Genomic DNA, 61253 nt, shown 5'->3' on the forward strand with positions numbered 1-61253 from the left:
GAAATGACCATACTATCGCTGGATGCTGAAAAAGCTTTTGACAGAGTAAATTGGGAGTTCCTTATTGCTGCCCTCCATAAGTTTGGTTTTGGAGAATCATTCATCAATTGGATTAAAATATTATATCACAACCCCAATGCATCAGTTAGAACTAATAAACAGACTTCCAACAGGTATTTTCTCGGAAGAGGAACCGGACAGGGTTGCCCCCCTCTCCTTCTCTTTTTGCTATATTTATTGAGCCTCTAGCTTCAGCAATAAGACAGAATTAGAGCATTAAAGGAATTAAAACCAAACACAGCCATCATAAAATAGTCTCTATGCAGATGATATATTACTGTTTTTAAGTAATTTACATTCTGTAAATGAAACAATTCAATTCAATTTTATTTATATAGCCCAAAATCACAACAACAGTCGTCTCGATGGGCTTCGAAGTAAAACATGAAATCAAAAGGATCACGAATACAAAGAGTTCAATAGGGAAATACTAAAATGAACTAACAAACTGACTAAGCTATACTGGCATCCCTGCCCTCAGACCCCCCTTCGCGGTAAGGAAAAACGAAGAAACCTCAGGGTGCCCACATGAAGGAGGGATCCTCCCCCAGGACGGACAGACGATTTACCAGAACTCTTAGAGAAGAATGAACTTATCTAAATCTACAACTACATATATAAAGTCCAGCAGACAAGCTTCATCCAGTCGTGGTTGTGGGGACAGTCAAAGGCGCGAGTCGAGCCGGAGACAGGAGCCACAGCCAGGTGAAGAAGCAGGAGCAGAGACGAGGTACTCGGTCAGGTACAGAGCAGAGACGAGCCAGAGATGAGCCAGAGGCAGGATCCCCAGCCAGGTGTAGGAGCGGGAGCAAAAGCGAGGTAGACGGTCAGGAACTGGAGCACGGATGAAACAACTGGAGTCTGGAAGCACTCCCACTCCCCAGGGGGGGAGAGGAAAAGAGGGACAATACATGAATCGCACTGCACCAAACAGAGGCATGGAGAACTAAATGATAAATTATGATCAAGAATAGAGGAGAGGAAGGGTAGAAGTAGAAGAGAAAAGAGGACAGAACCCCAGTGCACCATAGTTTCCCCAGCTTCAACTTCTAGCAGCCTTTTAAAAGAAATATTATTATTAAGTTTAATTTAAACAAATTAACATTAAGTTAAATAATCTCTGAATACTAACTAGTCTGACAATAAGCCTGTCCAAAGAGGAATGTTTTCAGTCTAACTTTGAATGTAGAAACTGAGTCGGCCTCTCTTACATGAGCTGGGAGCTTATTCCATAAGACAGGGGCTTGGTGGCTAAACGCTCTACCTTCAACCGTACTTTTACTAATTCTAGGAACCACAAGCAGTCCTGCATTTTGCGAGCGAAGTGTTCTCATTGGATGGTAAGGGACTATGAGGTCCTTAATATAGGACGGGGCCATTCCATGTAAGGCCTTATAGGTTAACAGGAGGATCTTGAAATTGATTCTGGAATCAACTGGGAGCCAATGGAGTGAAACTAACACAGGAGTGATGTGATCTCTTCTGCTAGTTCCAGCTAACAATCTTGCTGCTGCGTTCTGAACAAGCTGGAGACTTCTTAAGGAACTCTTAGGACACGCTGCTAACAAGGAGTTGCAGTAATCCAGCCTCGACGTAACAAATGCATGGATGAGTTTTTCAGCATCACTCTTAGAAAGTATATTTCTGATCTTAGCAATATTCCGCAGGTGAAAAAAGGCAGTTCTACACGCCTGAGATATGTGAGCCTTAAATGATAAATCCTGGTCAAGTAAAACCCCAAAGTTTCTAACTGTGGAATTGGGGGCTATACTTATGCCATCCAGGGAGACTATCTGAGCAGACAGAGCATCTCTGAGGTTTTTAGGACCAAGTATAATGACCTCGGTTTTTTCTGGGTTCAAGAGGAGGTAATTAATTGTCATCCAGGTCTTGATGTCACTGATGCAGGCGTTCAGTTTCTCTATCTGGTCATTCTGGTCAGGCTTCATGGATAAATACAACTGCGTATCGTCGGCATAACAATGAAAATTAATGCTGTGTTTCCTGATTATGTTTCCTAGGGGTAGCATATAAAGCGTAAACAGGATCGGTCCCAAGACTGAGCCCTGTGGGACTCCATAGTTGACTCGAGTGCACTGAGAGGAATGTCCATTTACATTAATGAACTGATACCTATCGGACAGATAGGATTTAAACCACTGGAGAGCAGATCCTCTGATCCCTATGTCCTGCTCTAATCTATGGAGTAAAATACCGTGGTCGATAGTGTCAAAGGCTGCACTGAGGTCCAACAGGACCAGAATAGAAAGTAGTCCCTTTTCTGAGGCCAATAACAAGTCATTAGAGACTCTAACTAGTGCAGTTTCCGTACTGTGGTGAGGTCTAAACCCCGTTGTCCTGTAGGTGGCAGTAAAGCTGCTTAACTACAACTCTTTCTAGGATTTTAGAAATAAAGGGCAGGTTTTGATATCGGTCTATAGTTGGCCAAGATGCTAGGATCCAAACTGGGCTTTTTCAGAAGAGGTTTAACAACTGCATATTTAAAAGACTGTGGTACGTATCCCGTTTCCAGAGAGGCATTTATCATTGTTAATATGGGATCATTAATTAGGGGAAAAGTTTCTTTAAAAAGTCTAGTGGGAATTGGGTCTAACAGACACGTTGAGGATTTGGAGGACGTAATAATTGATGTTATTTCCGCTTGATCCACAGCAGTGAAGCAGTCTAATGTTACAGAGGTTTCTATGGATGCCTCCATTTCTACCACTTCAGCCTGTTCTGGGCTGATAGTAGGAATAACTTGATTTAACTTATGTCTAATATTTGAGATTTTACTATCGAAAAATGTAAGAAAATCATCGGAGCTGAGAGAAACAGGAACATGTGGTTCTACTGAGCTCTGACTGCGAGTTAATTTAGCAATAGTGCTAAAAAGAAATCTTGGATTATTTCCATTCTCTGATATTAAGGTTGAATAGTACTGGCTTCTAGCTCTACGCAGAGCTTTTTTATAATTTAATAGGCTATGTTTCCAGATATCCAGAGACTGCTCTGAACCGGAGCGGCGCCATTCTCTTTCCAACTTACGGGTTTCTTGTTTAAGAGAACGAGTTTCAGCGTTAAACCACGGTGCTACTCGGTTTTGTCTGACGAACTTAGGTTTCAAGGGGGCAACAACATCGAGTGTACTCCTGAGGGCTTGTAAGGCATCATTAACAAAGTGGTCATTTATACTAGGACTGATGCTATGGGAGCTGGTCTCAGAGTATTTTCTCAGAATATTACTAAGTACTGGCTGAACTGTGTGTTTAAACTCAGACACAGAACGGTCAGTTAAGGTTCTTCTAAGCTGTTTCTTATTCACTGGGGCAGAAGGATGTTCCAGTGTAAACTGGAAGATAATCAGAAAGTGATCAGAAATGATGGGGTTAAGAGGAAGGACACTCAGCTGGCTGATCTCTATCCCATGGGTTAGAATAAGATCCAGGGTGTGCTTATGACAGTGAGTGGGTTCATTCACACTTTGCGTGAAACCAACATCATCCAATAAAGCTGCAAAAGCCTTTCCTAGGCAATCACTGGGGTCATCAACATGAATATTAAAATCCCCTAATATTATAATTTGATCAGAATCTAAGACAATAGTCGATAGGAAGTCGGAAAACTCAGTTAAAAATTCTGAATATGGGCAGGGGGGGCGATAAATAATTATGAGTAAAACAGGTTTTCGAGTTTTCCTGTTTGGGTGACTTATAGACAATATGATGCTTTCAAAGGAGTTATAAGCATTTTTAACTTTAGGGCTGAGAAGTAAGCTAGACTGTGATATTACTGCCAAACCACCTCCTTTCCCTGAAATCCTGGATTTCTGATAGTTAGCATAAGTGGGGGGGGGTTGCTTCATTCAATCTAACATAGTCATCCTGTTGGAGCCAAGTTTCTGTTAAGGCTAAAAGATTAAGGTTGTTATCAATGATTAACTCATTGACTAAGAGGGACTTGGAGGAAATGGATCGAATGTTTAATAAACCGCATTTAATGACATCATAATTCTGCTTGTGAGAACTGCTGTCTGTCACTTTAAGGTTTCTATGACGCGCTCCTTTCATTTGTCTTTCAGCACATAAGCTAAAGCTTGAACCTGCTTGACTTTCCCTGCATGGGTTTTGCACCGACACTAACCCTAAGGGAGGCTCAGAGGAGCGTTTTACACTGCTGCTCTGCGCCCGGGTCTCATCTCTGGATTGTCAGGTTAACAGACTAAGGCTAGCAGAAATGTTTCTAGAAAGAAGAGCGGCACCGTCCCGGGTGGGATGGACGCCGTCTCTCCGCATGAGACCGGGCTTCCCCCAAAACGCGCTCCAGTTGTCCACAAAACCAACGCCGTTTTCTGGGCACCATCTAGAAAGCCAGCGGTTAAATGATGAAAAGCGGCTGTACATTTCATCACTGACTAAGTTCGGCAGGGGACCAGAGAAAATTACAGTGTCGGACATCGTCTTAGCCAGTTTACACACCGAAGTTACGTTTAACTTAACCACCTCTGACTGTCTCCGTCGGGCATCATTACCGCCTGCGTGAATCACGACTCGACGGAACCTGGACTTACTCTGAGCTAACATCCTAAGGTTCCCCTCGATGTCACCAACTCTGGCCCCCGGATAACACCTGACTGTAGCCGCTGGTAGCTCCACTTTTCTAACTTCAGAAGAGCCTATAACCAGAGTTGAGTGTTCAGCGGGTGTGTCGCTGAGGGGGGAGAACCTATTACTAACGTGGAGTCTCGGGTGCTCTAAGTCTTTGCGTTTAGCACTATGTTTCCTCCCAACCGGTACAAACCCCTGACTGTCTCCCGGCTGTTGGGAGGGCGCTGGGGTGCTAATTAAGTTAGCCCTGGTAGCGCGACCCGCGAGTAACGACCTGGCTAGCCGGCTTAGCTTCCTCCAGTCTGGCCTCCAAGTCTAACACAAGACTACACTTAACACACCTACCGCTATTTTCACTAAAGGAGGCAGGGTCATCACTAAACATATGGCACATGGGGCAGGAGAAAGGAGGAGAGACAGAAAGAGAGGTGGCCATGCTAGGTTCTAAGCTAAGGCTAGCGGTGTTTAGGTAAAGAGAAGTGGTCTATTTAGCAAAATGAGAAAGTGAACAGCAAGCGGTTTAACAGTGGTGTATTCGCTAATAAAAGGTACTAGATGTGAATATTAACCCAGATAACCCTTAGAGTAAGCAATAGTAGTCAGGCTAATGCCAAACAAGAGGACAGCAGTCACACAAGACTAGCACTGGGAATAGCTCACCCAGAAATGACGTCACAGGAAGTCTGTAAACAACACAGCAACAATCATTTCAATTCAATTCTCCTCCATATCAGACTACTCCATTAATTAGAATAAGTCTGTTTTATTACCACTGAACATTAATGCGGAGCAAAGACTCACGATACCAGTCAAATCAGCAAATATCAAATATCTAGGTATCTATTTTCCCCCCAAACTATCAGAACTGGTGCAGCTTAACCACACCCCATTACTGAAAAACATACAGGACGATTTAACACGCTGGACCAACTTGCCTCTGTCCCTTATGGGCAAGGTAGCCACGGTTAAAATGAAAATCTTACCTAAAGTTAATTATCTATTCTCAATCATTCCCACACAACCGCCACTAAAATGGTTCAAAACATTAGACTCATCCATATCAAGCTTTTTATGGAACAATAAATCTGCAAGAATTAGTCTAAAAACTTTAAAATCTGCAAAAATCTGTAGAGGCTTAGAATTACCTAACTTCCACAAATACTTTCTTGCAAATAGATTACAATACATCTTAAAATGGTTAAAAAATAATTCAGAAACCAACTCATGGTTAGACTTGGAACAGGCGCTATGTGAAAAGATCAACCTGTCAGATCTACCATTTATTAGCCAAACAGTTAAAAAACAGGCTTGTTTTCAAAGTATTAATATAAACGCTACTTTAACAGCCTGGTGGGAATTTCTCAAAATATCAAAATCCTCAATTCAACCGTGCAAAATGACACCCATCTGGAAAAACCCGGACATCCTTATAAACAAAAAAATGATACACTTCCCAGCTTGGCAAGCAGGGGGCGTAAAACAACTAGAGCACGTAATTATTGATAGAAGATTCATAACTCCCCAAGAACTACAAGACAAACATGGAATACATAACTTCTTGGAATATCAGCAACTTAAATCAATTATTACTAAAATGTTTACATACAAAGACATTGATTTAAAGCTACCAGAAGCAGTTACCTCTCTCATTAATTTTTCAATGAATAAAACTCTCTCCAAAATATACAAACTTTTATGTAATTTAGATAATAATATTTCACTTCCGACAACAAAATGGGATGCAGATTTGAGCATCAGCACAGATGAAAGCTTCTGGTCAGAACTTTGTCTAAACACCTTTAAACTGACAAAAAGTCCAAATCTGCCGCTAATCCATTTCAAAACTCTACACAGAATTTACTACACTGGACAGAGGATGTTCAAGATGGGTCTCAGTAACTCAGACATTTGTTAGCACTGTGATAGTAATCTACCCAACAGTTACATGCATGCACTGTGGTTCTGCACGCCTGTCCAGGCTCTCTGGCAGCAGGTATGTGCCGATCTATCAGTCTGGCTTAAGGTTTCCATCACAGCTTCACCGTCACTTTGTGTGCTTGGTGACATGAGTGCCATCGATGTAGAAGGAGGATTAGTATCTATCATTTTCATAACTATTTGTATTGCTAAAAAATATTTTAATAAATTGGAAAAACAAGAAAAATATAAATATAAGTCAACACAGAAATCTGCTGCTTGATCATATCAGCTTGGAAAAAATGTCAGCCCAAAGTTCAAGAAACTTTGAAAGAATTCAGTCTCTCTGGGCTCCCATAGCTAACTCCATGACTTAGGGGGTGGGGGGCCTGGTCGTCGCTGCTCCTTGCCTTACTGCCATGGTTTGGGGTGGGGGTTGGGGCCTCCGGTGCCCGGTGGGGGGCGATGAGGGCTCCGTTGGTCGGGGGGTCGGGTCCAGTACCTGGGTGGGGCGGGCTGGGGCGCTGCGCGGTCTTCTGGGCTTGGGTGTGTGGTGGTGGTGGTGGGGGGGGGGGTGGAGTGGTGGTCTGGCTCGGCCTGGGGGGGGGGTCCCTTTGCCTGTGCTGGGGGGGGGGGGGTGGCGGGGGGCCCTGCTCTGGGGGGCTGGGGGACCGCTGTTTGACCACCAGGGGACAGTCTACCAGCTGTCCCCAACTTACCCCCTTCCTCATATAATCTCATTATAGGGGGAGGGGGGTTTAGCCTGCGATGCACCTTGGGGGGGGGGGGGCTACTTGGTAGTGGTCCCCCTCCCATGGTTGCCGTATGGAGTGGGCCCCCCCTCTCTCGGTTTTATTTGCACCTTAGACATGTAGGGTAGGTAAGGGGGGTGCTTGGACATCACTGCCAGTAAGCAGCAGATGTCCTCTTAGCACCCTACCCGCCAATTCTAACCTCACCTTAGATATTTACGGCCCCTTGGTGGGGAGGGTGAGGGGACATCACTGTGAGTAATCAGGAGATGTCCCCTCAGTGCCCTACCCGCCAATTTTAACTGAACCCCCCTAGTACACACACACTTTACTCCTCAAAATATACATTCAAACATAAACACACACACATGCACACACACACCCTCACAAACACACGCACACACATTTTGCAAGGAAGGTGGGACCTAGGACCATCTGTCCCCTACCCCATCCCTGGTGGGGGGTACTGGGCCCTTGGCAACGGCGGCCGTGTCCCCTGGGTGCCGGTTTCCTGGGCCCGGCAGTGCCTTCTCCGTGCGGGGAGAGGGTTCACATTACACCTGAGCCGGGGGTGTCCGTATCCCTGTGGGGTGGGTTCTGGTCCTTGCCCCTGAGCGCTGGGCCCGGCCAAATTTCCAACTGTGGCCGAGCCTGGTCAGGCCATGTTTAAAACACCCCCCGGGGTGCTCCCCTCCTGGGTGGGGGCGGCTGGCCCCTGCCTTGCTCCTTCTTGGACCAACCGTGGGCCGGGTGGGTGGCTGCCTGGAGTGCGGAACAGGTCTCCCTTGGGGGGTCCTGGCTCGTACCTGGGGTTGGGGCAGGGGGATGCCTAGAGCTCCTAGGTGGTGATGGGTGCTCGTCTGGAGCTGTGGGTGCCCTTCTCGGGTGGGGCCCTGCGTTGGGCCCTCACGGCGCGGCGGGGGGGCTGCTCTCCTGGTTGGGCTGGGGCGGCGCTCTCTTTCCCTCCGTGCCTCCCTGCTCTCTTGCTCTGAGGGCCTCGCGGCGGTCCTGCTGGCCCTGGCCTGGGTGGCGGATGTGGTCGCCCGGGGGGCGGTTGTTCTCTGCCTGCTGCCGTGTGGCGTTGGGGGGTTCTGGCTGCCGCTGCTGCTTCGGCAGGGGTCTTGGTGTGGGGATGGCTGGGCACTCTCCTTCCTTCTTTTCACATTCCACCATCCATTTTAGAGGAACATAAACACTCACCTGAGCACAGGTGTTAGCTCACCTTTGCACTAATAGTTTGCATGATTGAATGAATGAAATATTTCACACTAGTTTGAGGGCATAAGTATGTGTGTGTGAACACTGTGTTTTGTGTACATGTTGACATGTGGACATTTTTGCAGCTAGCAGGTGTGTTGATAACATTTGAGTGTGTGTGTGGACAGGCCCCGCCCTGTGAGATTTGTACTACATTTGAACCTTATCGTAATGATAAACATCCAGTAAACTTGTTGCTTTATGCTGCTTCATGGTCTTACCCCCCCCCCCCCCCCTCCTATTATCACCCTCCTATCCCCTCCTCTCTCTAACATCCCTCTCTCTTTTTCCCTCCTTTCCTTTTCCATCCGGTCCAACACCAAAGATTTTCAAACATGATTGAAATTAATAAAGTTTGGCCTCAATTACAAAAAGGGTTTATTCAGACATACCTCTGGTTTGTCTGAAGATTAATAACCCCTCTTGTTAAAGTAAAATATGTCCAACACAAGAGGCCGTCAGCTTTCATCTGTCTGCCCAGCTGTTGGACAAGACAAGTTAAAAAATTTAATAAAAAATAGGTTACATGCTTTTGCACAAAATGTTAATAAAGTAGATATCAGCAACCATTAGCCTTTAATCCTTACCTTTTTACTGACATTTTATCTTGTAAAACAAACAAAAACAAAAAAACTTGTTACAGGATTTCTAGAGTTGACATAAACAGATAGTGGTTTTCCGATTCCTCCCAGTCATCAGATGTTTGTGTCTGTGAACACATTCTTCACTTTGATCGGACATTTACCTCATCTGATTACAAACACACAAAAGGATGTGCAGAAGGTAGAATGGAGACAAATTATTCTTGAAATCAGTTTTTCTTACCTGTGCGCCATTGCTTTTGAATATTTATTCTGACGTGCAGCACGTGGTGTTGCCAGGCATGAAAAGTGCTTTATAAATAAAGATTAAATTAACTGGATGATTGAATTTTTTTATTGTTTTTTTGACAGACGAGTTCCTTTTTTAAACTTCAGTTATAATTTTTTATTACATCTATTTCTCAGATGTTTATTTAGCTTGAATTTTTTAATAAATATTTTGTGATTGTCTCAGACATTAGATTTTAAAATCATTTTTGTATTTGGTTCATTTGTGTCGTAAATGTTACATTAAAGTCAGTGCTTGGAGGTCTAAGAACCTTTACTTTCTAACACCTCTAAGAGGACAAATCTATTTAAAAAATGTAATTGATCTTTTTTTACTATCAGAATCTAATGTGTGAGGTGTAAACAATCCCAGCAATATAGCAGAATTGGGTTTAAAACGTTTTTGTAGCAAACATTAAAAAACATTGAAAAAAAGATGTAAACTGTCTATTTTTCGTCCTTTTTGCAGGAAATCATGGCCTCCCTGAACACTCTTTCCAAAGCCAACACCAAGTTCTCTCTGGACTTGTTCAAACAGCTGAGTAACGAAGACAAAATGGCAAACGTGTTCTACTCTCCGTTCAGCATCTCTTCCGCTCTAGCCATGGTGATGCTGGGAGCCAGAGGAACCACAGCCTCACAGATGACTAAGGTATCACGCACTGCCCCCCCCCCCCCCCCCCCCACACATTTTGGTTTCCAAACCCCTTGGTGATGCATTTACTTATATTACATGCCTCTGCAGCTTAGCTGGGCGTCAAAGCATCATAATGCCACGTCAACTGTGAGTGGAGTGCGAGCATTCACTCGCTCAGCATTTCTTATGATGCATTCTCTGTGTTGGTTATTACAGGAACATGATCCAGATTGCAAAACAGGGCGAGCCATAAAAAGCTGCTTACACTGACATATTCTGTGTATGTTATCAGTTATGTGTACCAGACCTGGCTGCAGCCCGACTTCCCCATAAGCCGTTTCAAAGTTGACTCATCGAATGCCTCCAGATTGGCCGTCCTTTTTATTTAAACTATTAACCCTGATTTTAAGGAAAAGAACAGAACCCATTTGGCAGAGTTGTCTCCTTTGTGCTTTGTTAAAGCAGTACTTATGGAGGATTTATGGGTGATTTTTCAATCTAAAGGTCCTCAACAAATGACTTTTGTTTCCGTTGGTCGTTAAGCTAATGGCAGCCATAAAACAGGAGTTTCTAAGAACGGCTGTTGAGATCAAAGTTGACCTGAGAGCATTCAGGATTTGATCCAATGTTTTCAACAGCTTCGACTGTTTGGAAGAGATTTGTGCCACACCCACAATCCTCTCTGATTCTGTAAGAAACGCCCTTACATTTAAAATAAATTAATAAAAAAGAAAGAAATATTGAAATAAATTGTAATGGGGATTTGCAAACTGATTGATAATATTCATCATTCATCTTCTTAACCGTTTATTCCCTTTCGGGGTCACGGGGTTGACGGAGCCTATCCCGGCCACTTGGGCGTAGGCAAGGGATGCCCTGGACTGGTCGCCAGTCTGTTGCAGGGTAGAATATCCTCAATTACACATTCATTTACTCTCACACTCACACCTATGGACAATTTAGAGTTGCCAATGAACCCATGTTTTTGGACAGTGGGAGGAAGCCGGGGATCCCGGAGAAAACCCACGCATGCACGGGGAGAACATGCAAACTCCACACAGAAAGGTCCCCCATTGATGTTCTGTTTTTCATGTCCCCCAGCCGAGACTTGAACCGGGGGCCTTCTTGCTGTGAGGCAAGAGCGCTAACCACTGCGCCACCGCAATAATTGTCAATAAATGCTGAATTGATAAACTGCTACTCAGCAGAAGCCTTGGCAGGGAGGGGTTTTCTGAGAGAACTTTAAAAATCTGGATCTGCATCCATGAACAGCAGAGGTGCTACAACGTTTGCACTTGTTTTTCCAAATATTTGCTCTAAAAATCTTAGGATCCAGTTTCTATTTTTGTGGTTTTGTGTCCAAATAAAAAGGTTCCACTCTCATTTTAGGCTCCACCTTTTTGCCTTCTGTGCAATCAACTAATGTTTAATCTAGTATAGCATTTTAGAATAGAATAGAATAGAATGCCTTTATTGTCACTGTGCACATGTACAATTTGCATCATAGGCGTAAACAATGAAATGAAAAAAGCCACTCACTATTCAGTGCTGACATGCATTGTTAATAATTTCACAGAAATAATAAAATAATTTCACAAAACTGAAGAATACAATATACCAAGTACCAAAAATTTTACAAAGGTGCAAAATGTGCAATAGAAAATAGAAATTATAAATTAGTTTAATTAAATGTTTGCATTAAAATATTGGGTATCTTTCTTCTTTTGGGGTCTTGTAGAAATATAGTTTTATAGTTTTATAGATTTTTGTTGTTGACATTTTTGTGTAAATGTCTGACTGTGTGCGTCTGATCAAAGTTTCCCACAGTCTCTCTGCTTCAACCAGGTAAACTACTTCAGTAAAGCAGGTTTTTTGTTTTGCTTTTTCCTGTATGTCAGGTTATAAATAGAAACTTTGTCTGTAAACTGACCTCACTACCGGCTGCATCAATGACGGCTCACCCATTCCTCCTCATCATCACTGCTTTGTTATCCTGCAGGGTGCCGGTATAATGGAAAAAGCCTTTCTCAGGCTGAATGGCTAAAAAATACAGAAATAATGAAGGGAAAGTTCCAAAGTTGGTTTTAGTTTGGTACTTTTAACCCCTCGATGCCTGAATTTATTTCACCTTTTTTTTCTTTCAAATTGATTCTACATTAAGGTTATATAAGTAAAAAAATTGGTTTGATGCATATTTGCATCATAGACATTAAATAGATTTTAAAATAAAATACACACAACCCGATTCTTGGAGCAAAGAAAGGAAGAAATGTTTAATTCAGGTGGCTGTAAACTGCACCCCCCAGGTTCTCTGCTTCTCAAAGGCAGGGAAGCAGCAGCAGCAACAGCAGCAGCGGCAGCAGCAGCAGCAGCAGGCTAAAGGAGCGCAGCAGATGATGCAGATGCAGCAGAAGGGCCAGGCCAGTCTGCCAGCTCAAGTGAAGGTGGCAGAAACTGAACGCTAACGGGGGCGCAAAAATGAAACAAAACATCTGCAGTCTGCCATTTTTTAGTCTGCACATGAGATTTGACCTCCTTGATCCCTGTCGCGTCAAGTTGAAATAATTTTCAGCAAACTGTTTAGTTTTCTGAAAATGGCTTCATAGGGTTAGGGTTAGGGTTAGGGTTAGCTTTTGAATATTTATTCTGACGTGCAGCACGTGGTGTTGCAAGGCATGAAAAGTGCTTCATAAATAAAGATTATTTGGATTTGACTGGATGATTGACTATTCTTTATTGTTTTTTGACAAACTATTTCCTTTTTTTAAACTTCAGTTATTATTATTTTTTTACATCTATTTCTCAGATGTTTGTTTAGCTTGAATTTTTTAATAAATATTTTGTGATTGTCTCAGACATTAGATTTTAAAATCATTTTTGTATTTGGTTCATTTGTGTCGTAAATGTTACATTAAAGTCAGTGCTTTGATGTCTAAGAACCTTTAGTTTCTAACGCCTCTAAGAGGACAAATCTATTTAAAATACATAAAATAATATAATTGATCTTTTTTTACTATTAGAATCTAACGGGTGAGGTGTAAATAATCCCAGCAATATAGCAGAATTGGGTTTAAAACCTTTGTAGCAAACTTATAGCGAACTATAAACAAAAACGGTTTCAAAGGATTAAAAAAAGAGGTAAACTTTTTTTTTTTCGTCTCTTTTGCAGGAAATCATGGCCTCCCTGAACACTGTTTCCAGCGCCAACACCAACTTCTCTCTGGACTTGTTCAAACAGCTGAGTAACAAAGACAAAACGGCAAACGTGTTCTACTCTCCGTTCAGCATCTCTTCCGCTCTAGCCATGGTGATGCTGGGAGCCAGAGGAACCACAGCCTCACAGATGACTGAGGTATCACGCACTGCCCCCCCCCCCCCCCCCCTTATTTTTTGCTTCCATTAGCTCACATTTTGGTTTCCAAACCCCTTGGTGATGCATTTACTTATGTTACATGCCTCTGCAGCTTAGCTGGGCGTCAAAGCATCATAATGCCACGTCAACTGTGAGTGGAGTGCGAGCGTTCACTCGCTCAGCATTTTTTATGATGCGTTCTCTGTGTTGGTTATTACAGGAACATGATCCAGATTGCAAAACAGGGTGAGCCATAAAAAGCTGCTTACACTGACATATTCTGTGTATGTTATCAGTTATGTGTAGCAGACCTGGCTGCAGCCCGACTTCCCCATAAGCCGTTTCAAAGTTGACTCATCGAATGCCTCCAGATCGGCAGTCCTATTTATTTAAACTATTAACCCTGATTTTAGGGAAAAGAACAGAACCCATTTGGCAGAGTTGTCTCCTTTGGGCTTTGTTAAAGCAGTACTTATGGAGGATTTATGGGTGATTTTTCAATCTAAAGGTCCTCAACAAATGACATTTGTTTCCGTTGGTCGTTAAGCTAATGGCAGCCATAAAACAGGAGTTTCTAAGAACGGCTGTTGAGATCAAAGTTGACCTGAGAGCATTCAGGATTTGATCCAATGTTTGCCAAAGTGAGGCCACGCCTGGCTTAGTCAAACTGTCGGGTTCGACTGTTTGGAAGAGATTTGTGCCACACCCACAATCCTCTCTGATTCTGTAAGAAACGCCCTTACATTTAAAATAAATTAATAAAAAGATAGAAATAATGAAAGAAATTGTAATGGGGATTTGCAAACTATAAAAAAACGTTACCTTTTGATTTTTCATACCAGTTTTCTTATTTTTTCTGTAAAATGATTGATAATAATTGTCGATAAATGCTGAATTGATAAAGTGCTGCTCAGCAGAAGCCTTGGCAGGGAGGGGTTTTCTGAGAGAACTTTAAAAATCTGGATCTGCATCCATGAACAGCAGAGGTGCTACAACGTTTGCACTTGTTTTTCCAAATATTTGCTCTAATAATCTTAGGATCCAGTTTCTGTTTTTGTGGTTTTGTGTCCAAATGAAAAGGTTCCACTCTCACTTGAGGCTCCACCTACCTACCTGCCTACTGTTTAATAAACTAATGTTTGATCTAGAATAGCATTTTATAAATTTGTTTTATTCAATTTTTGCATTAAAATATAGGGTATGTTTTCTTTTGGGGTCTTGTAGAAATATAGTTTTATAGTTTTATAGATTTTTGTTGTTGACATTTTTGTGTAAATGTCTGACTGTGTGCGTCTGATCAAAGTTTCCCACAGTCTCTCTGCTTCAACCAGGTAAACTACTTCAGTAAAGCAGGTTTTTTGTTTTGCTTTTTCCTGTATGTCAGGTTATAAATAGAAACTTTGTCTATAAACTGACCTCACTACCGGCTGCATCAATGACGGCTCACCCATTCCTCCTCATCATCACTGCTTTGTTATCCTGCAGGGTGCCGGTATAATGGAAAAAGCTTTTCTCAGGCTGAATGGCTAAAAAAACAGAAATAATGAAGGGAAAGTTCCAAAGTTGGTTTTAGTTTGGTACTTTTAACCCCTCGATGCCTGAATTTATTTCACCTTTTTTTTCTTCCATATTGATTCTACATTAAGGTTATATTAGTAGAAAAATTGGTTTTATGCATATTTGCAACATAGACATCAAATAGATTTTAAAATAAAATACACACAACCTGATTCTTGGAGCAAAGAAAGGAAGAAATGTTTAATTCAGGTGGCTGTAAACTGCACCCCCCAGGTTCTCTGCTTCTCAAAGGCAGGGAAGCAGCAGCAGCAACGGCAGCAGCAGCAGCAGCAGCCGCAGCAGCAGCAGCAGGCTAAAGGAGCGCAGCAGATGATGCAGATGCAGCAGAAGGGCCAGGCCAGTCTGCCAGCTCAAGTGAAGGTGGCAGAAAGTAAACGCTAACGGGGGCGCGTGGAACTAACTCGTGGTGTGGCTGGTGGCGGTGCCGGGTTCTGTGGAGATAATGAACTTGACGTTTTTCTGTTTTGCTTCTATTTCGTATTATATTACAAAAATGGATGCAGCTTTTGTTTTCAGATTTACAGCTCGATGAAGTTCATGCAGCGTGGGTCTTTAAGCAAGACCCTTAGTGCTACTGCCTGACTATGAAGCGACAAGGGAAGCCCAAGTCTAGGCCTCCCTGTGCTGGTCCCCAGCCTGGATAAAATGCAGGGTTGTGTCAGGAAGGGCATCCTGCTTACAAATCTGTGTGAATCAGTGAAAGCTGTGGCAACCCATGAGGGAAAATGGCGATAGGAAAACATCATTTAAGGATTTTTTAAGAACGCCTCAAATCTAATGGAAGACCGTACTTATGGGTCACATCAGGATCTGCTTATCTTAATTTCATTAAATGATTTTTTTTTTTGCCCCCAGATGATTGGACAAAGAAAATGAAACAAAACATCTGCAGTCTGCCATGTTTTAGTTTGCACATGAGATTTGACCTCTTTGATCCCCATCGCGCCAAGTTTAAATGATTTTCAGCAAACTGTTTGCTTCATAACCAGTTCCACGAACCGGCTTTAACCGCAATGAATGATTGCAATTTTCCAACAATTTCTTTATGAATTAGCACTTTCCCATTTTCCCACAACATAGCTAGCAGAGGTTAAAGCGATTTACGACCAGCCTTATGACGCATCCTGGAAATCCTGACAGGAGTTTTAACTCATTGAGACAATTGAATGCTTTATAAGGCCTTATATTAGTAAAATTATATCTAAGATATATTAGGATTTTTTAGATAGCGTTATCTGTGGCGTCCACCTGTAAGTCACACAGGATTTCACAAACCAGAGGAATGTGTTGCTGAATTTTTTTTTAACCTTTTGACACTTGATGAAACCTGAAACCTGCAGGGAACTCTCTCATTTTTATTTTTTTAATTCTGTCAACAAAACATTTTAGTTCTGCAACACAATGATGTCATTTAAAAAGATGAACTCTTTTTTTTTTATATACGTACTAACAGCGTGGTGGAGGGACAGCCTGTGGGTCAGCTTCTGTAAAAGTTGACCACACAGGTTTGGTTTATGGATTTCTTTTTCCTGCTTTTATATGATGTATGTTTTTGTGTTAAGTGTTTTATATGATTTGTAAAAACAAACACCTCAAGTTTCATGAATTGTCTTCCCATTTTTGACCAAATGAATTACTAACATTTTTTTTCTTCCTTGTTTAAAGATTTCTGGACTAAAATCTAACCTGCAGTGAAAGTCCATCAGAACAGATTTTCTCACATCTGTGGTTTATTTATCTCCACAGAGCCTGAAACTCCGGGATTCCCAGGATCAGGTCCATGCTAGCTTTGCTGAGCTGCTGGGCCAGCTCAACAAGCCTAAGGCCAGTTACGCTCTGAGTGTAGCTAACAGGCTTTTTGGAGAGCAGACCTACCAGTTCGTCGAGGTGTGTTTGACAAACTGGCTTTTTTGTAAACAGTAGAAGCAGAGGAGAAAATGTGATGAATGAAAACCTTGTCTTGTCATCCATCCTGTTAAATAATTTACCAGGTCACAGCGTTACTGATAGAAATTTTCTTTCAAAGAATGCAAAGCTACAAAATAAAGCGCAAAGGCTTTTATTGTTTAGGAGTTCCTGGGAAACAGCAGGAAGCACTACAAAGCAGAGCTGGAGAAGGTGAACTTCATGCAGGGTTCTGAAGCTGCCAGGCTCAACATCAACACCTGGGTGGAGAAACAGACACAAGGTGGTCTACAACCCTAAAAACATCTGAACAAACACGCTTCACTCAACTCCAAAGTCCATTTAGTTTCATAAATGATCCTCATTTGAAGTGATCTGCAGTGTAATCTGATTAGATCTGATACAGATCTAACCGTGTCTCTGCCTTAACCTGTTTTGTTTTTCAGGTAAAATCAAAGACATCCTCGCCGAGGGTTCCTTGAACAACCTGACCAGACTTGTGCTGGTCAATGCCATCTATTTCAAAGGCAACTGGAACAAAAAGTTTGATGCGCAGGAAACTCGTGACGCTGACTTCCGACTGAACAAGGTAACTCTGCAGCTGACAGGAGACTGACGAGGAGCTGAGTGGTTTTAAAATCTACGGAGCCCTGAATGTGACATTCAAAAAATAAATAAGCAAATAAAAATGTTTCCCTCAAATTAATCATTTATGCCCACAAACAAGTATTTGTTGGTCACAAATGAGCAATTTACCAGCATCTTGAGCGCACAAGTTTGTGCACAAATTATCATCCTGTCCACTCAAAGTATTATGTGGACATAAAGCAGGAATACTACAATACAAAACCCAGATTCTTAGGGTTTCAGTAGCTATCTTGGTGAAAAAAAAGTTACAAGTATTCATATATACACATATTCTGAGTTTTGTTTGGTTGAAGCTTGTACTGACCAACCTTTAGCTTTGTTTGCTCTATTATCAAATTCTTTCTTATAGTCAACCAGTTGTCTGCATAAATTGATTTAATTGAGCAGTGTGGACAGAACTGAAGGTAATATTGAAATAAATCTGAGTTCCATCTCTTTTTAAATCTTAGGAGAATGTATAGGTGCAAAAGAGTAATGATAACAAAATTAGTGAAAATGTTTAAAAACATTTTTAAACACATTTACCCAAACTAGACCAGAGGAAAGGGTTTATCTCTGGCTTTTTAAATAAGATGATCATTCACAGGTGAACAATGTATTATGAAAATAGTCTTCAGTTTAAATAAAGAGCCTGACAAAGACACTGTTTTTCCTGCTACAATTCATTTGAATACAGATGTGTCTCCTATTAACATTCAGTGGGTAAATTGTGAGAATATTGGACTCTGAGTAAAAAAGTTATTTCCTATTGAAGAAAAGACCCAGTATGTGACAGAATGTATGGAACTTTTATGATCTGATTCTTAGCCCAAGTCTCTAATTTACAGTAACACTTAAGATTATCATATTTTCTTAGATCATATCCTGTTTGTTTTATCCTCCACATTTAGCCACTACTTTCATTTCAGAAACCTTTGACTTCTTTTTTATTGAAAGGTGGTGTGGGTCCAAACCCCTTAATTGGGCCTGTTTTCATTGTGTTTCTCTCTTTTGCTTTCAGAATGCTAAAAAGACAGTAAAAATGATGTACCGGACATCCAAGTTTCCTCTGACCTACATCCCTGAAATCAACTGCCAGGTAACCCTGTCATGTAGAATCTTATTGTTTTTCAGTCAGAAGGACGTATTACATCGACTCAAACTGTTTAAATTATTAGAGACCTTCCTTTTTTTCTTTTCTTCTGCCCTTTGTGTGTCATATACGACAGAGTTTTAGGGCCACGGTGAGGAAAAAAATTCTGGCCAACGTGTCGAGTTTTTTCTCGTCACAAAGTTTCGAGAAAAAACTCGTTTCGAGATAAGAGGCGAAATAAAGTTTCGAGATTAAAGTTGCAATGTTGCGCGAGAGAGATTTTATCTCGTAAATTTAGGAGATAAAAACTCGTAAATTTATGAGAAAAAATCTCTTAAATTTACGAGATTAAAGTGGAAGTGAGCATCCAGAGCAGCAGGTGAACGCCGCGCAGCAGCAGATCAGACCGACTAAACTTTGTTGAACAGGTCAGCTAAATGTTTATTGATAACGTTCCAAATGTCTGGAAGCTCATTTGTTTGATTTACAATTTATTAAAGTTTTTTTTATTGATGGTTGGTTTGCAGCCCGATGAAGCCATCGGGTGTCCCTGCAGCTGTTCGCTTGAATCTTTTCTTCCTCCACCAAAGACAAGATCTCTCTGTTTGTGTGATGCTTCCGTCTGAGGAGCCCTTTTTGCCTTTTTCGACATTCTAATGCTAATATAAAAGACTATTTTCACTCATCTTTGTTTTTTAATGATGAAGCGGGACGCTTCATCTGCAGGAGGGGGCGTAGGTAACTGTTTACTTCCGCATTGGTGTTCGGATGACAGGTTCATGACATAAGGTGACAGAGGAACTTCAGGTTGTGTGAATGAAAAGGAAAATAAAGGCTGCAGCAGTCCTCTACACCCAAACGTATCTCTGAGCTCCTTATTTTACATATAAAACTCCGCTTTACTGACACTGAACCCTGGAAAGCCGGCTCCAGTGAAAATAATCTGATTTTGACTCACCAAAAGGTTCAGAATCTCTTTGTTTTAAACCTATAATAATCCGGAAATAAAGCTTCACAAAAGGCTCCACATATTTCATCTTCAAGCTCCAATAAACAGACAACTTCGGTGTTTTCCACTTGTTAATCGATGAATTTTTTTCTCATAAATTTACGAGATAAAATCTCTTAAATTTACTTTTTTTTTGGTGGCCATAAAACTCTGTCGTAAACTCTGAAGTACAAAGCCACTAGCTCACTAACATTAGCCATAACACTGAATACTCCTGAAAGACTCAGCTTCACTTCTCTCGCGCAACATTTCGACTTTAATCTTGAAACTTCATTTCGACTTTTATCTCGACACGACGAGTTTTTTCTCGAAACTTTTTTTCCTAACCGTGGCCCTAAAACTCCGTTGTAGTCATATCACCGCTGCTTTGAACTTTCAACAAAAGCAATTTTACTCTATAAACTTTGCTAGAGTTGTTTTCTTAGACATAGTTTCTGAAGAGCAGCAGGATCTCATTAGAAATTCACCTCTGAGTTGTTGGCGGTACAGAGTATGCCTGCTCCTACTTCCCATCATCCATCTGTTTCCACGCTCTCCCACTAGCTTACAGCCCCTCACACCTCCAATCCAACATTACCGGTGCAACAGAAATACTGGATCTGTAAATCCAGCCGTACAGTTTAGATCCAGATTCCAGCTCAGACAACGATGAACATGGATCTATTTGCAAGTGGATGCATCAGAATGGAGCGGAGCAGGGAGCTGGCGGCCCGGTATATTTTCAATGTCACACATACGATCTTTTTCAGACTGCAGAAATTCCTCTGCACCTTATTCACAACAATTTTAATGAAGAAATACTCAGAGATGCAACTTCAATCTTACTTTTCTTAATATATGTCCTCCATCATGAAAACAATTCCAAAGGAACTTGTTAAACACAATTTTTATTGGAGTGGGTCTCAAAAAAATAAAAAGATTAGACTTTCTTGCCGCTTCATTGAGTTCAGTTAAATACATGTCTTACAGGAATTCTTCCCTCTTTTTAATAGATCCTTGAGATGCCCTACAAAGACAAGGAGCTAAGCATGCTGGTCTTCCTGCCCACTGACATCGAGGACAGCACCACCGGCCTGGAGAAGGTAGGATTGGCCTGCATTTGCACATGGACTCACCAAGAACCCAGCAAAACATGCACAAAGCAGATGTTTGCCTTCTAGCTGGAGAAGGCCCTGACCTACGAGAACTTTATGGAGTGGACTCGCCCAGACATGATGAACGAGGTGGAGGTCAGGGTGGGCTTCCCTCGCTTCAAGATGGAGCAGAAGTATGACATGAAGAAAGTCCTGGTCAGCATGGGCATGGCGGACGCTTTCGACATGTCAAAGTGTGATTTCTCTGGTGGGTAGCTGGAGCTTCACTGAACCTGAGATGGAACTTGATATGTACCTTAAGCTCATCCTCTGAGAATCTTCTGCCCTTTTCCTCAGGCATGTCTCCAGCCAATGACCTGGTGCTGTCAGAAGTCTTCCACAAGGCTTTTGTGGAGGTCAACGAGGAGGGAACAGAGGCGGCTGCTGCCACCGCAGCGGTCATGATGCTGCGCTGTGCACTGATGCCAGCTGCCTTCATCGCTGACCACCCCTTCCTCTTCTTCATCAGACACAACAGCTCCATGAGCATTCTGTTTGCGGGCCGTTACTGCTCCCCTCAGTAAAGTTCCCTTGAGCAACCCACATCTTCATTTTCCAACCGTCAGAGTATGAGGCTTAGTGACGTTGAAGGAATCCTTTAACACTCCAGTTTTGTTGTGTGCCTTACTACAGATTGATGTTTTGCACTGTCTCATTGTAAAGATGAATCATTATTCCTGCTGCTTTCTTCTACCCTAATCTCCTTATATCTAGTCAAGATTATTGCATTTTACACACATCTATAATAATCCTTTGCACTGTTCTGCTCAACCCAAACCACAGAATTACATGACAAACGCCTCTTTTATGCAATTCCTTGGAACCGTCATGCATCGTAAACTGGATTAAAAACATGAATGTATGCAAAGACTTTTGCCAGCTGCCGTGTCACTGTCATGTACTCTTTTACACCTGAAATTAAAGTGTGTGGTTTGCTGAAATGTCTTGTTTTTTGCCTTATGGGCTTAATATTTTGAGTGAGAAATGAAGGTGAAATCTTTCTTACCCCGTGACAGTGTGAACTGTTTCTGATGGCAAAACCACCAGTGAGATGGAAGATTAAATGTGGGATTGAATCTGGTTTTAGTGTGTGGGCAAACAAGATAGAAATTAATGCTAGTTATGAAACAGCCTAGCTGTTTTTGTAAAGGCCACTGTTGCTTAACGATTGCTAAATGATGTCACATAAGTTACTTGTGGCTCATTTCCAAAGAAGAGAGAAGTTCACCAGTTTTTTTGAATACTTTGGAGCTTGAGCGGCCTTGTGGTGGAGTGTCCACCCAGTGACTAGAAGGTTGTGAGTTCAAATCCAGGCCGAGTCATACCAAAGACTATCGAGCTTGGTTGGGCGGTTAAATTACCAAACGGTTCCTGAGCGCGGCTGGGTCTGCAGCTCACCGCTCCCACAGGTAATAGGTCAAATTAGGGCTGGGCGATATGGCCTAAAATTAAAATCTGCGTTTTTTTTTTTTTATTTGATTTCTGATTTTTCCCCGACCCCCCCCCTCCCCCCGCCCTACTTAAGGAAAGCAATAAGTACAAACAGCAGATAACTTAAAGCAAAATTTGCTTTTATTTAATCAAAGGCAAGACAAATGTAACCCCCGTTTCTGGGATGAATAATAAATAAATGAACACATTCTTGGAATCAAAGTTAAGTATAAGATTCTTCTCCTTCTCACTCCCTTTTGGACTTGTGTTGTTTATATAATTTTGTCTTATATAAATTTTGGCTTGTTTTTTTTCTTATTTTGATTTTCTACACTTGTTTTCACTTGTCCAAAATAAAAAGGTTACTTACTTAAAGTCCCAGCTGTGTTTTAAGTCACACTTTGTAGTCTAGACTAAAAGGAGACAAATATTCAGTTTGAGAGTAGCACCATTTTCTAAAGGATTAAAAATACAGCTCATATCTGGGGTCTAAGGTTTTAATTAAATTAATAAACCGGTTTTTGGTATTACCGGTATAACACGTGCCTCGTGTAATATCGGTAAAAGTAATAATTACATCGCAGTATTCTTTATTGACAAATAACAGTGATAATTAACTAATTAATGAACTTACTATATAGGCATTGTAGAAAGAGTACTGGTATGTGTATGTGTGTCTTGGCACTGCGTGTGTAAGAGGAATGAGCGCGTGCCACGCGAGTGAGAGCCTTTGACTGCGATAGGATTGAGGCAAATGTTGCAGCGTGGGTTCTCTTCCTCCACGTCTGTGGCAGCAAACCCATACCAGTTCCAAACAACAAAGGATTTGATTCCTTTCTTGGGAACAAACTCCCCACTCTCACCGGTAGCCATGCTGTCGCTTGCTGTTTTGTGTGTGCTATGATGTTGTTGTTTGTTGCGTGCCATAAGGCCGTGTGAAACTAACGCTACGGAAGCTCTGGGGAGCCAAAAATGCGCCATCACACAAAAACTCGATTTAGTATTTTTGAAATCGGCCGTAACAAAAAATGTGAAAATAATTCATTCAATCGGTTTATCGTCCAGGCTTAGCTCAAATGCAAATTTTGCACACTTAGGTGTGTGACAGATGGTGGGACTTTAACTTGACTTTGAGGGTCCTGCAGTATCAAAGCACTGCGCTTTTCTGGACTGAGAGGTCTGAGGTCTTTGTGCTGCAGTTTAGCGGTTACCACCCCGAGTTCTCCAACATAACGTGCACCAGTCACCTTCAATTTCAAAGCTTTCTCCATTTTTTCTCTGTCCCCCTGGTATTTTTCCAGTTTCTCATGTTCCTTCTTTCTGATATTAACTCAATCCACCACAAAGGCTTTCCTCCGATTCTTTACCCAACAAAGTTGGCGAGCAACACTCTGGAACTATCCAGCCACAAAGATGTACGTGGGTCTATTTGTCTGCAAGTAGATGGATTGAAATGTGGAGCATGTGGCCCGCTGATTGTAGCTTCTACATGACGACTACAAGCTTCTTCAAATTACATTTTTCATCTGCTTCTGATTCATGATTTTAATAAAGAATTACTTCAAAATGCACTTTGTCCTCCATTGTGAGATGGAAAAACACCAAAACACAATTTTTAGTAATTTGTTTAAGTTATTTCCCATATTCTTTTTGTTTTTGCACATTTTTTTCAAATTTTACATTTAATTGTTCAATGTACAATAATAATATTGTGTAAAGAACCAGAAAAAAAGGTGTCCATCCCCTTTCCGGGTTTTAGCCTCTGACCCCCTGGAATCACGTGCACGTCCCTGGATCCAACCCTTCAGTAGCTATTGTTTATTTTAAAGTTACTCTTAATTAAAAGTGCTAATTATATAAATCTTTGGTAAGAAAGAACAAAGATATTTATTTCTATTTGTCTTTTTTGGTCTTTGTAGCTCAAAGAGCCAGCTTTGCCTTTTAGGTCAGTGTTTTTCAACCTTTTTTGAGCCACGGCACACTTTAACCTTGACAAAAATCCAGCGGCACACCAGCATTCAAAAAAAAAAAAAAGGATAAAAACAGTCTGTATTTATCCACAGTCCCTCCATGATCTTACATGCATTTTTGTGATAATTGTGGCAGAAAAAGCTGGAAGTTTCAGCTGTTTTTTCTAATAGATGTAATAAAAGCTAAGTTAGAAGATTTAAAAACTTTTTGATTTGTGTTCGCTGTTGTTTCAAGACTTTAAAAGGAGAGACTCGTTGTGCACCGACACGCTCACTTTGTCACTTTTAACCCGATGCATCATGGGAGATGTAGTTAAATATCCGCCGAACGCAGAAAGACTAACGTCTCTGAGCTTCATTGTTTTGTTCACTTGTTCCACGGTCCGACACCGGATTCTGTGGAAAACTACACCGCTAAAGACGAGCTTTAGCTGGTATTTTTCTTAGAACTGAGCGACTTTTTCAGCAGAATTCAGAACAAGGAAGGGAAACTTTAACCACTTCTTATTGGTCAGACTGATGACATGTGATTAAGATCCCAAGAATGATTGGTGGAGACAGTTGAATGGGCGGAACTTTTCCTAACGCAGCTGAAGCTGCGGCTAAATCGTGGTACCGTCATTCTTATCAAAATGTATTTAATAGAATCAAATAAAAAGAAATAATTATTTTAAGATCTTTCATATTCCTAACTACTCAGTGTTTTATCAGGGCCTGTTTGGATGAACAAAGAGCTGATATCCTGGAGATGGTAAATGTTTTTAGATCAGTTAATGGGTAATTTCCCATGGTACACCTGACCATCTCCCGCAGCACACACTGGTTGAAAAACACTGTTCTAGACGATTTTGCGGCTCTCCTGAAATATCATTTTGTGGCCCTACATTAAAGCTGAAGCTGCGGCTAAATCGTGGTACCGTCATTCTTATCAAAATGTATTTAATAGAATCAAATAAACACAAAGAACAAAGTATTTTACGTTTCATATTCCCAATTTCTTAGTGTTTTATCAGGGCCGGTAGGGATGAACAAAGAACTGAAATCCTGGAGATGGAAAATGTAGTTAAATCAGTTAATGAGGGCAATTTTCTGTGGAAGCGATTATGTAGAATAAATAAAAAGCAAAGTCAAAACCAGAAATGCTTTTTCATTTTCAAAATGAAAAAGCATTTTTTGACTCAAAAATATAATGAAAAAGCAATCCACCAAAATGCTTTTTCATTTCCTTCCTCAACACAGCTTATTCTGTCACTTAATTAAAATTAAAATGGTATTTGACATTTCATTTTCAAGACGTTCTCTGGTAAATGTGTAGCATAATTCATTTAGAAATGTCTAATTTGACAATTAAAATGGATTAACAGAAATGCTTTTTAATTTTCAAAATGTAGCTGCATTTTTTGACTCAAAATTAAAAAGAAAAAGCAATATTTCAAAATGCTTTTTCATTTTATACTTAAAACCGCTTATTCTGTGTCATAATTAAAACGAAAATGCAAAGAGGGGATTGCATTTGCATTTTCACATCCACCGTGTCACAATATTCATTTCGAAAAAGCATTAGCAGAGGGGAGGCGGGGCGATGACGTCACTGCTTTCTCCGTGTGTCCGGCCGCTGAGCGACACACACATGCACCAGGAGCAGACTGTGTTAGCGGCAGAGACGAGGGTTTTGTGATGGTTGTGAACTTCTGATGAGTTTCCACAGCTTCTCAGGACTACATAGCAGCATGTCCGCCTTCTGCGGTCCTCCTCCTGACGCACCGCGGAAAAGCTTTTTTCTGCGGACCGCCAGCTGCCTTCGCACAGCGGAGCGTGAAGCTCCCGACGATCGCTGAAGGCGGAAATGCTGCTGCGATCTGAGAAACCATCATATGAATTTGTGTTTCCAGTGGTGTCCAGAACAAAATAAAGACTGATGTAATTCCCAGATATTTACACATTTATCTGCAGCTTCGCGATGAATTTGCTGTTTGATGACAGCTGGAGCCCCATCCACAGACAGCAGATTTCTCGATGCTAAACGTTGCTGGTTGGACCAAAAACACTCACTCAGCGCGAAGCTGCAGGAGACTATCTTCATAATGTGCTTTTATTACAGTAATGCAATATTTTGCGGCCTGCTCTGCTCGATCATATGTTTTTAAATCCGTGCGGTCAGACGACGCTGAAGTTGGGTTGCGATTCACAGCTTCTGATTCACGAGGGCACTAAAGGAACATTCCGCTGCATTTTTCACATTAAGATTACGTAAAACCGGGTCCTGTTCAAAAACCGCTGGACCTGGCCTGCTCAAACATGGATTCCTGGATCTTAATAAATCAAACAGCAAATTCACCGTGAAGCTGCAGATAAATGTGTAAATATCTGGGAATTACATCAGTCTTTATTTTGTTCTGGACACCACTGGAAACACAAATTCATATGATGGTTTCTCAGATCGCAGCAGCATTTCCGCCTTCAGCGATCGTCGGGAGCTTCACGCTCCGCTGTGCGAAGGCAGCTGGCGGTCCGCAGAAAAAAGCTTTTCCGCGGTGCGTCAGGAGGAGGACCGCAGAAGGCGGACATGCAGCTACTTAGTCCTGAGAAGCTGTGGAAACTCATCAGAAGTTCACAACCATCACAAAACCCTCTTCTCTGCCGCTAACAAAGTCTGCTCCTGGTGCGTGTGTGTGCGTCAGTCAGCAGCCGGACACACGGAGAAAGCAGTGACGTCATCGCCCCGCCTCCCCTCTGCTAATGCTTTTTCGAAATGAATATTGTGACACGGTGCGCAGGGTGGATGTTAAAATGCAAATGCAATCCCCTCTTTGCATTTTCGTTTTAATTATGACACAGAATAAGCGGTTTTAAGTATAAAATGAAAAAGCATTTTGAAATATTGCTTTTTCTTTTTAATTTTGAGTCAAAAAATGCAGTTACATTTTGAAAATTAAAAAGCATTTCTGTTAATCCATTTTAATTGTCAAATTAGACATTTCTAAATGAATTATGCTACACATTTACCAGGGACCTTTTTGAAAATGAAATGTCAAATACCATTTTATTTATCATTTTAATTAAGTGACAGAAAAAGCTGGGTTGAGGAAGGAAATGAAAAAGCATTTTGAAGTATTGCTTTTTCTTTTTAATTTTGAGTCAAAAAATGCAGCTTAATTTTGAAAATTAAAAAGCATTTCTATTAATCCATTTTAAATGTCGTTTTAGACAATTTTAAATGAATTATGCTACACATTTACCAGAGAACGTCTTGAAAATGAAATGTCAAATACCATTTTAATTTTAATTTTAATTAAGTGACAGAATAAGCTGTGTTGAGGAAGGAAATGAAAAAGCATTTTGGTGGATTGCTTTTTCATTATATTTTTGAGTCAAAAATGCTTTTTCATTTTGAAAATGAAAAAGCATTTCTGGTTTTGACTTTGCTTTTTATTTATGCTACATAATCGCTTCCATAATTTCCCACGGCACACTGGTTGAAAAACACTGTTTTAGGTCATATCTGTTGCAGTACCTAGACTACGCCACAAGGCGGCAGAAACGAGACAACGAATACGAAGATGCAGCATTGAAGAAGAAGACAACTTCCGGAAATAATGTTTAAACTCCAACGAACTGTTATCTGTATGCATTTAAACTTTTAAAATATCTCAAGCAACTCTTAAGCTCAGCAAAATACAAATTTTCAAGGAGGGACGAACAGTCTGCGGAAAAGAATCCTTGACTAACCATCTGGCCGGCGGTTCAACCTGCTAAGCAGGTTTGTTAGCTGTGCGCTCCAGGATGATGGAGAGACTGTCAGCGGAGAAGCGAGTCCTCTTCCTGGTCTCCTTTTTTGTATGTCTAGTGTTGGTCGTTTATGGAAACTATCACTATCAGTACAGGAACATAGTGTACACAGACGACGATTACGACGTGTTCAATGATGCTGCGAAGTTCATTATCAACGAGGTAACGTTTTTTTTTTTTTTTACTTTATAGACAATTGAGGTAAATAACCGTTATTTATTGTATCGTTATTAACGAACAATAATAACCATGTAATCAATCTAGCCACAGGGGTTGCAAGCCAGTTGCCTCTGTGCCGGTCCCAAGCCCGGATAAATAGAGAGGGTTGCGTCAGGAAGGGCATCCGGCGTAAAAATTGCCAAAATAACCATGCGAATCATCCACAACACTTTTGACATACCGGATCGGTCGAGGCCCGGGTTAACAACGACCGCCACCGATGCTGTTAACCTACAGGGTGTCGGTGGAAATTTGACTACTGTTGGTAGAAGAAAGAGGGGAGGCAGAAGGGTCCGTGGCCAGAGAGAGAAGGGAAAAGGCAGGAACATAAGTTTGAGAATAGGGACTCTTAACGTTGGCACAATGACAGGGAAAGGCAGAGAGCTGGCAGACATGATGGAGAGAAGGAAGGTAGATGTACTGTGTGTGCAGGAGACAAGGTGGAAGGGCAGCAAGGCACGTAGTATTGGAGGAGGATACAAAATGTTCTATCATGGTGTTGATAGGAAGAGAAACGGGGTAGGTGTGATTCTGAAGGGGGAGTTTGTAAACAGTGTTCTAGAGGTGAAAAGAGTCTCAGACAGGATGATGAGCCTAAAGTTAGAAATTGAAGGGGTGATGGTGAATGTAGTCAGTGGGTATGCGCCACAGGTTGGCTGTGAGTTAGAAGTGAAGGAGAGATTCTGGAGTGAGTTGGATGAGGTCATAGAGGGTATCCCCAGAGGAGAGAGAGTTGTTATTGGAGCAGACTTTAATGGCCATGTTGGTGAGGGCAATAGAGGTGATGAGGAGGTGATGGGCAGGTTTGGTGTGAAGGAAAGGAATCTGGAGGGACAGATGGTGGTGGACTTTGCGAAGAGGATGGAAATGGCTGTAGTCAACACTTACTTCCAGAAGAGAGAGGAACATAGAGTGACATACAGAAGTGGAGGTAAGAGTACTCAGGTGGACTACATCCTGTGTAGACGAGGTCATTTGAGAGAGGTTAATGACTGCAAAGTGGTGGTAGGAGAGAGTGTAGCCAGACAGCACCGCATGGTGGTGTGTAAGATGACTCTGGAGGTCAGGAAGAAGAAGAGAGGGAAAACAGAAAAGAAGACCAAGTGGTGGAAGCTACAGAATGAAGAAACTTGTGAGGAATTTAGGCAGAAGTTGAGACAGGTCCTGGGTGGTCAGGATGAGCTTCCAGATGACTGGGAAACTACAGCAGAGATTATCAGGGAAACAGGTAGGAAAGTGCTAGGTGTGTCATCTGGAAAGAGGAAAGACGGTAAAGAGACTTGGTGGTGGAATGAGGAAGTACAGGAATGCGTCCAGAGGAAGAGGTTGGCTAAAAGGAAGTGGGATGTAGAAAGGACTGAGGAAGGTAGACAGGAGTACAAGGAAGCGCAGCGTAGAGTGAAGAGAGAGGTGGCAAAGGCCAAACAGAAAGCTTACGATGAGCTATATGACAGGTTAGACACAAAGGAAGGAGAAAAGGACTTGTACAGGCTAGCCAGACAGAGAGACAGAGATGGGAAGGACGTGCAACAGATAAGGGTGATTAAGGATAGAGACGGAAAGGTGCTAACAACCCAGGAGAGTGTACAGAAAAGATGGAAGGAGTATTTTGAGGAGCTGATGAACGTGGAAAATGACAGGGAAAGAAGGGAGGAAGATGTGGTTGTTGTGGAGCAGGAAGTAGCAGAGATTGGAAAGGAGGAGGTTAGGAAGGCTCTGAAAAGGATGAAGAGCGGAAAGGCCGTTGGTCCTGATGACGTACCTGTGGAGGTATGGAAGTGCTTAGGAGAGACAGCAGTGGAATTTCTAACGAGTTTTTTCAATAGGATTCTAGAGAGTGAGAAGATGCCTGAGGAATGGAGGAGAAGCGTTCTGGTTCCGATCTTTAAGAACAAGGGTGACACGCAGAACTGCAGCAACTATAGAGGAATAAAGTTGATGAGCCACACAATGAAGCTGTGGGAAAGAGTAGTGGAAGCCAGGCTTAGGAAAGAGGTGGAGATTTGTGAGCAGCAGTATGGTTTCATGCCCCGTAAGAGCACCACTGATGCCATTTTTGCTTTGAGAATGTTGATGGAAAAGTACAGAGAAGGTCAGAAGGAGCTGCATTGTGTGTTCGTAGATTTAGAGAAGGCGTATGACAGGGTGCCGAGGGAGGAGCTGTGGTACTGTATGAGGTCGTCTGGAGTGGCAGAGAAGTATGTCAGAGTAGTTCAGGACATGTATGAGAGAAGTATGACGGTGGTGAGATGTGCTGTAGGTCAGACAGAGGAGTTCAAGGTGGAGGTGGGACTACACCAAGGATCAGCTTTGAGTCCTTTTTTGTTTGCTATGCTGATGGACAGGATGACAGACGAGGTAAGACAGGAATCTCCCTGGACAATGATGTTTGCGGATGACATTGTAATTTGCAGTGAGAGTAGAGAGCAGGTGGAGGAACAGCTAGCAGTGATGAAAGTCTTCCGGGAATTCCCGGAAATCCGGGTTTTTGAGCAAACCGAACGTACTTTCCGGGAAATAAAGACCTGATCTCTACGGACAAATCGCTTTCCGGATTAAAAAATGGTCTGAAATCAGCTAATTTTAGCTTTATTTTCTATATTTCTCCGCAGATCGCTTCCTCTATGGTCGTGGCCATCTCTCGTCTTCCCGGCCTAATTGACCAATGACGGGACGTTTTAGTTGCTTTCGGATGCGTCGACGGGTCTGATTGGCTCTGTCTGCACCACGTGGTCAGGGTGACTCGCTTCCCTAGAGACCAAAACTGGCGGACCCACGCTAAACTTTCACAAACACATCTGAAGAGTTTGCGATCAAATTTGTGTTAAAATAATGGCAGGCATCGTCATTATTGAGCGTGGTCACGACCTCAGTTGTGAGAAGACGATAAAAAACAAATTGAAGTGGTCTTGGCTGGAAAAAAAAGATTTTTAAGGTAGTGTAGGTCAAATACTTTTTTGTGTAAAATAATCTCAAAACCACATTTTGAAATAATTTCAATTTTAGTTTTGAGTTTCAGTTTTTATTTTGAATACATTTCTTTATCTAATTTATTTGTATTTCCTAATTCCCATGATTTAGTTCAGTATAGTTGACATTAATTATAAGTATTTGATGGTTTGGACCCGCACTCCCTTAAAAAATAATGTTTACAATGTTTAATTTAGTTTGTATGTTTGTTTTGATATTTCCCAGATTACTTAGTATTGGTGTTAAAGAATTGATGTATTATGTTATAGTATTATAGTTTAAAGCAGATCCCATATTTTGATGTAATTATAGTTTGAGAAAACAGTGCAAGTGGATGTTGTACATCAGTCATTTCTAAAGCAGAAATAATGTATAAATAACTGAGGTATTTTCATAGAATATCATAGTTACTGGTGTTCTTTTTGCCATTTGGGGCTTTGATGTTACTATATTTTAGCAATTGTATGTTTTGCAGCTTTAAGGAAAAGCGTAGATTGTAGGATTGTGTTACTTTGAGCAATTTTCCAAATTCTTTTTTAGGACCAGCAAGTCCTTAATGGAGAGTCAAACTAGGGGTTTGAATGACAAATCATGATGCTCCAATTAGTCTTAGTTTCTTGATAAAGAAGTGAATAACTAGTTGCCAGAATGCACCAGAATGCATCTAAGACCACGTATTTTTCCAAAATTTCGCTCTGTGCCCGCCATATCGCTCAAAGAAAGGTTCAGGGATTTTTTCCTTGCCTGACTTTCATCACTGAGCTAGAGAGGTGGAGGTTTGCTCTGGAAAGAAGAGGCATGAAGGTCAGTCGTAGTAAGACAGAATACATGTGTCTGAACGAGAGGGATCAAGGTAGAAGCGTTAGGTTACAGGGGGCTGAGGTGAAGAAGGTGCAGGAGTTTAAGTACTTGGGGTCAACAGTTCAGTGTGATGGGGAGTGTGGAAAAGAGGTGAAGAGGCGAGTGCAGGCAGGTTGGAGCGGGTGGAGGAAAGTGTCAGGAGTGTTGTGTGACAGAAGAGTGTCAGCAAGACTCAAAGGAAAGGTGTACAAGACAGTGGTGAGACCAGCTCTGCTCTATGGGTTAGAGACGGTAGCAGTGAGACAGAGACAAGAGGCTGAGATGGAGGTAGCAGAGATGAAGATGTTGAGGTTCTCCTTAGGAGTGACCAGGTTAGACAGGATAAGGAACGAGTACATCAGAGGGACGGCTCATGTTGCCTGTGTTAGCGACAAAGTCAGAGAAGCCAGACTGAGATGGTTTGGACACGTTCAGAGGAGGGATAGTGGATATATTGGTAGAAGGATGTTGGAGATGGAGCTGCCTGGCAGGAGGGCAAGAGGACGGCCAAATAGGAGATACATGGATGTCTTAACAGAGGACATGAAGTTGGCTAATGTTAGGGTAGAAGATGTTCATGATAGAGCGAGGTGGAAAAGGATGATTCGCTGTGGCGACCCCTGATGGGAAAAGCCGAAAGAGAAAGAAGAAGAATAACCATGTAATCAACATAACTTCGAAGATCCATCACCATTGCCAAATAACATATTAACATAGAAAATAAAGAATAGAGAGAAAAAAATCAATGAACATTACACACAAATAAATAAAAATAAAATAAAATAACAGAACCAATCTAAATAGTCTAATACTGGTTAGGGGTACTTGTGAAGTTTGTATTTCTGAACAAAACTAAGCAATTTCAAGCCATCCTTCTTTTTCATATAATGAAGTGATTGAAAGTAAAAACAGAGCTCATTATGAAATGTGATAAAAAGTGGTTTGGTCTCCAAATATTTATTTTTGTGTACAGTGTATATAAAACTTTCCTTGTATTCTCCTGAAAAAGCTCTTCGTGAAATAAATCGTCCATTGTGGAAAAACAGCAACGTGCAATAAAAACAAAGCTACTTTGGAAAATATTGATTTTGAAATCCAAGGTTCTGAAAAAAGACGTAGAATTGTAATAATATTCCACATGATTAAAATGAATATTTTAAAATGCTGTTTAAAAATAATGAACAGGTTTTTAAAGCAAAATGAAAAATATTGAATAATATAATGGCTAATTTAAAATCAGTGTGCAGGTTTTTCACCATTTCATGATCTTTTTATATATTTATGAGAGATTTATTGGTTGATTGTGTATTTTCATGAGGTCATATTTATCTATTTAATTAAATATTTATTTATTTGATTATGAACATTATAAGACTCCATATAAATCTTCCCAGATTGTTTTTATAACTCCACAGTTAAAGTATAAATGATCCACAGTCTCAATGTCCTTTAAATAAAAACTGCAGTCATTCTCTTCAAACCCAAAACGAAGTCTCAAAAAATTCCTTGGATGGATAAACATCACTAATTGTTTTACATGGATGTCTTTTACCTTTGGTAAAATACAGAATTTTAAGTAATTCAACCTTAATTCAAATACCTCTTCTTAAGAGAAGTGTTTAGAAATGCTTTTCTTCTGATGAGATGTGTTTGGAAGAGTCATTTAACAAACAATCTGCGCATGAAGCTGTTAGGTAATTCTGTCTTTGCTGCCCATCCAATTAGAGTGAATGAAGTTTTAATTAATCTTCGTTTCACTAATTGTATCAATGACCGAGGAGGAGCTTTGATCACAGCATCATATTGTTTCCGATCAAATAACTGAAATTTAGAACTAAAATGTTCAAGCGTCAAAATGTTTCCAGAATGATCCAGTAGATGCAGAACAGACCATATCCCTTTAGTCAGCCAGTTATTGTAAAACAAGGATTTGTTTCTCCGTAACACATAACAGCAGTTCCAAAGAGGCGTGGTGTGCAGACTAAAGTTATGCTTATAAATCAGTTTCCAGTGCAATAAAACTTGTTGATGAAAGGCAGAAAGTTTGATTGGCAGTTTTCTTTAGATCATAGTCACATTTAAGCAGAACGTTAATTCCAACTACATCCCTTAATATTTTAGAGGGGAATTGATACCAGAAACCTTTTTCGTACTTTAAGAAGGATCTCAGCCAGTTGATTTTAATCGTCCCGTCTAAACACTCAACATCAATAGCTATAAGTCCTCCCTCCTCATAATCTGTTAACATCACACTTTTTTTAATATAATGAGTTTTGTATTTCTAAATGAACTTAAAATGAATTATATTTATATCTTTAATTGCAGATTTAGGGAAGGATAAAGAATATGCAGGGTAGATTAATCTTGACAGAGATTCCATCTTTACTAGAAAAACTCTGCCCAGAATAGGAATATCTCGGTTGGACCACAAATTTAGGTTTAATTTACAATTATCTAGAGTTTTCCAAAAGTCCAATGATTTGGAGTCTTTGGTTTGGTGAATACCCAGATATTTTACTTGGGATTTAACAGGAATTTTTTGAATTGTTGTTAAAGTGGGATCTTTAATTGGCAATAATTCACATTGATTTAGATTGAATTTCAGACCAGAAGCTCTGGAGAAAACATTTATTAATTGTAAAATCACAGAAATCTGACTGCTGTCCTTCATAAAAATAGCTGTATTGTCAGCGAACTGAGTGATTGCTATTTGCTGGCCTAAAGCATTAAGTTTCTCAAATGTTAATGGAGAATCTCGGCGAGGTCCCATGTGGCAAAGAAATGACACTATTCGTATCTCCATAAAGTGTTTTGGTGAGATTGATAAAGTTGGGTCCAAAGCCAAATAAATCTAAAGTTTGAAACATGAATTGATGTTGGACTGTCAAAGGCTTTAAAAAATCAAGGAACAAAATGAAGCCTTCGTCTTCTATCAGATAATTGTAATCTAACAGGTCCAGTATGAGGCGGATGTTATTATGAATGGATCGGCTTATCAGAAAGCCAGACTGAGTGTCAGAAATAATCTGGGACATCCCAGTTTTCATTCTATAGGCAAATATGTGAGTTAAGATTTTATAGTCGTTATTAAGTAAGGTAATTGGTCTCAGATTATAAATCAGTCGAGGATCTTTGCCAGATTTAGGTATGAGAGTTCTGATGCCTTGCTTCATAGTTGTTGGTAGAGTTTACGTGTTAGTTATTTCCTTCAGTGTCAAATAAAGCAGGTCTTTCACATGTTCCCAGAAATGTCTATAAAAATTAACAGTCCGCACATCTGAACCTGGAGATTTGTCCAAAGCTAAGCATCTTAAAGCATCTTCTACCTCTGACATGGTGATCTTTGCCTCACAAAGCTCTCTGCAGCCATCATCTATTTTAGGGACCAAATGTTTGATTTGTTTTAAAAAGGCTTCAGCATCATGGAGGGAGTATGAGGACGCGTATAACTCACTGTAGAACTGAAAATTTTCTTTTGTAATTGTTGTAGGAGCTGTGCACTCCACATCTTTTATTAACAAAGTTTTTACACTGTTTCGCTCAATGAGTTATATCGCTAGAGGAGACACGCCCGCTTTAGAAGCCTGGCCGACGGTGGCGGAGCGCGACGCCATCTTGGTGAGGTCGACGACGCCCACATGACAATGATTTCTATTGCTTAGTGGTGTCTAAGTAGCTTTTATAAGCTATATATATTTTTACATTTATATATATTTATACATATATGTAAATATATTATATTTATATATAATATATATATAGATACATCATTTGTTGTCGTTAAAGAAGAGAAACAGTCAGCCTTAAAAGCTCAAACTTTAATGAAAATGCATTGTTGCAGAACTTACAAATAAAAAGATTATTACAAAGAATTTTTAAATATAATTTCTAAACATTTAGAAGTTTTAAACCTCTTTGACATGTAATTTAAATTATTTAGAAAAACCCAACAATAAGTCAATAATAACAATTATAATAAATCAATAGTAAGTCAATACAAACAGTAAATAATAACAATAAATAAATAATAAGTCAATAAATAATAAAAAACAAGTCTATTAATAATAATAATAATAATAATAATAATAAATATTCAAAAGAAGTCCAAAAGTGAACAATAGATTTACCCTAAAAAAAACAACAACAACAAAGAAAAACAATAGATTTATATTGATTCATGTGAGTATAACACAGATGGTATGGTGTCGGGTTTCAAGCAAACAGTCTGGCCTCTTATCTAAATGTGTTTCCACAAATCTTTTGAACATAGCCAGACTGTATTGCTAGTTGGTACTACAGTGATCCATCTGGGTTAGCTCTTTTGATAGCTAAGATCCACTTTTTCCCTAAGTCTGAATCCATTGGAAACCTGCAAGAAAAGTTCAGTCACTGAGTCAGAAATGTATAAATCTATATTACTATAATAGCCTAGTATGCTGTATACAGGTTTAGCAAAATAAAATGTACATTTATGTCGACAGCAAATTATCCGTACATCATGCAGCATGTTGATAATAGCCCTGCAGCATCATGCATGTCAACATGTGTACTATTAATAAAGCCCCTGCAGCATTAAAAGAAAAAATTAAAATACTTACCTGTGAAATGATATACCTTCCTCCTTCATGGACTCATTTATCTGATTTTGGCAGTTGAAACCCAAACAATGAACTGGTAATATGCAAACGATTTGATCACATGCATGCACTGCAGCAGTAACTTGACCTCACCAAGATGGCGGTGCTCTCCTCCCATGAGGAACCATGTGACGTCTCCTCTAGCGATAGAACTCATTGGTCTCGCTCTTGCCTTCTTTTTTCCAGTCAACAAAAATATGCAGAACTTTTTTCCCCTTCCTCAATCCATCTTGCTCTCGATCTGATATATGCACCTTTGACCTTCTTTATGTACATTTTATCCAAGGAGGATTGCAAGATAATCATTTGCTGTTTATGATTTTCATCTGAGTCCAAATTGTGACATATTGAGTTTATTTCTTTGATAATTTCTTCTTTCTTGATTTATACTGCTTACTCATCTGCTTACCTCTAGATATGGAAATTTGTCTCACTTTATATTTAAAAAACTCCCATCTATCTCTATAAGACGTGAAGTGAGCCTCCCTATTAATTTTATTAATTTTATAAATAATGTTTTGACAATATGTTTCATCATTAAGAAGATTGGAGTGAAATTTCCAATAGCCTTTGTTTCTAGACTGAGAACTCTGAAGTTGGACGGAAAGTCTGACCACACTGTGATCTGTTAATGGAGCAGCTGAAATGTTTACTTTCGGGATGAAACTCTGATGATCATCTGAGATTAGCCAAAAGTCTAGTCTAGATTTGGCTGTACCATCTGGTTTAAACCCGGTAAAGGCTTAAGCATCAGGGAAATCTCTATGCCATACATCTATTAGGTGCAGCTCTGTGCAGAAATGAAGGAGTGTTGGATTATGATGGTGATTCAGAAATGCAGATGGAGATCTGTCCAGCCAATCATCTTCCACCATGTTAAAATCCCCACCGATTATTCGTATTTGAATTGGATATCTCTATCTAAGGTCTTTAAATGGGGAAACGTTAATTTATTTTGAGCATTACAATTTTAGCCATAAACATTACCTAGAGCTAAAAAACATCCATCAAGATAAAAAATGCAAATAATCCACTGACCTGAATCATCCCTCTTCACTGTTAACAATTTCCCTGGAAAGTTATTCAGTAGTGTAGCGACCCCTGCTGACCTATTACTGTCATAACTAAGGTAGATTTTATCGCCCCACAGATTAGACCAGAATTTTTCATCACTTTCACTGGAATGAGTTTCCTGCAGAAGGAAACACTGAGCTCTTTGATTCTTACAAAACAAAAACACAGATTTTCTTTTGACAGAATATCTCAGACCCCTAGCATCTAGTGTAACATAAGAACATAATGACTGTGACAAAGACATAAAAATAAAAAAAATACGAATAACACAAAAAGATAAAGCTAAAGAAGCTGGAACTACAAGCGTTGAATATGCCCCTAAAACTGTATAATCTTTGAGGACCGAGATTTTAACCCCAAGATAAATTTTGTCAGAACCATTACAGTAGATGTGAATTAGCATTAACTAGCATGAAAAACCTATAAATAACCTTTTTTTTCTTTTTTTTCTCCATCCTTTTCCTTCTTTGAACTGTTTTATTGAACCAGCTCAGTCCACACGAACCCTGATACCATTGATGTAGCCCACCGGTCCTCTGTAGTACACGTGTGAGCAGGTGGGACAAACTAAATGCATGATTGGATGGTTTTTTGCATGTTTGTTGTGTTTTTACACCCCTTGCATGCTGCATGTGGACACGCCCCTTAATTAGAAGCACCTGCTCTTAATTGAGAGACTATATAGGAGTGGAACAGAGAAGCAGACGTGCGCTCCAGAATGTAGCAGACTCTGGGAAAAGTTCCTGCACGGCCAGGAGGGCGCATACCCCAGGGGCGCTTGGTCCTGCGCACCCTGGGAGCATGGCATACACACCGGGAACCATCGGGCCTGTATACACGGGACGCATTTGGACCGCCAGACCACTCATTAAATGCACCAATGGAGTGAGGAGGGCGCACACACCGGGGGCAATTGGACCGCTGGGACCACCAGTTCTGCCATACCGTCAACACGCAGGGGCCGGGCAGGGACCCTGCCTGTGTTGTAAGTAGCCCGACGTGACTTAGCAGACTGGTAGAAACACACAAGATGGCTGGGTCCAGCATGGATGTTGGAGTACCTTTGGTGCTGCCGCTTGTGTGTTTCCACACAGGAGTCCCAGCGTACCGGAAGGCCAGCCAGAAGCGACATGACACGGGGAGGAGTGTGTGAGGCTGAATACACGCAGAGGCAGAGGGGAACTCTGTCTGCCCTGTTAGTATGGGAAAGCGTAGCCACACTCCTCAGGCAACCGTGGTTGGCCTAAGGCAACCGTGGTTGCTTCTGGTGCTGGCAGATGTGTTTGCCTGCAGGTCCTGGTGCGTGTGACCCGAGGACTTCCCTGGTCATGGAGAAAGGACATCATGGGTCAAGTCTGGCGGGTGGAGGACGTTCCCTGGATTCCGGATTTGCTGTCTCCCAAAGCTGCTTTTGTCGACTGTCCCCCGGACTTTTAGTATTGCTTTGTAGTAGTTTTTACCCTGTTTCTGCATCTTATTGTATTTTATACTTTTTAGAGCTGTTATATGTATTTTATAGTTTTTTTTACCATCTCATTGGCCAGTCAGTTTTTAGGATTAATTGTTTTTGTGGCCAAAAATACCCGGTTCCTCTTTGGTGGCTCGTGTGTTCTCACCCAGATCGTCCCTCTAACCTGCAATAATTCAATTTCATCTTTTCATTCCATATTCAAACTTCTTACTGCCTTTCACCATCAACCACCCCCTTAACACATGTTTCCCTGCTGCTCGGGCTTCTTCCATCTTCGGCCAGGCCGCTGCTCGAGCTTCTCTGTCAGCTTTGGAGAAATCCTCCTTGAAGACGATTCCCAGATTCTTACAGGTTGAACAGTTCCTGGTTTTTCTCCAGATGGCGTTTCTGTGGTGCCTCATAACAAATTGTATGATGACCTCTCGGTGTCTGCCCTCCTCCTCTTTTCTCCCCAACCGAACTGTATCCACCATCATGTCCTTCTTCTCTTTCCAATCCGGAGCGATCTGGGTCAGGATTCCAATGATATCTCGGATCTTCTCGTCGTCTCTTTCTTTTAATCCTTGAATTTTTATAAAAATCTTATGACTATAAATCTTACATTTTTCTAATATTCATTGAGACAGTAATAAAGTGATCATTCTTGTTTTTCATGTTCCTTTCTTGAACGAATGTGGGTCACAGGGACACGGAAGTTACCGCTGAAAGCGGCTTTTGCGGCCATAAGGAGAGCATATCCGTGTGAATGACTTACGTCGTGAATAATTATTGAGTTCGAATGGATTAATTATTGCGTTCGAACAAATTAATCATTTTGAGGGAACGGAGTAGTATTTCTTGCGAACGAGATATTAATCTGTTGGAACAAGATATATTTTAATATTTTAGTGTCAGGACACGGGTTCCGTAACATATAAAACTTTTAAAAAATAAGAAGCACGAGTTATAGTATGGGAAAAACGATTGTGGTGATCACGTGATCATGTCAGGGGAATAATCCAGGTGATAATGACTGTTTAAAAGACCTCAGTCTTTAGAAATAATCAGACAAACTGACAAATGAATTGCATTTACATGTATTGTAGAAATCTGATGACTACAAAAAAAATATTCAAATGTTTTCCTCACTTGATTATCAGATTTAAGTCACAATCCATGTGACACTTCAGACTTAAACCGTCTGTAATGTGTATTTAAAAAAAAAAAACATTTACTGGTAGTCTAGCATTATTAAAGTTGGCCATGCATGCAGATTTGGAGTTGTCTTGCAGAGATAATAGGTCTGCAAAATAGGTTACATGGACTGGAGGGATGCTGTAGTAGGGGGAGCTGATGCTGTAGTATCGTGAGACTCAACGAGACCGGTGTGGCAACTCAACTTGGCGGTGCGTAAGTAGCTGAACAAACATTTCTGTATTATATCACTTTACCGCCATATCAAATTAGCTGTAAAACTAACATCTGTAAAAGTTCAATAAGCTTTTTGACAGCCTGGAGGACCTGGAAAATTATAGACGGCTGCTACAATACCTTTGTTATGGGGAAGACCAACACCACCACTCCTTCCCCCAAACGCATCCGTCCAGAACATTCTTGAGCTGCCTCCTCTCCAGGCAGCGGAATCAGTGACACTTTAGATTCCATAGATAAAAAGCTCCCCAGCCTTGATTGCCGCTTGAATCTGCTAGAGATCCTCCATAGAGAGTTCCAAGGCCTGCAGGAGTCTTTAGAGTTCAGCCAGCAGCAGGTGCGGGAGCTTGCAGCGGAGAATCAGGCCCTCAGAGAAACTGTCAAGACCCTGAGCAGTGACACCGCTCGCCTTTCTGAGGAAAACCGCTCGATCGAAGAAACCCTCCTGGATCTTCAGTCGAGGAGCATGAGGGACAACCTGGTGATCTCGGGGATTCCAGACGAGGCAGGAGAGGACCCGGAGGCCACGGTGAAGCCCTTCTGAAGCTCCCCAAGGAGGAGGTGCAGAAGATCGCGTTCCAGAGGGTGCACCGGCTCGGAGGAAGAAGGTCCGACAACCAGCGTCCGAGACAGATTGTAGCCAAATTTGACCACTTTAAGCAGAAGGAGCTGGTGAAGAGCCGCGGCCGGAAGCTGAAGGGAACGCACTTTAGCGTGAACGACCAGATTCCGGTTGAGATTCTGCGGCGCAGAAAGATCCTTTTTCCTCTGAGGAAAAAACACATTGCCAATGGGTCCAGAGCTGTGGTTTCTGTGGATAAACTGTTCGTGGATGGCCGGCTCTTCCGAGACCCGGAGATCACCCCCTGGCTTTGCCGAAGATCTGACATCCATGCTGCGCTAAAAACAGTGGCTAAACGTGTTAAATGAATGAAACCGGCTCATCAATCATCCCACCTCCATCTCGTTGAAGCAGTTTAATTTTTCTCGCCTCTCATGGTTCTGTTGTTTTTCTTGTTATGTTTGTTTCTTTCTGTTTTTCTTTACTTCTTTCTTCATTTTAGTTTCCCCCTCTCTCCCCCCTCCCCATATGTAAATTATCCAAAGGCAACACGTCCCTCGGTAAGTTGGTATTCATTTATGCACGGAACGGGCACGTGCGCGACAACAAGCGCGCACACGAACCAGCTCACACTCGCGGACATCCCGCAAACACCTCACAAAAGCCCACATAGGACACGCAACATGCAGCCCACACAGTCAGAAACGCAAACAAACGCACAGCGTTCCTTCATCGATCAGCGGGCACGCGCACACGGACCGGCACACGCTCTATTTAGCCTTACACTCTCTTGGTCAGAGCAGCTATGAATAGTCTTAACATCGTTAGCTGGAATGTGCGTGGACTTGGCTCTGGGCCAAAAAAATTGACAGTGTTAACTCACCTGAATGATCTTAAAGCAGATATAGCCTTACTGCAGGAGACCCATTTATCAAAATCAGCTGATCATCTCCTGTGCTGCTTACGATTTCCAGTCATGTATTCTTCTAGTTACAACTCCAAACAAAGAGGAGTTGCTGTTTTGATTAATAAAAACATCACATTCACTCAAGCATACAGTTACTGACTCAAAAGGCAGATTTGTAATTATTAATATATCCATTCAGAATAAGGACTATTGCATAGCCAGTGTCTATGGCCCGAATGTTGACGACTCTTCCTTCTTTCTCAGATTCTTCACCTCACTCGCGGTTCACTCTGACTCCACAATCATTTTAGGAGGAGACGCCAATCTGATTCTGAATCCTGAACTTGACAGACTCAGCACAGCAGCAAACCAGCATACATGGCGGTCTGCAAGTATACTAAAGCAGTACATGAATGATCTGGGTCTCTGCGACGCTTGGTGCTCATGTCACCCAAACACTAAGAGGTTCACCTTTTTTTCTCCAGTTCACCATTCACACTCCCGTTTAGAATATTTATTAATCAGTAAATCTCTTCTAAAAGAAATTAAAAGTTCCAACATTCATCCAATTATTATCAGTGATCACGCACCAGTTTCTGTAAATATTTCTAGGGAAATGTCCACACCCTCAGGTACAACCTGAGGGTGTGGACATATTACTGTTTTTAAGTAATTTACATTCTGTAAATGAAACAATTCAATTCAATTTTATTTGTATAGCCCAAAATCACAACAACAGTCGTCTCGATGGGCTTCGAAGTAAAACATGAAATCAAAAGGATCACGAATACAAAGAGTTCAATAGGGAAATACTAAAATGAACTAACAAACTGACTAAGCTATACTGGCATCCCTGCCCTTAGACCCCCCTTCGCGGTAAGGAAAAACTCCCAAAAAAACGGATTCCGGAAAAAACGAAGAAACCTCAGGGGTGCCCACATGAAGGAGGGATCCTCCCCCAGGACGGACAGACGATTTACCAGAACTCTTAGAGAAGAATGAACTTATCTAAATCTACAACTACATATATAAAGTCCAGCAGACGAGCTTCATCCATTCGTGGTTGTGGGGACAGTCAAAGGCGCGAGTCGAGCCGGAGACAGGAGCCACAGCCAGGTGTAGGAGCGGGAGCAAAAGCGAGGTAGACTGTCAGGAACTGGAGCACGGATGAAACAACTGGAATCTGGAAACACTCCCACTCCCCAGGGGGGGAGAGGAAAAGAGGGACAATACATGAATCGCACTGCACCAAACAGAGGCATGGAGAACTAAATGATAAATTATGATCAAGAATAGAGGAGAGGAAGGGTAGAAGTAGAAGAGAAAAGAGGACAGAACCCCAGTGCACCATAGTTTCCCCAGCTTCAACTTCTAGCAGCCTTTTAAAAGAAATAGTTATTATTAAGTTTAATTTAAACTAACATTAAGTTAAATAATCTCTGAATACTAACTAGTCTGACAATAAGCCTGTCCAAAGAGGAATGTTTTCAGTCTAACTTTGAATGTAGAAACTGAGTCGGCCTCTCTTACATGAGCTGGGAGCTTATTCCATAAGACAGGGGCTTGGTGGCTAAACGCTCTACCTTCAACCGTACTTTTACTAATTCTAGGAACCACAAGCAGTCCTGCATTTTGCGAGCGAAATGTTCTCATTGGATGGTAAGGGACTATGAGGTCCTTAATATAGGACGGGGCCATTCCATGTAAGGCCTTATAGGTTAACAGGAGGATCTTGAACTTGATTCTGGAATCAACTGGGAGCCAATGGAGTGAAACTAACACAGGAGTGATGTGATCTCTTCTGCTAGTTCCAGCTAACAATCTAGCTGCTGCGTTCTGAACAAGCTGGAGACTTCTTAAGGAACTCTTAGGACACGCTGCTAACAAGGAGTTACAGTAATCCAGCCTCGACGTAACAAATGCATGGATGAGTTTTTCAGCATCACTCTTAGAAAGTATATTTCTGATCTTAGCAATATTCCGCAGGTGAAAAAAGGCAGTTCTACACGCCTGAGATATGTGAGCCTTAAATGATAAATCCTGGTCAAGTAAAACCCCAAAGTTTCTAACTGTGGAATTGGGGGCTATACTTATGCCATCCAGGGAGACTATCTGAGCAGACAGAGCATCTCTGAGGTTTTTAGGACCAAGTATAATGACCTCGGTTTTTTCTGGGTTCAAGAGGAGGTAATTAATTGTCATCCAGGTCTTGATGTCACTGATGCAGGCGTTCAGTTTCTCTATCTGGTCATTCTGGTCAGGCTTCATGGATAAATACAACTGCGTATCGTCGGCATAACAATGAAAATTAATGCTGTGTTTCCTGATTATGTTTCCTAGGGGTAGCATATAAAGCGTAAACAGGATCGGTCCCAAGACTGAGCCCTGTGGGACTCCATAGTTGACTCGAGTGCACTGAGAGGAATGTCCATTTACATTAATGAACTGATACCTATCGGACAGATAGGATTTAAACCACTGGAGAGCAGATCCTCTGATCCCTATGTCCTGCTCTAATCTATGGAGTAAAATACCGTGGTCGATAGTGTCAAAGGCTGCACTGAGGTCCAACAGGACCAGAATAGAAAGTAGTCCCTTTTCTGAGGCCAATAACAAGTCATTAGAGACTCTAACTAGTGCAGTTTCCGTACTGTGGTGAGGTCTAAACCCCGACTGAAAGTCTTCAAAGTGGCTGTTGTCCTGTAGGTGGCAGTAAAGCTGCTTAACTACAACTCTTTCTAGGATTTTAGAAATAAAGGGCAGGTTTGATATCGGTCTATAGTTGGCCAAGATGCTAGGATCCAAACTGGGCTTTTTCAGAAGAGGTTTAACAACTGCATATTTAAAAGACTGTGGTACGTATCCCGTTTCCAGAGAGGCATTTATCATTGTTAATATGGGATCATTAATTAGGGGAAAAGTTTCTTTAAAAAGTCTAGTGGGAATTGGGTCTAACAGACACGTTGAGGATTTGGAGGACGTAATAATTGATGTTATTTCCGCTTGATCCACAGCAGTGAAGCAGTCTAATGTTACAGAGGTTTCTATGGATGCCTCCATTTCTACCACTTCAGCCTGTTCTGGGCTGATAGTAGGAATAACTTGATTTAACTTATGTCTAATATTTGAGATTTTACTATCGAAAAATGTAAGAAAATCATCGGAGCTGAGAGAAACAGGAACATGTGGTTCTACTGAGCTCTGACTGCGAGTTAATTTAGCAATAGTGCTAAAAAGAAATCTTGGATTATTTCCATTCTCTGATGTTAAGGTTGAATAGTACTGGCTTCTAGCTCTACGCAGAGCTTTTTTATAATTTAATAGGTTATGTTTCCAGATATCCAGAGACTGCTCTGAACCGGAGCGGCGCCATTCTCTTTCCAACTTACGGGTTTCTTGTTTAAGAGAACGAGTTTCAGCGTTAAACCACGGTGCTACTCGGTTTTGTCTGACGAATTTAGGTTTCAAGGGGGCAACAACATCGAGTGTACTCCTGAGGGCTTGTAAGGCATCATTAACAAAGTGGTCATTTATACTAGGACTGATACTATGGGAGCTGGTCTCAGAGTATTTTCTCAGAATATTACTAAGTACTGGCTGAACTGTGTGTTTAAACTCAGACACAGAACGGTCAGTTAAGGTTCTTCTAAGCTGTTTCTTATTCACTGGGGCAGAAGGATGTTCCAGTGTAAACTGGAAGATAATCATAAAGTGATCAGAAATGATGGGGTTAAGAGGAAGGACACTCAGCTGGCTGATCTCTATCCCATGGGTTAGAATAAGGGTGTGCTTATGACAGTGAGTGGGTTCATTCACACTTTGGGTGAAACCAACATCATCCAATAAAGCTGCAAAAGCCTTTCCTAGGCAATCACTAGGGTCATCAACATGAATATTAAAATCCCCTAATATTATAATTTGATCAGAATCTAAGACAATAGTCGATAGGAAGTCGGAAAACTCAGTTAAAAATTCTGAATATGGGCCGGTGGGGCGATAAATAATTATGAGTAAAACAGGTTTTCGAGTTTTCCTGTTTGGGTGACTTATAGACAATATGATGCTTTCAAAGGAGTTATAAGCATTTTTAACTTTAGGGCTGAGAAGTAAGCTAGACTGTGATATTACTGCCAAACCACCTCCTTTCCCTGAAATCCTGGATTTCTGATAGTTAGCATAAGTGGGGGGGGGTTGCTTCATTCAATCTAACATAGTCATCCTGTTGGAGCCAAGTTTCTGTTAAGGCTAAAAGATTAAGGTTGTTATCAATGATTAACTCATTGACTAAGAGGGACTTGGAGGAAATGGATCGAATGTTTAATAAACCGCATTTAATGACATCATAATTCTGCTTGTGAGAACTGCTGTCTGTCACTTTAAGGTTTCTATGACGCGCTCCTTTCATTTGTCTTTCAGCACATAAGCTAAAGCTCGAACCTGCTTGACTTTCCCTGCATGGGTTTTGCACCGGCACTAACCCTAAGGGAGGCTCAGAGGAGCGTTTTACACTGCTGCTCTGCGCCCGGGTCTCGTCTCTGGATTGTCAGGTTAACAGACTAAGGCTAGCAGAAATGTTTCTAGAAAGAAGAGCGGCACCGTCCCGGGTGGGATGGACGCCGTCTCTCCGCATGAGACCGGGCTTCCCCCAAAACGCGCTCCAGTTATCCACAAAACCAACGCCGTTTTCTGGGCACCATCTAGAAAGCCAGCGGTTAAGTGATGAAAAGCGGCTGTACATTTCATCACTGACTAAGTTCGGCAGGGGACCAGAGAAAATTACAGTGTCGGACATCGTCTTAGCCAGTTTACACACCGAAGTTACGTTTAACTTAACCACCTCTGACTGTCTCCGTCGGGCATCATTACCGCCTGCGTGAATCACGACTCGACGGAACCTGTACTTACTCTGAGCTAACATCCTAAGGTTCCCCTCGATGTCACCAACTCTGGCCCCTGGATAACACCTGACTGTAGCCGCTGGTAGCTCCACTTTTCTAACTTCAGAAGAGCCTATAACCAGAGTTGAGTGTTCAGCGGGTGTGTCGCTGAGGGGGGAGAACCTATTACTAACGTGGAGTCTCGGGTGCTCTAAGTCTTTGCGTTTAGCACTATGTTTCCTCCCAACCGGTACAAACCCCTGACTGTCTCCCGGCTGTTGGGAGGGCGCTGGGGTGCTAATTAAGTTAGCCCTGGTAGCGCGACCCGCGAGTAACGACCTGGCTAGCCGGCTTAGCTTCCTCCAGTCTGGCCTCCAAGTCTAACACAAGACTACACTTAACACACATACCGCTATTTTCACTAAAGGAGGCAGGGTCATCACTAAACATATGGCACATGGGGCAGGAGAAAGGAGGAGAGGCAGAAAGAGAGGTGGCCATGCTAGGTTCTAAGCTAAGGCTAGCGGTGTTTAGGTAAAGAGAAGTGGTCTATTTAGCAAAATGAGAAAGTGAACAGCAAGCGGTTTAACAGTGGTGTATTCGCTAATAAAAGGTACTAGATGTGAATATTAACCCAGATAACCCTTAGAGTAAGCAATAGTAGTCAGGCTAATGCCAAACAAGAGGACAGCAGTCACACAAGACTAGCACTGGGAATAGCTTACTCAGAAATGACGTCACAGGAAGTCTGTAAACAACACAGCAACAATCATTTCAATTCAATTCTCCTCCATATCAGACTACTCCATTAATTAGAATAAGTCTGTTTTATTACCACTGAACATTAATGCGGAGCAAAGACTCACGATACCAGTCAAATCAGCAAATATCAAATATCTAGGTATCTATTTTCCCCCCAAACTATCAGAACTGGTGCAGCTTAACTACACCCCATTACTGAAAAACATACAGGACGATTTAACACGCTGGACCAACTTGCCTCTGTCCCTTATGGGCAAGGTAGCCACGGTTAAAATGAAAATCTTACCTAAAGTTAATTATCTATTCTCAATCATTCCCACACAACAGCCACTAAAATGGTTCAAAACATTAGACTCATCCATATCAAGCTTTTTATGGAACAATAAATCTGCAAGAATTAGTCTAAAAACTTTAAAATCTGCAAAAATCTGTAGAGGCTTAGAATTACCTAACTTCCACAAATACTTTCTTGCAAATAGATTACAATACATCTTAAAATGGTTAAAAAATAATTCAGAAACCAACTCATGGTTAGACTTGGAACAGGCGCTATGTGAAAAGATCAACCTGTCAGATCTACCATTTATTAGCCAAACAGTTAAAAAACAGGCTTGTTTTCAAAGTATTAATATAAACGCTACTTTAACAGCCTGGTGGGAATTTCTCAAAATATCAAAATCCTCAATTCAACCGTGCAAAATGACACCCATCTGGAAAAACCCGGACATCCTTATAAACAAAAAAATGATACACTTCCCAGCTTGGCAAGCAGGGGGCGTAAAACAACTAGAGCACGTAATTATTGATAGAAGATTCATAACTCCCCAAGAACTACAAGACAAACATGGAATACATAACTTCTTGGAATATCAGCAACTTAAATCAATTATTACTAAAATGTTTACATACAAAGACATTGATTTAAAGCTACCAGAAGCAGTTAACTCTCTCATTAATTTTTCAATGAATAAAACTCTCTCCAAAATATACAAACTTTTATGTAATTTAGATAATAATATTTCACTTCTGACAACAAAATGGGATGCAGATTTGAGCATCAGCACAGATGAAAGCTTCTGGTCAGAACTTTGTCTAAACACCTTTAAACTGACAAAAAGTCCAAATCTGCCGCTAATCCATTTCAAAACTCTACACAGAATTTACTACACTGGACAGAGGATGTTCAAGATGGGTCTCAGTAACTCAGATATTTGTTAGCACTGTGATAGTAATCTACCCAACAGTTACATGCATGCACTGTGGTTCTGCACGCCTGTCCAGGCTCTCTGGCAGCAGGTATGTGCCGATCTATCAGTCTGGCTTAAGGTTTCAATCACAGCTTCACCGTCACTTTGTGTGCTTGGTGACATGAGTGCCATCGATGTAGAAGGAGGATTAGTATCTATCATTTTCATAACTATTTGTATTGCTAAAAAATATTTTAATAAATTGGAAAAACAAGAAAAATATAAATATAAGTCAACACAGAAATCTGCTGCTTGATCATATCAGCTTGGAAAAAATGTCAGCCCAAAGTTCAAGAAACTTTGAAAGAATTCAGTCTCTCTGGTCTCCCATAGCTAACTCCATGACTTAGGGGGTGGGGGGCCTGGTCGTCGCTGCTCCTTGCCTTACTGCCATAGTTTGGGGTGGGGGTTGGGGCCTCCGGTGCCCGGTGGGGGGCGATGAGGGCTCCGTTGGTCGGGGGGTCGGGTCCAGTACCTGGGTGGGGCGGGCTGGGGCGTTGCGCGGTCTTCTGGGCTTGGGTGTGTGGTGGTGGTGGGGGGGGGTGTGTGGAGTGGTGGTCTGGCTCGGCCTGGGGGGGGGGGTCCCTTTGCCTGTGCTGGGGGGGGGGGGGGTTGGCATATAATCTCATTATAGGGGGAGGGGGGTTTAGCCTGCGATGCACCTTGGGGGGGGGGGGGGGGGCTACTTGGTAGTGGTCTCCCTCCCATGGTTGCCGTATGGAGTGGGCCCCCCCTCTCTCGGTTTTATTTGCACTTTACACATGTAGGGTAGGTAGGGGGGGTGCTTGGACATCACTGCCAGTAAGCAGCAGATGTCCTCTTAGCACCCTACCCGCCAATTCTAACCTCACTTTAGATATTTACGGCCCCTTGGTGGGGAGGGTGAGGGGACATCACTGTGAGTAATCAGGAGATGTCCCCTCAGTGCCCTACCCGCCAATTTTAACTGAAACCCCCTAGTACACACACACTTTACTCCTCAAAATATACAATCAAACATAAACACACACACATACACACACACCCTCACAAACACACGCACACACATTTTGCAAGGAAGGTGGGACCTAGGACCGTCTGTCCCCTACCCCATCCCTGGTGGGGGGTACTGGGCCCTTGGCAACGGCGGCTGTGTCCCCTGGGTGCCGGTTTCCTGGGCCCGGCAGTGCCTTCTCCGCGTGGGGAGAGGGTTCACATTACACCTGAGCCGGGGGTGTCCGTATCCCTGTGGGGTGGGTTCTGGTCCTTGCCCCTGAGCGCTGGGCCCGGCAAAATTTCAAACTGTGGCCGAGCCTGGTCAGGCCATGTTTAAAACACCCCCCGGGGTGCTCCCCTCCTGGGTGGGGGCGGCTGGCCCCTGCCTTGCTCCTTCTTGGACCAACCGTGGGCCGGGTGGGTGGCTGCCTGGAGTGCGGAACGGGTCTCCCTTGGGGGGTCCTGGCTCGTACCTGGGGTTGGGGCAGGGGGATGCCTAGAGCTCCTGGGTGGTGGTGGGTGCTCGTCTGGAGCTGTGGGTGCCCCTTCTCGGGTGGGGCCCTAAGTTGGGCCCTCACGGCGCGGCGGGGGGGCTGCTCTCCTGGTTGGGCTGGGGCGGCGCTCTCTTTCCCTCCGTGCCTCCCTGCTCTCTTGCTCTGAGGGCCTCGCGGCGGTCCTGCTGGCCCTGGCCTGGGTGGCGGATGTGGTCGCCCGGGGGGCGGTTGTTCTCTGCCTGCTGCCGTGTGGCGTTGGGGGGTTCTGGCTGCCGCTGCTGCTTCGGCAGGGGTCTTGGTGTGGGGATGGCTGGGCACTCTCCGTCCTTCTTTTCACATTCCACCATCCATTTTAGAAGAACATAAGCACTCACCTGAGCACAGGTGTTAGCTCACCTTTGCACTAATAGTTTGCATGATTGAATGAATGAAATATTTCAAACTAGTTGGTTTGAAGGCATAAGTATGTGTGTGTGAACACTGTGTTTTGTGTACATGTTGACATGTGGACATTTTTGCAGCTAGCAGGTGTGTTGATAACATTTGAGTGTGTGTGTGGACAGGCCCCGCCCTGTGAGATTTGTACTACATTTGAACCTTATCGTAATGATAAACATCCAGTAAACTTGTTGCTTTATGCTGCTTCATGGTCTTACCCCCCCCCCCCCCCTCCTATTATCACCCTCCTATCCCCTCCTCTCTCTAACATCCCTCTCTCTTTTTCCCTCCTTTCCTTTCCGTCCGGTCCAACACCAAAGATTTTCAAACATGATTGAAATTAATAAAGTTTGGCCTCAATTACAAAAGGGGTTTATTCAGACATACCTCTGGTTTGTCTGAAGATTAATAACCCCTCTTGTTAAAGTAAAATATGTCCAACACAAGAGGCCGTCAGCTCTCATCTGTCTGCCCAGCTGTTGGACAAGACAAGTTAAAAAATTTAATAAAAAATAGGTTACATGCTTTTGCACAAAATGTTAATAAAGTAGATATCAGCAACCATTAGCCTTTAATCCTTACCTTTTTACTGACATTTTATCTTGTAAAACAAACAAAAACAAAAAAACTTGTTACAGGATTTCTAAAGTTGACATAAACAGATAGTGGTTTTCAGATTCCTCCCAGTCATCAGATGTTTGTGTCTGTGAACACATTTTTCACTTTGATCGGACATTTACCTCATCTGATTACAAACACACAAAAGGATGTGCAGAAGGTAGAATGGAGACAAATTATTCTTGAAATCAGTTTTTCTTACCTGTGCGCCATTGCTTTTGAATATTTATTCTGACGTGCAGCACGTGGTGTTGCCAGGCATGAAAAGTGCTTTATAAATAAAGATTAAATTAACTGGATGATTGAATTTTTTTATTGTTTTTTTGACAGACGAGTTCCTTTTTTAAACTTCAGTTATAATTTATTATTACATCTATTTCTCAGATGTTTATTTAGCTTGAATTTTTTAATAAATATTTTGTGATTGTCTCAGACATTAGATTTTAAAATCATTTTTGTATTTGGTTCATTTGTGTCGTAAATGTTACATTAAAGTCAGTGCTTGGAGGTCTAAGAACCTTTACTTTCTAACACCTCTAAGAGGACAAATCAATTTAAAAAATGTAATTGATCTTTTTTTACTATCAGAATCTAATGTGTGAGGTGTAAACAATCCCAGCAATATAGCAGAATTGGGTTTAAAACGTTTTTGTAGCAAACATTAAAAAACATTGAAAAAAAGATGTAAACTGTCTATTTTTCGTCCTTTTTGCAGGAAATCATGGCCTCCCTGAACACTGTTTCCAGCGCCAACACCAAGTTCTCTCTGGACTTGTTCAAACAGCTGAGTAACGAAGACAAAATGGCAAACGTGTTCTACTCTCCGTTCAGCATCTCTTCCGCTCTAGCCATGGTGATGCTGGGAGCCAGAGGAACCACAGCCTCACAGATGACTGAGGTATCACGCACTGCCCCCCCCCATCCCCCCCTATTTTTTGCTTCCATTAGCTCACATTTTGGTTTCCAAACACCTTGGTGATGCATTTACTTATATTACATGCCTCTGCAGCTTACCTGGGCGTCAAAGTTTCCCAATGCCGTGTCAACTGTGAGTGGAGTGCTAGCATTCACTCGCTCAGCATTTTTTATGATGCGTATTGCAAAACAGGGTGAGCCATAAAAAGCTGCTTACACTGACATATTCTGTGTATGTTATCAGTTATGTGTAGCAGACCTGGCTGCAGCCCGACTTCCCCATAAGCCGTTTCAAAGTTGACTCATCGAATGCCTCCAGATCGGCAGTCCTATTTATTTAAACTATTAACCCTGATTTTAGGGAAAAGAACAGAACCCATTTGGCAGAGTTGTCTCCTTTGTGCTTTGTTAAAGCAGTACTTATGGAGGATTTATGGGTGATTTTTCAATCTAAAGGTCCTCAACAAATGACATTTGTTTCCGTTGGTGGTTAAGCTAATGGCAGCCATAAAACAGGAGTTTCTAAGAACGGCTGTTGAGATCAAAGTTGACCTGAGAGCATTCAGGATTTGATCCAATGTTTTCAACAGCTTCGACTGTTTGGAAGAGATTTGTGCCACGCCCACAATCCTCTCTGATTCTGTAAGAAACGCCCTTACATTTAAAATAAATTAATAAAAAGAAAGAAATATTGAAATAAATTGTAATGGGGATTTGCAAACTGATTGATAATATTCATCGTTCATTTTCTTAACCGTTTATTCCCTTTCGGGGTCACGGGGTTGACGGAGCCTATCCCGGCCACTTGGGCGTAGGCAAGGGATGCCCTGGACTGGTCGCCAGTCTGTTGCAGGGTAGAATATCCTCAATTACACATTCATTTACTCTCACACTCACACCTATGGACAATTTAGAGTTGCCAATCAACCCATGTTTTTGGACAGTAGGAGGAAGCCGGGGATCCCGGAGAAAACCCACGCATACACGGGGAGAACATGCAAACTCCACACAGAAAGGTCCCCCATTGATGTTCTGTTTTTCATGTCCCCCAGCCGAGACTTGAACCGGGGGCCTTCTTGCTGTGAGGCAAGAGCGCTAACCACTGCGCCACCGCAATAATTGTCGATAAATGCTGAATTGATAAACTGCTGCTCAGCAGAAGCCTTGGCAGGGAGGGGTTTTCTGAGAGAACTTTAAAAATCTGGATCTGCATCCATGAACAGCAGAGGTGCTACAACGTTTGCACTTGTTTTTCCAAATATTTGCTCTAATAATCTTAGGATCCAGTTTCTGTTTTTGTGGTTTTGTGTCCAAATAAAAAGGTTCCACTCTCATTTTAGGCTCCACCTTTTTGCCTTCTGTGCAATCAACTAATGTTTAATCTAGTATAGCATTTTAGAATAGAATAGAATGCCTTTATTGTCACTGTGCACATGTACAATTTGCATCATAGGCGTAAACAATGAAATGAAAAAAGCCACTCACTATTCAGTGCTGACATGCATAGAAAATAATTTCACAGAAATAATAAAATAATTTCACAAAACTGAAGAATACAATATACCAAGTACCAAAAATTTTACAAAGGTGCAAAATGTGCAATAGAAAATAGAAATTATAAATTAGTTTAATTAAATGTTTGCATTAAAATATTGGGTATCTTTCTTCTTTTGGGGTCTTGTAGAAATATAGTTTTATAGTTTTATAGATTTTTGTTGTTGACATTTTTGTGTAAATGTCTGACTGTGTGCGTCTGATCAAAGTTTCCCACAGTCTCTCTGCTTCAACCAGGTAAACTACTTCAGTAAAGCAGGTTTTTTGTTTTGCTTTTTCCTGTATGTCAGGTTATAAATAGAAACTTTGTCTATAAACTGACCTCACTACCAGCTGCATCAATGACGGCTCACCCATTCCTCCTCATCATCACTGCTTTGTTATCCTGCAGGGTGCCGGTATAATGGAAAAAGCCTTTCTCAGGCTGAATGGCTAAAAAAAACAGAAATAATGAAGGGAAAGTTCCAAAGTTGGTTTTAGTTTGATACTTTTAACCCCTCGATGCCTGAATTTATTTCACCTTTTTTTTCTTTCAAATTGATTCTACATTAAGGTTATATAAGTAAAAAAATTGGTTTGATGCATATTTGCATCATAGACATTAAATAGATTTTAAAATAAAATACACACAACCTGATTCTTGGAGCAAAGAAAGGAAGAAATGTTTAATTCAGGTGGCTGTAAACTGCACCCCCCAGGTTCTCTGCTTCTCAAAGGCAGGGAAGCAGCAGCAGCAACGGCAGCAGCAGCAGCAGCAGCAGGCTAAAGGAGCGCAGCAGATGATGCAGATGCAGCAGCAGGGCAAGGCCAGTCTGCCAGCTCAAGTGAAGGTGGCAGAAACTGAACGCTAACGGGGGCGCAAAAATGAAACAAAACATCTGCAGTCTGCCATTTTTTAGTCTGCACATGAGATTTGACCTCCTTGATCCCTGTCGCGTCAAGTTGAAATAATTTTCAGCAAACTGTTTAGTTTTCTGAAAATGGCTTCATAGCCATTTCCACTAACCAGCTTTAAGCGCCATGAATTTTCCAACAATTTCTTTATGAATTAGCACTTTCCCATTTTCCCACAACATAGCTAGCAGAGGTTAAAGCGATTTACGACCAGCCTTAAGACGCATCCTGGAAATCCTGACAGGAGTTTAAGACCCATTGAGACAATTGAATGCTTTATAAGGCCTTATATTAGTAAAATTATATCTAAGATATATTAGGATTTTTTTAAATAGCGTTATCTGTGGCGTCCACCTGTAAGTCACACAGGATTTCACAAACCACAGGAATGTGTTGCTCACACTTTCTGACCTTTTGACACTTGATGAAACCTGCAGGGAACTCTCTCAAACTTTCTTTTTTAAATTCTGTCCACACAGCATTTTAGTTCTGCAACACAATGATGTCATTTAAAAAGATAAACTCTTTTTTTTTTATATACGTGCTAACAGCGTGGTGGAGGGACAGCCTGTGGGTCAGCTTCTGTAAAAGTTGACCACACAGGTTTGGTTTATGGATTTCTTTTTCCTGCTTTTATATGATGTATGTTTTTGTGTTAAGTGTTTTATATGATTTGTAAAAACAAACACCTCAAGTTTCATGAATTGTCTTCCCATTTTTGACCAAATGAATTACTAACATTTTTTTTCTTCCTTGTTTAAAGATTTCTGGACTAAAATCTAACCTGCAGAGAAAGTCCATCAGAACAGATTTTCTCACATCTGTGGTTTATTTATCTCCACAGAGCCTGAAACTCCGGGATTCCCAGGATCAGGTCCATGCTAGCTTTGCTGAGCTGCTGGGCCAGCTCAACAAGCCTAAGGCCAGTTACGCTCTGAGTGTAGCTAACAGGCTTTTTGGAGAGCAGACCTACCAGTTCGTCGAGGTGTGTGAGACAAACTGGCTTTTTTGTAAACAGTAGAAGCAGAGGAGAAAATGTGATGAATGAAAACCTTGTCTTGTCATCCATCCCATTTAATCCTTTACGAGGTCACAGCGTTACTGATAGAAATTTTCTTTCAAAGAATGCAAAGCTACAAAATAAAGCGCAAAGGCTTTTATTGTTTAGGAGTTCCTGGGAAACAGCAGGAAGCACTACAAAGCAGAGCTGGAGAAGGTGAACTTCATGCAGGGTTCTGAAGCTGCCAGGCTCAACATCAACACCTGGGTGGAGAAACAGACACAAGGTGGTCTACAAACCTAAAAACATCTGAACAAACACACTTCACTCAACTCCAAAGTCCATTTAGTTTCATAAATGATCCTCATTTGAAGTGATCTGCAGTGTAATCTGATTAGATCTGATACAGATCTAACCGTGTCTTTGCCTTAACTTGTTTTGTTTTTCAGGTAAAATCAGAGACATCCTCGCCGAGGGTTCCTTGAACAACCTGACCAGACTTGTGCTGGTCAATGCCATCTATTTCAAAGGCAACTGGAACAAGAAGTTTGATGCGCAGAATACTCGTGACGCTGACTTCCGACTGAACAAGGTAACTCTGCAGCTGACAGGAGACCAACGAGGAGCTGAGTGGATGAGAAAACTACGGAGCCCTGGATGTGACATTCAAAAAATAAATAAGCAAATAAAAATGTTTCCCTCAAATTAATCATTTATGCCCACAAACAAGTATTTGTTGGTCACAAATGAGCAATTTACCAGCATCTTGAGCGCACAAGTTTGTGCACAAATTATCATCCTTTCCACTCAAAGTAGTATTATGTGGACATAAAAAAAGCAGGAAAACTGCAATACAAAACCCAGATTCTTAGGGTTTGAGGTTTTAAGTAGCTATCTTGGTAAAAACAATTTTAAAAACATTATTTATATTACACATATTCTGAGTTTTGTTTGGTTAAAGCTTGTACTGACCAACCTTTAGCTTTGTTTGCTCTATTATCAAATTCTTTCTTATAGTCAACCAGTTGTCTGCATAAATTGATTTAATAGAGCAGTGTGGACAGAACTGAAGGTAATATTGAAATAAATCTGAGTTCCATCTCTTTTTAAATCTTAGGAGAATGTATAGGTGCAAAAGAGTAATGATAACAAAATTAGTGAAAATGGAAAAGACCGTAAGAACATTTTTTTTAAAACACATATTTACCCAAACTAGACCAGAGGAAAGGTTTTATGTCTGGCTTTATAAATAGGACGATCATTCACAGGTGAACAATGTATTATGAAAATAGTCTTTAGTTTAAATAAAGAACCTAACAAAGACACTGTTTTTAACGCTACAATTCATTTGAATACAGATGTCTCCTATTAACATTCAGTGGGTAAATTGTGAGAATGTTGGACTCTGAGTAAAAAAGTTATTTCCTATTGAAGAAAAGACCCAGTATGTGACAGAATGTATGGAACTTTTATGATCTGATTCTTAGCCCAAGTCTCTAATTTACAGTAACACTTAACATTATCATATTTTCTTAGATCATATCCTGTTTGTTTTATCCTCCACATTTAGCCACTACTTTCATTTCAGAAACCTTTGACTTCTTTTTTATTGAAAGGTGGTGTGGGTCCAAACCCCTTAATCGGGCCTGTTTTCATTGTGTTTCCCTCTTTTGCTTTCAGAATGCTAAAAAGACAGTAAAAATGATGTACCGGACATCCAAGTTTCCTCTGACCTACATCCCTGAAATCAACTGCCAGGTAACCCTGTCATGTAGAATCTTATAGTTTTTCAGTCAGAAGGACGTATTACATCGACTCAAACTGTTTAAATTATTAGAGACCTTCCTTTTTTTCTTTTCTTCTGCCCTTTGTGTGTCATATACTACAGAGTTTTAGGGCCACGGTGAGGAAAAAAATTCTGGCCAACGTGTCGAGTTTTTTCTCGTCACAAAGTTTCGAGAAAAAACTCGTTTCGAGATAAGAGGCGAAATAAAGTTTCGAGATTAAAGTTGCAATGTTGCGCGAGAGAGATTTTATCTCGTAAATTTAGGAGATAAAAACTCGTAAATTTATGAGAAAAAATCTCTTAAATTTATGAGATTAAAGTGGAAGTGAGCATCCAGAGCAGCAGGTGAACGCCGCGCAGCAGCAGATCAGACCGACTAAACTTTGTTGAACAGGTCAGCTAAATGTTTATTGATAACGTTCCAAATGTCTGGAAGCTCATTTGTTTGATTTACAATTTATTAAAGTTTTTTTTATTGATGGTTGGTTTGCAGCCCGATGAAGCCATCGGGTGTCCCTGCAGCTGTTCGCTTGAATCTTTTCTTCCTCCACCAAAGACAAGATCTCTGTTTGTGTGATGCTTCCGTCTGAGGAGCCCTTTTTGCCTTTTTCGACATTCTAATGCTAATATAAAAGACTATTTTCACTCATCTTTGTTTTTTAATGATGAAGCGGGACGCTTCATCTGCAGGAGGGGGCGTAGGTAACTGTTTACTTCCGCATTGGTGTTCGGATGACAGGTTCATGACATAAGGTGACAGAGGAACTTCAGGTTGTGTGAATGAAAAGGAAAATAAAGGCTGCAGCAGTCCTCTACACCCAAACGTATCTCTGAGCTCCTTATTTTACATATAAAACTCCGCTTTACTGACACTGAACCTCGGAAAGCCGGCTCCAGTGAAAATAATCTGATTTTGACTCACCAAAAGGTTCAGAATCTCTTTGTTTTAAACCTATAATAATCCGGAAATAAAGCTTCACAAAAGGCTCCACATATTTCATCTTCAAGCTCCAATAAACAGACAACTTCGGTGTTTTCCACTTGTTAATCGATGAATTTTTTCTCATAAATTTACGAGATAAAATCTCTTAAATTTACTTTTTTTTTGGTGGCCATAAAACTCTGTCGTAAACTCTGAAGTACAAAGCCGCTAGCTCACTAACATTAGCCATAACACTGAATACTCCTGAAAGACTCAGCTTCACTTCTCTCGCGCAACATTTCGACTTTAATCTTGAAACTTCATTTCGACTTTTATCTCGACACGACGAGTTTTTTCTCGAAACTTTTTTTCCTAACCGTGGCCCTAAAACTCCGTTGTAGTCATATCACCGCTGCTTTTATCTTTCAACAAAAGCAATTTTACTCTATAAACTTTGCTAGAGTTGTTTTCTAAGACATAGTTTCTGAAGAGCAGCAGGATCTCATTAGAAATTCACCTCTGAGTTGTTGGCGGTACAGAGTATGCCTGCTCCTACTTCCCATCATCCATCTGTTTCCACGCTCTCCCACTAGCTTACAGCCCCTCACACCTCCAATCCAACATTACCGGTGCAACAGAAATACTGGATCTGTAAATCCAGCCGTACAGTTTAGATCCAGATTCCAGCTCAGACAACGATGAACATGGATCTATTTGCAAGTGGATGCATCAGAATGGAGCGGAGCAGGGAGCTGGCGGCCCGGTATATTTTCAATGTCACACATACGATCTTTTTCAGACTGCAGAAATTCCTCTGCACCTTATTCACAACAATTTTAATGAAGAAATACTCAGAAATGCAACTTCAATCTTACTTTTCTTTATAAATGTCCTCCATCATGAAAACAATTCCAAAGGAACTTGTTAAACACAATTTTTATTGGAGTGGGTCTCAAAAAAATAAAACAATTAGACTTTCTTGCCCTTTTATTGAGTTCAGTGAAATACATGTCTTACAGGAATTCTTCCCTCTTTTTAATAGATCCTTGAGATGCCCTACAAAGACAAGGAGCTAAGCATGCTGGTCTTCCTGCCCACTGACATCGAGGACAGCACCACCGGCCTGGAGAAGGTAGGATTGGCCTGCATTTGCACATGGACTCACCAAGAACCCAGCAAAACATGCACAAAGCAGATGTTTGCCTTCTAGCTGGAGAAGGCCCTGACCTACGAGAACTTTATGGAGTGGACTCGCCCAGACATGATGAACGAGGTGGAGGTCAGGGTGGGCTTCCCTCGCTTCAAGATGGAGCAGAAGTATGACATGAAGAAAGTCCTGGTCAGCATGGGCATGGCGGACGCTTTCGACATGTCAAAGTGTGATTTCTCTGGTGGGTAGCTGGAGCTTCATTGAACCTTAGATGGAACTTGATATGTACCTTAAGCTCATCCTCTGGGAATCTTCTGCCCTTTTCCTCAGGCATGTCTCCAGCCAATGACCTGGTGCTGTCAGAAGTCTTCCACAAGGCTTTTGTGGAGGTCAACGAGGAGGGAACAGAGGCGGCTGCTGCCACCGCGTTCATCAAGTATGGCTTTATGCTGAATTTTTCCACTGACGTCTTCATCGCTGACCACCCCTTCCTCTTCTTCATCAGACACAACAGATCCATGAGCATTCTGTTTGCGGGCCGTTACTGCTCCCCTCAGTAAAGTTCCCTTGAGCAAACCACATCTTCATTTTCCATCCGTCAGAGTATGAGGCTTAGTGACGTTGAAGGAATCCTTTAACACTCCAGTTTGGTTCTGTGCCTTTCTACAGATTGATGTTTTGCACTGTCTCATTCTAAAGATGAATCATTATTCCTGCTGCTTTCTTTTACCCTAATCTCCTTATATCTAGTCAAGATTATTGCATTTTACACACATCTATGATGCTCCTTTGCACTGTCCTGCTCAACCCAAACCAAAGAATGAAATATGACAAACGCCTCTTTTATGCAATTCCTTGGAACCGTCATGCATCGTAAACTGGATTAAAAACATGAATGTATGCAAAGACTTTTGCCAGCTGCCGTGTCACTGTCATGTACTCTTTTACACCTGAAATTAAAGTGTGTGGTTTGCTGAAATGTCTTTTGTTTTTTGCTTTTTGGGCTTAATATTTTGAGTGAGAAATGAAGGTGAAATCTTTCTTACCCCGTGACAGTGTGAACTGTTTCTGATGGCAAAACCACCAGTGAGATGGAAGATTAAATGTGGGATTGAATCTGGTTTTAGTGTGTGGGCAAACAAGATAGAAATTAATGCTAGTTATGAAACAGCCTAGCTGTTTTTGTAAAGGCCGCTGTTGCTTAACGATTGCTAAATGATGTCACATAAGTTACTTGTGGCTCATTTCCACAGAAGAGAGTTCACCAGTTTTTTGAATACTTTGGAGCTTGAGCGGCCTTGTGGTTGAGTGTCCGCCCAGTGACTAGAAGGTTGTGAGTTCAAATCCAGGCCGAGTCATACCGAAGACTATCAAGCTTGGTTGGGGGGTTAAATCACCAAACAGTTCCTGAGCGCGGCTGTGTCTGCAGCTCACCGCTCCCACAGGTGATGGGTCAAATTAGGGCTGGGCGATATGGCCTAAGATTAAAATCTCCGAATTTTTTTTTTTTATTATTTCTGCCCCCCCCCCCCCCCCCCCCCCGCC

General features: G+C 41.5%; 2 protein-coding genes across 9 annotated transcripts in view; both read left to right on the forward strand.

Annotated features, from left to right (window-relative positions):
• Positions 1–21737, forward strand: part of LOC111946699 (leukocyte elastase inhibitor-like) — a 36488-nt gene extending 14751 nt beyond the window's left edge. For 2 of the 6 annotated variants that reach the window (XM_023950437.1, XM_023950435.1), the window contains 10 exons: positions 9932–10114; positions 13269–13451; positions 15243–15389; positions 16776–16916; positions 17100–17217; positions 17381–17523; positions 18583–18660; positions 20656–20745; positions 20824–21004; positions 21094–21737. In XM_023950437.1, coding sequence (XP_023806205.1) covers positions 9938–10114; positions 13269–13451; positions 15243–15389; positions 16776–16916; positions 17100–17217; positions 17381–17523; positions 18583–18660; positions 20656–20745; positions 20824–21004; positions 21094–21320 — 1485 coding nt within the window. In that variant the 5' untranslated portion in view covers positions 9932–9937 and the 3' untranslated portion in view covers positions 21321–21737. Of the gene's footprint in view, positions 1–9931; positions 10115–12405; positions 12544–13268; positions 13452–15242; positions 15390–16775; positions 16917–17099; positions 17218–17380; positions 17524–18582; positions 18661–20655; positions 20746–20823; positions 21005–21093 lie in introns of all 6 variants that reach the window. The other 4 variants (XM_023950439.1, XM_023950436.1, XM_023950438.1 and 1 more) reach the window with 4 other exon arrangements.
• Positions 21738–27786: 6049 nt separating this feature from the next.
• On the forward strand, positions 27787–60687 carry LOC101155254 (leukocyte elastase inhibitor-like). 3 transcript variants are annotated; one of them, XM_023950441.1, is made up of 10 exons: positions 27787–28148; positions 52203–52385; positions 54655–54786; positions 55695–55835; positions 56019–56136; positions 56300–56442; positions 57531–57608; positions 59601–59690; positions 59769–59949; positions 60039–60687. In XM_023950441.1, exons 1-10 carry the CDS (start codon positions 27981–27983, stop codon positions 60266–60268), a joined length of 1464 nt encoding a protein of 487 aa, XP_023806209.1. In that variant the 5' UTR covers positions 27787–27980; the 3' UTR covers positions 60269–60687. The 3 variants fall into 3 exon arrangements, with proteins under 3 accessions (XP_023806209.1, XP_023806210.1, XP_023806211.1); XM_023950443.1 differs by lacking the exon at positions 27787–28148 and adding an exon at positions 38212–38283; XM_023950442.1 differs by lacking the exon at positions 54655–54786 and having other exon boundaries at positions 27790–28148.
• The last annotated feature ends 566 nt before the right edge of the window (positions 60688–61253 follow it).

Source organism: Oryzias latipes, chromosome 20 (assembly GCF_002234675.1).
Source record: "Oryzias latipes chromosome 20, ASM223467v1".
Lineage (NCBI taxonomy): Eukaryota > Metazoa > Chordata > Actinopteri > Beloniformes > Adrianichthyidae > Oryzias > Oryzias latipes.

Bases quoted from the DNA above. Each gene is read 5' to 3' on its own strand.
- LOC101155254 (XM_023950441.1), top strand. From the start codon at position 27,981: ATGATGGAGAGACTGTCAGCGGAGAAGCGAGTCCTCTTCCTGGTCTCC. The intron at 52,386-54,654 runs GTATCACGCACT...TGCACCCCCCAG, and splicing joins CAGCCTCACAGATGACTGAG to GTTCTCTGCTTCTCAAAGGC. The intron at 55,836-56,018 runs GTGTGTGAGACA...TTTATTGTTTAG, and splicing joins AGACCTACCAGTTCGTCGAG to GAGTTCCTGGGAAACAGCAG.